This window comes from Arvicanthis niloticus, chromosome 5 (genome assembly GCF_011762505.2).
Source record: "Arvicanthis niloticus isolate mArvNil1 chromosome 5, mArvNil1.pat.X, whole genome shotgun sequence".
NCBI classification, from domain to species: Eukaryota; Metazoa; Chordata; class Mammalia; order Rodentia; family Muridae; genus Arvicanthis; species Arvicanthis niloticus.
The window spans coordinates 16,123,402-16,190,241 of NC_047662.1; the positions used below are offsets into that span (position 1 = coordinate 16,123,402).

At 49.4% G+C, this 66,840-nt stretch overlaps 3 protein-coding genes across 5 annotated transcripts; 2 read left to right on the plus strand and 1 right to left on the minus strand.

Moving 5' to 3' along the window:
* Positions 1 to 2,923: 2,923 nt before the first annotated feature.
* On the plus strand, positions 2,924 to 10,352 carry Pla2g2f (phospholipase A2 group IIF). Its single transcript, XM_034502931.2, has 5 exons — positions 2,924 to 3,170; positions 3,826 to 3,878; positions 6,506 to 6,650; positions 7,441 to 7,550; positions 8,418 to 10,352. Exons 1-5 carry the CDS (start codon positions 3,058 to 3,060, stop codon positions 8,627 to 8,629), a joined length of 633 nt encoding a protein of 210 aa, XP_034358822.1. The 5' UTR covers positions 2,924 to 3,057; the 3' UTR covers positions 8,630 to 10,352.
* Positions 10,353 to 15,123: 4,771 nt separating this feature from the next.
* Pla2g2c (phospholipase A2 group IIC) lies at positions 15,124 to 32,639 on the minus strand. 2 transcript variants are annotated; one of them, XM_034503807.2, is made up of 5 exons: positions 32,513 to 32,639; positions 26,885 to 26,985; positions 24,032 to 24,176; positions 22,353 to 22,456; positions 15,124 to 18,259 (listed from the first exon to the last, which is right to left on the minus strand). In XM_034503807.2, exons 2-5 carry the CDS (start codon positions 26,946 to 26,948, stop codon positions 18,096 to 18,098), a joined length of 477 nt encoding a protein of 158 aa, XP_034359698.1. In that variant the 5' UTR covers positions 26,949 to 26,985; positions 32,513 to 32,639; the 3' UTR covers positions 15,124 to 18,095. The 2 variants fall into 2 exon arrangements, with proteins under 2 accessions (XP_034359698.1, XP_076790004.1); XM_076933889.1 differs by lacking the exon at positions 15,124 to 18,259 and adding an exon at positions 20,175 to 20,491.
* A 442-nt stretch (positions 32,640 to 33,081) lies between these two features.
* On the plus strand, positions 33,082 to 39,399 carry Ubxn10 (UBX domain protein 10). 2 transcript variants are annotated; one of them, XM_034503804.2, is made up of 2 exons: positions 33,082 to 33,204; positions 36,510 to 39,399. In XM_034503804.2, the coding sequence occupies exon 2, from the start codon at positions 36,525 to 36,527 to the stop codon at positions 37,371 to 37,373; it is 849 nt and encodes a 282-aa protein (XP_034359695.1). In that variant the 5' UTR covers positions 33,082 to 33,204; positions 36,510 to 36,524; the 3' UTR covers positions 37,374 to 39,399. The 2 variants fall into 2 exon arrangements, with proteins under 2 accessions (XP_034359695.1, XP_076790003.1); XM_076933888.1 differs by lacking the exon at positions 33,082 to 33,204 and adding an exon at positions 33,303 to 33,442.
* Positions 39,400 to 66,840: the final 27,441 nt, after the last annotated feature.

A 66,840-nucleotide genomic window follows, 5' to 3' on the forward strand; every position in this document is an offset into this window, starting at 1 on the left:
CTGGGTTGACCAGTTTATTATTCCTTATTGAATACTAGCAACTTGGGAGGAGAAGGTGGGAGTGGAGGAGCCTGCCCCTCCCCAGAAGGGAGGAGTCAGGCCTGTCTAAAGACCTGCTTGACTTGCTGTCTCCACCAGAATTGCGGGGACACCAGGTGGCTTTTTGGGGTCCCAGGTCTTGGCCACATCCCAAATGTCGGCACTCCCAGCTCCTGCAGCCTGGGAGCTGTATCTTCTTTAAAGTTCAGTGATCTTCATGAGAGGCAGATGAAAATGTGGGCACAAAATTATACCTCAGCTCCCTGTAGGCATAAACAGCAATGCTAGCCTTGCCACTGCCAGTCTGAGATGGTAGAGCAAGCCATTGTCACCAGGGGAAACCCTGAGGCTCCTTGAGAAAATAAGGGTGCCTGCTCTTCAGGATCCCCAACCTGTGTCAAGGTCTACAAACCAAAACATACAGGAACCTGCAAAAGAACGCATGTCCAAATACAAATTAGAGCCTTCCCATGGGTGGATGTGTGATTGGAGGCTGCAAGGGACTTCCTGGGGAGAAGAGGGATGGTGGGGGACAATGAAGCATGCCTGAGATAGCCCCCACTGGCTTGGGACAGCCAGAAGAGGAAGTCTGAAAGTCCTAAGGAGGAAGAGACACTTCGGGAGACCTTTGTCAAGAGAATTGGAAACACCGGACAAGGAGAGATGTGTGCATGAAGGGACCACAATGAGTACCGTTTCCAACAGGACTACTTTCCCAACCCAATTCACTCCAGGCCCTTGTCACATCCATTCTTTAAAACTGAGCCTTGTGCACGCCCCATAGAATGAGTACTTGCCCTTGGCAATTACAATTTCTGGAAGGCCTTGGTACCTTGACCTCACAGCTGGGGGGGTGGGGTACAGAACAGGGAAGCAGGCCCACTGGCCAAGGTCTCAGCCTGGAGATGGAGGATCAGTCCCTGCTCAGACTGCTCAGCCAGCTCCCAGATCTCAGGCCCTGTCTTCTTTTCTGAGCCCACACAGTAGACACGAGTGACAGAGACCAGTCACACATGCAAACAAACAAGCAACAGATACTAACACCCTGACTCACCAGACCCTCCACCAGAGACTATGGTACCACTCAGGGACTTACAGTGATTTTCAAAGACATCTTGTAGGGTGTGTGTGTGTGTGTGTGTGTGTGTGTGTGACTGTGTGTGTGTGTCTGTCTGTGTGTCTCTCTATGTGTATGCATGTATGTATGTGTGTGTGAGAGAGAGACAGACAGACAAAATTCAGGATCGAAGTAGGAGAGCTGAGCCTGGAGGCCAGGGGTGCTGTCTGAAGCCCTGGGGTGTTCTAGATGGCCACATTGATTGTGGTCTCTACCTATCAGGACAGGTTTAAAAAGAACCCCGAGAGGCCCTGCCCTTGACAATGAAGGTGAGCTGGGGGCTTTCTACCACATGCAAGTGCTTGAGCCCCTCCAGTCTCAGTCTTGGGGAGATGGCCACCAACATGCTCATGAATGACTGGAGCCCCCTTCAGATATGAGGGGGATTCTGTCCATCTGAACAGGGGACAGGCATGTGTCCACCCAAAGCCCCCTCATCAACAAGTCTCCTTCACTTGGACAGACTTGGGTTCCTCTGAACTCTCCAATGAGCTGGTCTCTGACAGTTAGGCTTCTTTGGGGTATCTGCAGTGTCCACTTCTAGCTACAGACCTGTAAAGATGGTTCAGCTGGGATCTCTGCCGCTCCTCTCTGACATCTCCCATGTCTGAGAAGCTCCTCAGCCTCTGACATCCCCTGGGGTAATCACCCTGATTTCCCCAGGAAAAGCTGTCCAGGCAACTTAGCTGGAACCTCTGCAGCTGCCACGTTCTCACTATGATTTTGTATCCATGAACCATTCTCTTTGCCTAGTTTTATTTACTTCTTTTTCAAAAAAAAAAAAAAAAAAAAAACCAGAAAACAAAAATAAAATGTATCTATTTGATTGATTTACTTGTTTTTTGTTTGTTTGTTTGGGTTGGTTTTTATTTGTTTGTTTTTTGAGACAGGGTTTCTCTGTGTAGCCCTGTCTGCCCTGGAACTCATTTTGTAGACCAGGCTGGCCTGGAACTCAGATCCACCTTCTGCCTACCAAGTCTCTGGTATTAAAGGTGTGCACTGCCACACCCAGCTTTTAAAAAAGATTATATTTTATTTTATGTGCCTGAATGTAGGTATGTGTACTGCACACAAAGTCAGAAGAGGCATCAGAGCCCCAGGAATGGGAGTTAGAGATGGTTGTGAGACACCATGTGGGTGCTGGGAACTGAACCCAGGTCCTCTGCAAGAGCAGCAAGTGCTCTTAACCACTGAGGCAACATTCTGACTCTTCTCTACCCTCGCCCCCTTGAGACATGGTCTTATGTTGGCCAGGGAAACCTAAAACTTGCTATGTAGATGAAGATGGACTTGAACTCCTGCTTCTCCTGACTCCATCTCCCAAGTGCCAGGATTACAGGCATGTGCCACCACAACTGGATTTTTGCTGTGGATGGATCCAGATCCTTGTGCATTCTGGAAACCTAACCCTCTTATCTTAGCCTTGTATTTGGAAGAGAGTCAAATCTCATGTGTTCCCTGCGAGGCCCTAGTGTGGTGTTCCCTATAGGAAGGTCCCTTGGAGAAAGCACCTCTTGTTTTTCTCTGACAAGTGTTGGGTAACATTTCCCCTAGCATCTTCCAGCTGGGGATGGAGAGGTCTCAGCCCTTGCTTCAGGTGCAGGGTGTGGGGCTAATTCTCAATCAATACACCCCACTCCCAAGCCCAAGGGGTTGGGTAGGCTGATGTGGGGTGGGAATTTCACCAGTCAGGTGTGGGAAGGACTGTAGCAGTGGGAGGGAGGAGGTGGAGCCAGCTGTTTCTAGGACATCTGTCATCTGCCTCCTGCCCAGGGGCATTGCCCCGGCACTACCCTGCTAGTGTGCGTGACAGCGTGAAGCTGGGGCCTGCTCTCCAGAGACTTCTGGACATATCAAGGATCTTTCAAGCTCTATGTCGCTGGTCTTCCAAAATCCAAGACATGGCAGATGGGGCACAGGCCAACCCCAAAGGGTTCAGGAAGAAGGTGCTGGTTAAACACGCCACTGGACGGAAGAGCCCAAGCCTCAGGGCCTCTCCTTCTAAAACCTCCAGGTAGGTGTTTGCTGCTCTGGAACAGACCATTCTATGGAGAGAGGCATCTGAAGGGTAAGGGATCTACTTCTGGAGTTGGTTCTCCAGGAAGGAGATCTCTGAGTTTCTGTGTGCTGAGCAGACGTGGCCAGCCGTGTTCTAGTTCTAGAAGGATTTGGGACCATTTAGTCACCTTGATTCTGTTCTCGAAGCTCAGAGAGTCTGAGAGAGAGATCTGCCTGTGGTCACTCACTTAATATTTGCAGAGCTGGAACTTGAGTCCAGTGACCCGGGTCTCTTGATTTTAGCTTTTACGATCCAGTTGCCAGGTGAGGTCCCCATGACTAGGGTCCTAGGACTCCTTGGAGTATATACATACTCCAAGAGAGTATATACATACTCAAGAGAGGTGGCCCTGGTGCTGGGCAATGGCTTCCTATCTTGGATCTCAAAGTTGGAGCTGGAATTGGTTCTGGTGGCTCTGCCATTCTGGGGTGTGTTCCTCCCAGGAGACACAGGCCAGGTGGGGAGGTGCTGATCACAGGGCTGGGTGACCGTAAACTAGGGCAAGAGAAAACACGGGTGAGGCCTTGGGTGAGACAGGCTACGGGCAGCTGGATGGTTACGAGGAGGGTGGTTATGAGGAGGGTTCAGGATGGCTATTCCTCTTTCTCAGGTCCAGCCTGGGTATGAAGAAATTCTTCACCATCGCAGTCCTGGTCAGCAGTGGTGAGCATGGCTCTCAGGAGACTTTTCTGATTACCTGCTCTCCACCCACCTCCCTCCCCAAGCCCTTTCCTAGAAACGCAGCGCCTATGTCGTGGGTGCCTGTGTTGTACCACTGGAAAGCAGGTCCTTCCTCTCTCTGGGCCTCTCCACTTCCCTGTCAGGTTTCATTCTGTCCTCTGGGGGCTGTTTGGTTCTGGACACCTGTAAACAAGCCAGGAGCCTCCTGGTTTTACAAGCTATGCTGGGCAGGTGTGGAGAGCTAAGCAAGCCTCGTAAACTGGCAGTGTTTGCTATCATTGTGGGCCTGAGCATATGTATTAGTGACTTTCCGTGCTGGCAGGAGTTAATGAGTTTGTGTGCAACTAGATGCATGTCTGTGCATGAGTGTAGGTGTGTCTGAGCATACACGATGTCTGTAGGCCCCACACGTCAGTAAAGCAAGGATCGTGGCTGGCTGGCTGGCATCTCGGTGTACATCTGTGTTCATTGTGATGTCTGCGTCCACAGTGTGTGAATGACAATGGGGGGTGCATAGCTCTACATGAGTGTGTGTGTGTGTGTGTGTGTGTGTGTGTGTGTGTGTGTGTGTGTATGTGTGTGTGTGTGCCTGTAAACTCATTTCCTAGGGCTGATACCCAGGATTTCCTGGATCAGAAACGTGGCTGAGTAAGGCTCCTACCCCAAGCCTGACCTTACCTTGCATTCCTAAAGATGGGTCATTTTGTGGCCAGATACAAGAAAGGGCTGCCAGGTGGTGGTGGCGGCGGCACACGCCTTTAATCCCAGCACTTGGGAGGTAGAGGCAGGCGGATTTCTGAGTTCGAGGCCAGTCTGGTCTACAGAGTGAGTTCCAGGACAGCCAGGACCACACAGAGAAACCCTGTCTTGAAAAACCAAAAAAGAAAGAAAGAAAGAAAGAAAGAAAGAAAGAAAGAAAGAAAGAAAGAAAGAAAGAAAGAAAGAAAGGGCTGATGCAGTCAGACAAAATGATCTGTCATTTAGAAAACAACCCCTCATGTCTCTCCCAAACCACTGGTCCCAGGAGGCTGAACATAAGCTATTTCTTCTGCTTGTGGACATGGTCTTAGTTCTGGAGACTGATTCTCCCTAGTGTCATACTCGATAACTTTGTCTTATATATAAGAAGTGTGTGTGTGTGTGTGTGTGTGTGTGTGTGTGTGTGTGAAGCAGGAATTATAAGGGAGCATGTCTATCCTTTGCATAATTATATATGCTTCTTACTCTCTCCCTGTGAGAGCTGACAGCGGCAAGGAGCCTGGTGCTGCACATACCCTACCCCCAGGGTAAGACGCCTATGGCTACAATCGGAAATGGAGCTTCCAAGTCAGGGGAGGAGACAGCCAGGGCCTCAAGTGGCAACCAGGTGCTTCAAGGCCCACTGGGGTCCATCCAGCCTCCAGCTTCCTGATTATGGGTTTAATGTCTCTCAGAACAGATCCTTGTCCAGAGGATGTGGGGTGAGCAAGGGACAGGTACTGAGCTGGGTACCTAACTCCAGGTGCAATCAGAGCAGGCCAGAGTGGAGGTTACATGCGCACAGGTTCTGCATCATCTGGCTCAGCATCCAGCTAAGGACAACAGACCAGGTTCCTACCTGGAACTCTGCTACTATGAGCCTGTGCCGCCTGGGCAAGCCTTTTCAATCTTTGGGCCTTAGTTTTCTCATCCTGCAAATGGGGATAAGACCTCCCTTCTGCTGGTGTGTGTGTGTGGGGGAAGGTGGTGGAGGTAAGTGGCTTCACCCAGGTAGGGACTGCAGGCCCCAGGCTCACTGCACCGGCTCAGGACAGATAGCTCAGTGAGAGCCACACCCTACAGGGGACCTCAAGAGAGGGAAGCAGTTGACAGAGGAAAGAAGGACGCATGGCTAGAGGGCTTGGCCACTGCCTGGAAGCTGAGGTCTGCCGGTAGCAGAAGTGACTTTGTATTGCTTCCTCTGTGTGTGCACTGTGCTGAGACACACCTACTCCAGGAGTGCTGGCAGGGACCCTGGCTCCCCTTGAGCCACAGAGACACCAGACAGAGGTCATAAAGAGAGTGCAAAGAATCAAATTCCTGTGACTCATGACAGTAGGTGGCATTTGTGACCCTCTCTAGTGAATTCAGAATGACCGCTTAGGGGAGTGGTCTTTGATCTCATTAAGGTGCCCAAACTGGTCTCGAACCCAGTCTATGATTCTGACTTTTAGCATTTTTACATTACTCTGTGTTTATCGGGAAGTAGCTCCATCAGAAGCCATTGCATGGGAGGCAGAGGGTGTGGCTAAGGAGCCCTGGGTCCAGGTTCCCTTACATCATGTGACAGCGTGCCCCTAGGCAAGCTACTCAGGGCTCCAGTATCAATTTGCTTATCTGTAAAAATGTGATAATGACACTGTCAGGAGTAACAGTGAGAACGCAATGAGTTAGCAAAGGCAGGGGTGTAGGAAACACTGCCTGGCCTGCAGCTAACACGAACCAGATTTGGTTCTCCGGGCCGGAGTGAATGACACCCCAGCCTACAGGATTTTGTATGTTTCTTCCCCTCCCATCCCTCCTCCTCTTTCCTGTCTGTCTCATTCCATGTCTTGGCTCTGAGGAGACTTACACTCTCAACTTTCTTGCAGTTGTATCCATGGCCCACTGCAGCCTGTTGAACCTGAAGTCCATGGTGGAGGCCATCACACACAGAAACCCCATCCTGTCCTTTGTGGGCTACGGCTGCTACTGTGGGCTGGGGGGACATGGCCACCCCATGGATGAGTTAGACTGGTAGGTTCTGGAGGCCTCCTGTGGTGAGAGACAGGAGCGGCTGACAGACAGGCTGAGGAGGAAGGGCTGGGAGCTTCTTCTTTGATGGCTTAGATGCTTTTGTTTTTTATATTTCAATCTTCTTGCTCGAGGAAAGAGTGGTGTTTTATGTCCTCCTACAGACAAGGAGTGCCAGTCTCGCGGCTGATGCTCCACAATGGCAAGGGACATCATGGGACCCGCTCCCATCAGACCATGCTTCTTCCCTCAGACTAAGAGACCCCGGAAGCCATGGCTTCTGCTCACACGTCCCTAGCAGCAGTCAGTGAAGAGTCTGGCGCCACAGGGAGCTGGCAGTCAGCTGCCCTCTTTTAGAAGAGGCAGGATAACTCTGTATTTATCTTTCATCGCCCCATTGCCTGTTGGCCCCCACCCCCACCCCATCCCCTCCCTGGCCTTTCAGCCTGATCAGGCCTCTGCACGGGGTCTGAGCCACTGCCTGGTGTTTGAAAGCCATGGCTTCCTTCCTACCCTCCCTCCATGACTGGGTTGCCGGGACACCTGACTACTCTAGTAGCTCTGCTCTGGCCTTAGAGCCCTAACAAAGAGGATCTATGACAAGAATCCAGGGCGTCAATGGCAGCTCTGCTTTACTGTGTGACCTTAGGCCTGTAACTCTGCTCCCCTCTTCCCCTGAACTGATCATCAGGACTGATCATCAGGAGCTAAAACAGATGGTCTGAGGTCTCTGCTGGGGGAAAGGACACAGGTCAGCTACCCACACCTGTCTGCTCGCCTCTGCCCCTGTCAGGTGCTGTCATGCCCATGATTGCTGCTATCAGAAGCTCTTTGACCAGGGCTGCCGCCCCTATGTGGACCACTATGACCACAGGATAGACAATGACACCGTGATTGTCTGCAGTGAGTCCCTCCCCTGACACCGCGGTTTAGAATGGGGCCTTAGCATCTTAAGGGGACGGGAATCCTAACACAAACGGAGGCTGTCCCACTAAAATTGGATTTCAGGCAAACTGTGAAAAATGTGTTTTTTTGGGATAAGACTATCCCAAATGAGACACACTGACACTGAAAGTTAGCTGTTGGTTTCAAATTGGTATTAGCATAAAATGAGGAATTAGAATAAGCAGCATGAATTTGGGTAAGGACTGCCTTTTGTTACTTATCCCTTTCTAATCACTCCCTAGGAAAGTGGGGGCTTGTCTGATTATTCCACTGAAGGGAGGAGTCTGGGAGAGTAGGAGGTGGCAGATTAGGGTGGCTTTACCCCTTTCCTTTCCTCTTAATTTTGTAGATTTTTTACTTATGTGTATTTATGTGTGCCTGCCTGTCTGTATGCACACTGTGTATGTGCATGTACCCATAGAGGCCAGCAGATGGCGACAGATTCTGCTATGAGAGTTACAGGCGGTCGTGAGCCACTTGATGTGGTCACCAAGAACCGAACCTGGGTTCTCTGCAAGAGCAACCCAGAGCACTTCACTGCTGAGCCATCTCTCCAGCTCCCCTATCCCTCATTTGCAGCCTCAGTTATCCCAACTATACAATGGCCACATCAGACTTTAGAGGGTCTCCAGTTTTACCCTATGCTAAAGGCAGTCATGAGGTTATAGGGCCCCAGCCAGGGCAGGGCACCCTAAGGGTCAGGGTGGCACAAGACCTACCAGCTTGAAGTCATATCCCAAAGGCCACTGGGTTCCAAGAGTCAGCTTCCCTCCCTCCCCTCTTGTCTTGGCATCACCCAGACCCCATACCTCCTTTCCATGACAGCTGAGCTCAATGAGACGGAGTGTGACAAACAGACGTGTGAGTGTGACAAGAACCTGACTCTGTGCCTCAAGGATCATCCGTACAGGAACGAGTTTCGCGGCTACCTCAACGTCTACTGCCATGGCCCCACCCCCAACTGCAGCATCTACAACCCGTACCCAGAGCAAGTCACCTGTGAACATGGCCTCCCGGTGACCCCTGTCTCAACCTAGCCTGACTGAGGTCCAAGAGAAAAGAGGGTGGTGTGTCCAGCTGGGGTCTACATCTTATGTGTGGGGACAGATAGGGTGCAGGACTGTCCTGTGGCTCCATCCCAGTCCTGTAGTGAGCTCAGTACTAGAAGACTCTGGAAGGTCAGAGCTTGTCAATGCATCACTCTGTCAGCAGCATCACACTAAGCATCTGGATCAGGTCTTAGCAGAAAACACACAGTCTGCTGGGTCCTCTCCTGGATATGGAAGGATGTGGCCCTAGTTCAACCCCAAGAACCTTTGAGACCCTTCACAGGCCTGACATTGCACTCCCAGGCAGGCAGAGTGCCAGGTTGAGGCCTGGATTCTGGGGGTCCCTGGGGGCCCACAAGCTGACACAAAGAGTCATCTCTGCTTTGAGGACTTGTGGCTCTCCAGAGTCTCAGTCACAGAGTGGGTGACCTCACCCAGACCTCAACCAACAGGATGTGTCTAGGCCCAAAGCCTGACCTCTGTTACCCAGAGTGCCTCCGGGCAGGCTCCCAGGGCACAGGGACCCCATGTACATAGTAGCTGCACATACAGGGACTGGCAGGAGGTGGTCACATGTCCACAGCTCTTCCTGACCCTCTGATTCCTACACAGAAGTGGTGTGTACTCTCCTGTGCCATTGTCACACCCAAATTCAGAGTGGCAAGCCAGGGCTTCTGGGAGTGTACACACACACTCTCTCTATGCAGACTGTCCCTGGGGAAGATACTAAGGTCTGAGTTGAAATGTGGAAGGGAAGGTCAAATCAGGAGACTGAGAGGGAAACTCAGGTAGAGAGGAAGTGGGGTAGTCAAGAAAAGAGCGGGGAAGAGGTGGAGGCAAGTTGTAAAACAAAACAAAACAAAAAAACCCCCAAAAAAACAAAACAAACCAACAACAACAACAAAAAACCAACTCAGACCAGTTGCCACACATCACACATGTCAAAGAGAAAAGATGGCAACGGGCTACTGTAACTGAGGGCACTGGGCCCAATAGGTCTGGGGAATCTTGGGCAGAGGTGAAGGTTCCTGCTGGCAGGTCACCTCTGCTGTCCCCAGCCTTGTATTTCTTCAGGTGCACCTCCTCGTCTCCTGCCTCTCCTTCCATCTCAGGGTCAGCAGTGTCTAGCCCTGCCTCATATCTGTCTTCTGCCTTTGTCCAATGTTAACGCTGAGAACCCATGGATGCCAGCCCCACGAGAACATTCATCCGAAAGCCCAGCTTGTGTGGCTATGGGGGACATTGTTACTGGGGACAGAGAGCCAGCAGGGTGATGGTAGAGGCAGGGAAAGATGTTTATGTGGGTGGCGGTGTCTACAGCGGCAGCATTAGTAGGAAACGGTCACCGTGTGCGAGGGGGACCACTCTATAGCTTGCCTCGTGCTGGTTGTGACGTGACACAGTGGTCACCTATGTGCACTGACCCAGCTTGCCCCAGCCTTGCAATATTCCTCATCTACCCTCTCAGAAGCTCAGCCGACAAGGCTCCCTCCCCTTCCCTGCCTGACTGGTCCCACCAAGCCAGGGGTGGAGCTTCCTGCTGAGTTTTGACTCCAGACCTGTGGGCTCCTCCATGGACATACAGCTGGGCCAATGAGACTCTAATGTTGTGGGATCTAGCTCACCTGTACCTCAGCCCCCTCCCCGTTGCCTCTGTCTCCATGGAATATAGCATCCCTTCTTCAGACTAATAAAAGCCCTCCCACCTCGGCCGCCATTGCTGGATCCTTCTTAGGGTGTGGGTGGGTACAGGGATGCATTCCTAGGTTTCTAGTGCTGAGGAAGGCAGATTCCTTGTGGTGCTCCGTCTTTCCCCTCACCCCCCTGCTTTTGGGGAGATCTGGTCCTGTAAGGCTAAAGGCACAGCTGAGAAGGTAGGAGAGTGATGTCCAGGTCATAGGCAAGGGCATAGGGACCCACCACTTGTCCATGACAGCCTGCATGTCTGTCATACACATCCACATTGCCCATTTGTGGTAATGAGCTGAGATCCAGAGTTCAGCAATTGTCCCAAAGTCTCCGAAGCCACGGCTGTGCCTTGTGCCTCCACGCTGAGGTGCAGCAAGGAGTGGCTGAGGTCCCTCTTTCAGGGCTGTGTCTCTGGTGGTCCCAACTGTAGGATGTGTGAAGTGGACAAAACCAAAACCAACCCAGTGCTCCTGAGGGTAGGGTGGAGGAAGTTCCCAAGGGAGGCGAGGCTGACACCCACGGCTTCTGACCCCTGACCCAGTCCTTGCTGAAGCAACCTTTCTGCGACACAAACCCAGCTCATTAGGAGACTCTACCATAAGAGTCTGTATTATGTGTGTCTCCCAGGGATGGCCTCTGTTCCCCAAGAGCCCAGGCCTGGCTGGTGAAGAAGGCGTATGGGACCATAACCTCCACACATGGTGCCCTGTGGTATACCAGTACGGATGAGGAGGTTCCAAGTCTTTGGGGTTCCAGGTGTGCCCTGGAGGCCATTCAGGTAGGGCTGGGGCAAAAGAAGAGCAGGGAAACCATGACCCTGAGGGGGGGCTCCTGGCTCCCTCAGTCTTCCCCTCCTTTGTTACTCTGGCTCAGTCTTTCTGAGCCCCAGGGTTGTCTGCTGAGGCTTGAGGACGATGCTGTCCTTTTTCCCTCTGATCCAGTCCTTCTCCAGCTGGCTCCTGTCTCTCCTCCGTCCCCTAGTCACAGGCTTTGGGACCCTTACAGCTTTATTTTTTGGTTTGTTTTTAAATGTATCATTATTATTTTTTCACGTATTCACTTTATATCCCGTTCACTGCCCCACTCCTGATCACCCCCTCCCACAATCATTCCCCCTCTCCCCCTTCTCCTCTGAGAAGGTACCTCCTTCCCCGTAACTCTCCCCCACCCCCAATCCTGGCACATCAAGTCTCTGAGTCTAGGCGTATCCTCTTATGACTGTTTTCTAGGACTTGGGTGACACCTGGTGGTCAGTATAGCTCACACCTGGTGCTAGTCACCGCCACGTCGGCTCCTCTGTGGAACCACAGTGGAGTCTCTACCCCACAGATAAGATCTCACCCCAGGCAACCCTGGAGCAAAAGGATATTACCTAAGTCATCCTGTCACAGCTACCAAAACTATCTCTCGAAACCAGCAGACGGTTAGGCAAAGACCGTGGACTAGGTGGTACCCAGTTCAGCCACTGGCTGGCCACATGGCCCTGGGCAAGTCACATCGCCCTCTGAATCTCAGCCTTTGCACTCTGTGGCTGGTGAGAGCACAGCAGAGGTCTGGGAGTTGGGGGTGACTGAGGTCAAGAACACGCATGCCCTACCTAGCACAGGGTCTGGCATGGAGGACAGAAAGTGTCAGAGTTGGTGGTGATGGGGCCCCTGGCTCGGGTGTTGATCACCCAAGGGTCTTAAGTCAGGTAACAAGTGGGAGCAGGAAGAGGGAGAAATGGATTGGCTGCGACCTTCCCCACAACAGAAGCCTGGCAGAGCCCAAACTGGTTTTGTGAGCCAGGCTGGTCTTGATTTAGGGTGTGGCAGGAGTTGGAGGGACCTTAAGGAGGAGGGAGAGGGGGAGGACACCTACTCCCCAAGCCCACAGGCCCCTTTCTGCTGGGCTGGACTGAACTGAGCCAAGCTCAGTGTGCGTACAGTAGGTGCTGGGCTGGGGCATGACTGTTTGCTCAGCCCAGCTTTGATTGTGAACACAGCCCTTCCTCCCCAGAGACTAGCACAGCGACACCAGCTGTCAGGCTCCCCAGTTGTGGCTTCCTAACAAGCAGCTGATGCCACCGACTGTGACAAGCAAGGTTCTGGAGAGAAATACTGAAGCGTCCTAGAATCAGAGACAGGATCCTGGCAAAACCAAACCAGACCTCCCTGTAAGGGCCACCATGCAAGAACAGCCTATTGGAGCAAGAGTCAGTCCCAGGATGTCAGTCAAGGATTAACTGAGCACCTACTATATGCACACTGTGCTCCAAGTTGCCTTATCTCTCTTGCCTGGCAGCTGCCTGAGCTGGGCACTCTTTACCACTTCCTTTATAAATGAGGCTAACACCCAGAGAGGCCACATTAAGTTATTCATCGTCACTCTAGAATTGTCCCCTGACTTCATTGAGCCGTAACCTCAGACAGCTTTGGGTCTAATAGCCCTCTCCTATAAATGGGAACAAGACGTGTCTTGGTTAATTTCGCTGTGACAGAATTTCTGGTAAAGCCACTTAAGGAAGGAAGGGTTTGTTTGGGGCTCTTAAGGGTTTGTCTGAGGGCACACACAGTCCGTTATGATGGAGAAGGCATGGGAGCCAGAGCTTGCGGTAGCTGGGGATATTGGTCTACAGTCAGGGAGGAGGGAGAAAGGAGGGAGGGAGGGAAAGGAGGGAAAGGGAGAGGGAGGAATGCTAGTGACCAACGAGCTTTCTCCTTTACCCCCTGTTATTCAATCTGGGTCCCTAGCCATGCAATGATGTCTACCATATTCAGAGTTGGTCTTATCTCCTCCAACTACCCCAGAAACACCCTCAAAGAAGCACTTGGAGGGGTGTCTCGGAGATGATTCCAAATCCAGATGGTTTGTAAGGAAGTAGACATCATGGGGAGTGAGCAAGATTTCAAATCGGAAGACGAGGCTTGCCTTCTGGCACCCTGCAGACACAAGCCTTCTCTTCCACCAGTGACACGAGAGTGAATCACTGACTCCTAGGATCCGGTGATCAGTAAGACCGTGCAGGAAAGAGCGCACTGGGTTACACCAACACCAGCTACTCACCACGGTGAGGCAACTGAGGGAGGAGGCTGGGGGAGGTCCCCCTCATTCCAGCCCCTTTCTCGCTCCTGGCCACCTCTGAATCTCAAGCCACTTCTTTTGTGTCCCCTGGGTCCAGCCAGAACCAGGAACAAGGCTTTCCAGGGGTGAAGGGGGTAGCATTGAACCCAAGAGTGACCTCTGAGCTCTCCCCCTTCCCAGTTCTGGGTTCCTCTGGGATCAGCCCAAGGAGGGAGCTCTTGGACACAGTCAGGTTCAAGCTGTTGGACATCGTAGCAGAGGGTGATGGAGACCAGGGGACTGGATTGTGTCTGCCTTGGGACGGCTCAGGAGTTGCTGTGTGCATTAGATCAGCACTCAGAGGCTACCTGTGCCAGCAGCAGGGGCTGGGGTCATATCTCTTGCTCACGCACTATGCTTTTGAAGGGCCTGAGCCATATCCCCTGCCACCAGCAAGTGCTCGGGAATCCAGAGTCACTCCTTGTCAGCTGGCTGTTCCCCTGAATGACCTAAAGCCACCTTCCATGCTATCTCCTTCCCAGCTTCACAGACACCCTGGAGTGAAGCTAAGGATGGCATAGAAGCAATTTGGCCTCAGCTCCCATACAATCAGACCTCAAAGACAGACAGCCACTCCGGGGTCCCCATTCTCCATGAGAAGCCTATTCTACCACCGTGACATCTGATGGCTTCAAGCAGACCTGGAGAAGTGCAACAGAGTGTAAAATGCCATCTGTGTCTGGAGCCTGTATGTGACTCTAACAGCTATGTCACATGGAGTCCCCACTGCACCTCCTCCAAGGGGCACCAATGCTGTCATGGTCCCAGATGCCCACTTTGCTCAAGAGGAATCCAGGACCCTAGGAAGTTGGGCTGCCCCGGGGCATCCAGGTAGAGAGCATGGGATCTCCAAATATCTCAGACATGCAGCTCCCAGGACCAAGATTAGACTTTTCACTGTCTGTAGGCTCTGCTATTACACCCTCAAAACACCACCTTCTTCCATCCCCCCTTCAGAGCTACTTGCAAACTTTTTCACATCCCAATGTCCTCTTTAAAACACACACACACACACACACACACACACACACACACACGCACGCACGCACGCACGCGCACGCACACACGCGCACACACAAACACACAAAGGGTTTTTATTTGTGTGTATATGGACCACATGAATGCTTGACGCCCAAGGGCAAAAGAAGAGGGTGCTGGATCCCCTGGAACTAAAGCTACCGATGATTGTAAGTTGCCATGTGAATGCCAGAGCCTGAAACAGGTCCCCTGCAAGAGCAACAAGTGCTTTTAACCGCATGCTGTCTCTCCAGCCTCTCCAGATGCCTTCTTCGCTCCACTCGGCTTCACATACACATCAGTGATAGCAAGGGGAACAGAATCGTCTTCTGGAGCCTGTATGTGACTCTAACAGCTATGCCACATGGAGTCCCCACTGCACCTCCTCCAAGGGGCACCAATGCTGTCATGGTCCCCTTGACATTAGGTGAACTTCTCCTCTAATGGGGGCAAATTGTATAAAGACCAATCAATGGGCATGGTGCATTGGGTTAGAGAGAAACCGCTGGAGGGGAGACGGGGGCGGGGCTAGTAGTGTAGATAGGTCACGTGTTACAGAGCTGGGCTGCAGGGGAACCAACCACAGCAAGGTCGGGGAAGAGTGGCCCAGGTATCGGGTTGATTGTGCTGCTGTGGGAGTCGCGGATGAGGAGCACAAACCAGGAGGCCGAGTATTGACTTCTCATTTTGTATTTTATTTGCATGTAGTCATTTCGCTCGAGTATTTTGTAAATACACAATCGGCCGTGCCAGCAGCTTGAAGGTGGGATTTGAGAAGAATCTGACACCCCTCTCCCCCGTATTATCCTTCATCCATTTACCTGGGGGTGGAGGTGGGGCTCCACGTCCCTACATTCCTTGAAGGAGCCTTCTTCCCAGACAGTGGCCATTGCTCCCTAAGCAGCCACCTACCTCAGCACCTTCCAAGCTATTTGGTCCTTGTGTCCTTCCTCCCCAGGCTGACTGCTCTTTGGAGTGGACAGAATTTCTACTTCTCTACCCTCATCTCAGGCCTGGCACAAAGTCAGTCCCTGGTGTAGATGAATGGCTGCCCTTCCAAGAAATCGATGATTTCCTGCAAGCAGCAACACATTCTTTTACAGTCCTAACACTTTCTCTTCAGATTCCCGGCTGGGACTCACACCACCCTGCATACTGTATCCCGTCTATTTCCAGTGTAGAAGCTGACCCCAGCGGCAGAAGAGACCTGCATCTCACACAGTAACCCAGCCCTTTGTGCAGAGTGTCATCCTGGCTCCTCTTCTCCCACCACAGCTGTCACTCAGACATCTTTTCAGGTTGGAACCAGTCTCTGATATGACAGGACACTCCAGAAGGTGACATGCTCTACCTTAACCTAGCCACATTGGTAGGTATGCCTGAGCCCCCTGATGTTCCTAGATCTCAGATTCCTGGCTCCCTGGCCCCGCCCCCATGTGTACTTGCTGTACATGGATAGGCTGGGGAATAAAGATGACTATGTGGTTTGAGCTGGGTAGAGCTCATGGCCCTGACTCCCAGGCCCTCTGCTGACCCTACTGTCTCCATGTGCTTGGCTTTCTCTGTCAGGGCTAGCCTCTGGCACTGGTAGAAGCTGCCATGGCGCTAGAGTTCTCCCTGAAATTCAAAATTCTCAAACCTGAAGTATGTGTGTGTTCTTTAAATCTCCGAATCCTTGTTGCTCAGCGATGCACATGACACACAGTATGGGCTCAATTCACACATGTTGGCTGACCTACTAAGTGAAGGGAGCCCCATGTGTTCTCTTCCACTATACAAATCCAATCATTTCCCCAATTCCTCCTGGGGCAAGGGGACGGGGCAAATGACCACATCCCCATGGCCTCCAAGTCTGGCCCAAGAGCTGAGAACCTGGTAGTATCTATGAATAAAGACCAGTGTCAACAGCTTGTTAGGCAGTGTTCTGAGTCCAGCCATCTCAGGAATGCAAAGTAAGGGATGCAAAGAGGGAAGATGCTGTTATCCTGCTATCTAAGCTAAGACACTCAAGTCCTAAATGTGCTGCCTGTCTTGACTTAATGACTGTGTGCAGCTTGCCCACTCCTTTTTTCCCTTATCATTCTAAATTCTGAGCCAGAGTCCAGGAGGGGACCTGACTGCCAAAGCTGACTCAAGGATCCTGAAACCAGGACAAGGCCCAGGCACCAACGTTGTTAATGTCCTTGCTGTGCAACAGTCCCCCTGCTGCCCCTCACTTTGTGTTCCGATCCAAAATAAATGCCATATATGCTCCCTTTGGGGACTGGTGCTGAGCGCTCAGAAGACAAAGCTTCCATTTTAAGCTTCTGTATCTGAAGTGAGTGTTCTCAGCTTCCACTCTGAACCCAACAGCTGTGTAACCAGCCACCCTAAAGCATCACCGAGAGGCAGCTTCCTGTATGTGGCTCGTGCTTCTGTGTGCTGCCACTCATCCTGGGCTCGGCTGGGCTCTTCCACGCTTGCAAAGCCTCTGAGCCCAGTGATTTGCCGATACTGTTGACCCAACAAGCTCTCATCATGCAGGAGGCTGAGCCCAAGGCTTCCTCCTGGTGGATTCAGGGGTCTTGACAACAGACCTGCCCTGGACCTCAGAGGCTGAAGCCTGCACTTTAGACTCCTGCTTTTGCTATATTAGCAAGCAGAGTCTCAGATTCAAGGGATGCAACAGGGACTCTGCCCTTTTCAGATGTGCTGTGTGCTAGGGCTGGAAAGGCAAGTGTCACCATGCAGAAAGGCAAGCATGGTCACATCCATGCCTGCCACCCACCACTCCTGCCTGGCACCATCAACTTCAGACTCCAGCCCAATTAGACCTTCCTTGTTTACTAGATTTAAGTCTTACAGGACCAAAGGCTTCTAAATTGGGGTGAGTACTTTGGGTGCCTTGAACCCACTGTTTCGAACGTCCTCTTTCCATTTCTTGATGCCATCTTAACCATGACATCTTTGTGGCACTGGTGCACACCATTGTTCTAATAGTGCCCCACCTCCTGAGACAGGAACAGGCTGCTTCCTGCTGGAAGGTTTACAGAGGTCAGACCTGGAGCAAATGAGGACTAGACTCCAGGCAAGGCTCTTGGGACTGTCTTTTCTAGGATACCTGCTTAGTTCCCAGCCAGACCTGGGTGGAGGACCTCATTCCCCAGTCAGACACATATCCTGACTTGGATTGAGAGTATAGGAGAGTTTAGGCTGGATCCTGGGGCTTTATGCTCTATGGGGAAAAGGGTTTGAGAACACCTTTCAGTCTAATCCCCGTGTCCCTCTGTTTTCTTTTCCTTTTAAAAAAAAATTTAAATTCTTTTCCAGGAAGGGTCTCAGGTAGCTCAGGCTAGTCTTGAACTTACCGTATAGTGGAGGCTGCCCCAACCTCCTGCCTCTCCTGCCTCCACCTCTCAATTGCTGGGATTGCAGGATGTCCCCCACCCCTGCTCCCTTGTGTCCTTGCTTCCTACTGCCAGAATGTATCACTTAATTGCCAGATAAGGTCTGTTTCCAGGGCAGGAATTCCCCACCTCCAGTCCCCTAGTGACTGAGAAGACACTCCCCAGACAGCAATGCAAGAGCCTGGGAACTCTTGGAGGGAGAGGGGTTTTCAGAAGGGCCTTGGACTAGAGCAGGTGACAGAGGGACAATGGTGGCTTCCCTAACACTGGAGTTTGTCCGTGCCACACTGGGGCCTGGTGGGGAAGAGCTGCTTGAAGGCTTTCTCATAGGTTGCCAGGTTCTCCTTGAAGCAGTACACAGACTGTTTGTCACACTCACAGGCCTTCTGCCCGCAAAAGCAGCTGCCACCCATGGTGCATCCACCTGTGGAGACACGGGGGTCACTGGAGGTCTTGTGGTCCATCCCACAGCTGGGTTTAAGGTGGGGGGAGGGCTGGGGACCTAGGAGGAACTACAGGAGCCAAGGGCAGAGGGAAAGAAGAGAAGGAGTGTGGGGGTACTCTGTCTTTGTTCACAACCCTCCCCAACCGCATCCTACCCCTCTGCAATGAACAGACACCTAGGAGTGGGTAAATGAGATGCAGAGGATGGGCTGCATGTTGAGGGGTGGGGTGAGTTACTGCACCCAGGAAGCTCACACGGGTGTTCAAAGCATGGACAACTGTGCTGCTGCATGCAGGGTCCATGCTGCTGCATGCAGGGCTTCGTGCATGCAAGGCAAGCATTCTACCAAGTGAGCTGCATCCCAGCTCTCTTTGGGTCCTTCCTACTGTGTGACTAAATCCTCTCCTGATGCATAGGTCAGAGACAGAGACTGTGTCTTGCTTATTACTGGCCTCCATCCCTACTGCTGGTCAAAGCTCCATTGCCATTTGCAGGAGCCTTTAGCGGCTGTACTTATGTGGCCTGTGGACCACAGAAAGGCACCCATCCCCGGACCCTGGAAGCCAAGTTCTAGACCCAAGTCTGTGACTCACAGACTTTATGATCTTAGGCAGGTTGCTGCTTCTTCCAAAGCTTGTCTCCTTAGCTTTTAAATGGGATAAATATGTCGGCGTCGCTTACTGAATGAGAATTTTCATCCAGCCACTCATGAAACACACAGGTAGTAAACTTCTAGCACATGACTCGTCTTTGTCTAGAGACTGGGGGTACAGATTCAAGCAATCACGTCTTCAGACTGCACAGGCCCAAAAGCATCATACCATATGGACCCTGAGAATGAGTGCCCCCCATAACAAGACAAGTGTACTCCTGTTATGTCTAAATATGAATATCCCTCCCACAGATGCATGCATTAAACAGGTGGTCTGCAGAAGGTAGAAGCAGTGGAAACTTTAGGAGGTAGGGCTGCTGGGGGAGGTAGGCCATTGGCGGGATTCTGAAGGCTGGATTTGGTCCTGGCCTTTCTCCCTGACTTTGTATCTGCCCTGAGTAGTCTCTGCCGCATGTTCTCATCTCGATACTGCTTCCCCACCAGCCCACAAACAACAGAGCCAAGGGCAACAGACTCAGATGTCTGAATCCTTGCCAGCTTTTAAGTTGTTCTCTTGGGTCTACCAATGGGAAAACCCAATTAATACAGAAAACAAGCTTGAGGACCCTGGAAATGAACTCCACGCTGCAGCATGAGATGGCCATGCGGCTTCGCAGGCAGAGGCACAGTGTTGTGGACTGGGTATGAAGCGGCCCCCAGAGGCCTGTGTGTTGAATGTCTGGGTCCTTGGCTGGCAGTGCCTATTGGAAAGTGATGGAGGCTTTAGCTAGTGGGGGCAGGTCTAGCTGAAGGAACCAGGTCACTGTTAGCAAGTCTTAGGAGGGAACGGGGGGTGCTGTGGGTTAACTTCTGTATGTCTTCTGCTCAGAGGCCCAATAATGACTGAACTCCAAGAAACTGAGCCAAGTTATGTCTGTAACATCAGTCATTTTGTCATGGCTGCTGGTCACATTCATGGCTCTCAGGAGGCCGTGGTACTGGTGACTAGAATCAGTCTCTATCCCCCACAGCCAGGCTCCACCCTACACATATGCATGTGTGTGTGTGGGTGTAAGGGGGGTGTCGGTGTACTGATCTCAAAGTCCCTGTGAATGCCAAGTGCTTATATAAACCACCTCAGAAGAGGCCCAGCCACCTCGTCAGCCACGCTGGGGCAGCTGTCTCCTTAAAGAAAACTGGTTCCTGGGCTTCTTCCAAGACTCGGTTGTGTGCTGATCTCTGAGTGGCCTTTTAAGCTTCGGACCCCAAGCTCTCCCCCCACCCCTCACCTACCACACCCACCCCACAGTCCTCACCACACTGGTTTCTAGGCAACCTGGGACCAAGTTTGGGTGCAGGATTTCAGGACTGCTGGAGGTATTAACTCTTCTAGTGCAGCTCTCTAAATTACAGTGTGGCCTGGACAGGGAAAACACTGAACTCCAGAAGGGTCACAGGAATGACTTTAGTCCCAGAGGGGCAAGCACAGGGCAGATGTCAAAGGAATTGTAATAAGACGAGGGGGGATGGACTGGAGTTTCAGGGGATCTGACACCCTCTTCCGGCTTCTGCTGGTCCTGTATGCATGTGGTACACAGACATACACACAAGCAAAACACCTGTACATATGCAATTCAAAAAAAGTTTTAAATAACCCTGATTCTCCCCCACAAAGTAAAAAGTACAGCTGAGCCAAACCAGAAATTCCCAGGTCCAAATGGCAGCACTAACTAAACACCCGCATGGGCCAGCCTCTCCAGTCGTCACATGAGGGGGCACTCCTGTTGGTCAGTCAGCACAGTGTGGGAGAGGAGACTCAAGCCTGGATGGAAGGTGGTGGTTCTGCCTCCCCGCTACCCTGCCTAAGGGGTGGGCATCTACTTGATGGAAGGGTTATTATTCAAATGCAAGTCTGAGCCTCTAACAACTGGTGAGGAGCTCTGTCCTGGCTGGGGAGCACATCTATTGTGGGGGGTCTGAGCCCCTGAATGTCACCTTTCCTATCTCATAGCTGATGCCAGGGAGAGATCCCAGTCCTCACTCGGGCTGAGTGTGTGCTGTGCTACAGCTCTGGGAATGGGTACGCAGCATCCAGTACAGAGTCTGAAGTCCCCTATCCTCAGGAATGAGTCGGGGGCAAGTGGTCATCCTCTGACCTCGGAGGAGGTGGATGCATGCCCCAAAACACAGCTGTGCATACACCTGGCAAGAAGTGGCTCACTGTGCCCTAAGGCCTGGCAGGAGCTGGGGTATGCCCTGTGAGGAGAAAGAAGCCACCCACTGGGCTGGGATACAAGGCTAGACCAAAGCTCATGCCCACAGCCTTCATGGGTTTAGGCTAGACTTGCCCTCACATGCCCAAACCCTCAGGCCCAGGACACATACTCCTCTTGAGTGGGCACTCTGAGTGCCCATCCTCCCAGCTCCTGGACGGTGCCTCACACCTAGTTACTTTTCTGTCCCTACCCACATTGGTCACAGTGCCTAGCATGCAGTCGCCCTTAGCAAATATTTGTTCAACTGAAAGGCAAGCAAAAATGCCTTAGTAACACGTGACAGGTAAAAAGGACATTGTCAGGACTGGGATAACTCAATGCTTAAAGCATCTGGGAGGACCAGAATTCAGACACCCAGAAACCAATGCCGAGTGGGTGTGGTGGTCGGCTTACGATCGCAGCCCTTAAAGGATCCCCACAGTAAGCTGGCCGCATCGGGCAGCTGAGGGTTTGCCTGAGAGACTCTGCCTCAGTGAACAAGGTAGAAGAGATAGAGGACGATCACTAATCTCAGTGTCAAGTCTCCATCCACAAGTGTGCCTACACACATCAACACACATGCACATGCAGGCACGCACACATGCATGACACGTATACGCACTCAGGCATGCATGTACACACACATGCATGCCAGGCATGGTGGCTCATGCCAGTAATCTCAGCACTCAGGAGGCAGAGGCTGATGGATCTCTAGGTGGATCTCTGAGTTTGAGGCCTCCCTGGTCTACAGAGTGAATTCCAGGACAACCAGGGCTGCAGAGAGAAACCCTATCTCAAAAAACCAAACTAAACCAAAACCAAATCCTACATACACACAAACATACCACACACACATGAAAAAATGGGGGTGGGGGAATGCTCTCAACAGCCACAGTTGCCTAGAGAAACTGCAAAGTCAACAGAATTTACAGTCAACAACTCCGTGTTGGTTCATAATGCAGGGTGGGCTCTGGGTTCCTGGTGGGAACTGATATTCAGTGGTGGGCAAACGAGATCAGGAAAAATCAAACAAGGACTCTCTAAGAAGCTCTGACTCTCAGACTTTCATATCTCACTCCCCCCCCCCCAACCCCACCATCTGCTTTCTAGATCTCAAAGCACTTGGGGCAGTCTCATTCCCTAAGATGATCAGTGGGCCAACGAGGAGGTGACTGTTAAGGACCAGCCCAGGTCACACTGTTTCCCTGTAGGGAGAGCTACTCACAGGTCACAGTCCCGTTGACAATGGTGAACTGGTAGGCATTCAAGATGGGCTGGCAGCCATATTCCTTAAGCTTGTGGTAGCAGCAGTCATGAGCCCAGCAGCACCTAGTGGTGGGGAGAGAGAGGTGAGAGACTGTGCCTATGTGTAGGTGTCCCTGGCAGTCAGCTAAGGGACACTGGGTGAGACCTGGGAGGGACTTACCTGTTCCTTTCTCTAGGCCTGAAGGCATTGGAGTTGGGGAGGTGAGTTACTGATACATCTGTCCTCCTATGGCTGTCCCCATGTATAAATGGGCTCTTGGCCCTTTGTGGCCCTGGGCTAATGGTGTGCAGCATTGAATCTACCTTTGGCTTCCAACAGGCAAGGTATAGGAGGTAGGAAAAGACGGGAGGTGGACTAGAAATGAGTAGATCATTGTTCCAGGCCAGGGTCTGCTGCTTTCCCTAAGGATGGCCGCTGAGCAACTCTTAGTCTGGGATCTTCTCTGTCCTCAGCTGTAAGGTGGGTTACAGTGGGGATGCTGCCTTCCTATATTCACCGTGAGGGTTGAAGCCCATTTGCAGATCACTGGTTCAGTGCTGGTTACACAATGAACATCTCACAAGGGCCAGTGGCCTTCTGCGGCTCCACAGACAAGCCTGGAGACACAAGGGCTGTATGCTAGGCCAGTGTTTCTCAACCTGTGGGTCATGACCCCTTTGAGAGTCATGCATCAGGTATCCTCCATATTGGATATTTATAGTAGCAAAATGACAGTTATGAAGAAGCAATGGAATAATTTCATGGCTGGGGGTCAGCACAACACGAGGAACTGTATTCAAGGGTCACAGCGCTAAGACAGGTGAGAATCACTGTGCTAGACCCTGCTGTAAGGACATGCCAAGGGACATTCCCCTTCTTATTTGTTCAAGTGGGAAAAGACACACTATCCAATCTTCCCTCCGGGCCCTCCCCCAGACTGTAGTAGCTTTCACTTTTTCTAAAAGTCCACACCGCCCACCCTCAGATCCTTTGAGCTGTCCTGGAAGCCAACTTTGTACCATACAATTGCCTCCAGATGGACAACTTTTTTGAACTGGGCCACTTGGCTTCACTCTCCTTAAAATATGGAACTAGGTTGGGAGCTGGCAGGGCAGTCTAGCTGGGCCCATCATCCTAAAACAATGGAGCAGATGAGCAAAGATCACCTTTGCTAGGGGAATGGGAGAGGCCTCCAGAGCTCTGGGCAGGACTGACTGTGTAGCACAGGGGCTCTGGGTGGAGGCTATCAGGATGGGGCTTGGGGTAACCTTTGTGGTATGACTGTCCAGCAGGGATGAGGTTCTGGGTTTGAGTGGCACAGAATCTGAACACTTGGGAGGCTGAGGCTGGAGGGTTCAGAGTTCAAGTCCAACCTGGACTATATGGCAAATTAGGGGCCAACATGAGTTGGAAGGTAAGACCCTATGTCAAGATGGCAACAGCACACAAGCCACATTAAGGACCCTAGGCATACAGGCCCCTGGGCGGTGTCACAGGTCACACCGAGAACAGTGGCTCAGTTCTGGCTTCCTCAAGACTGACCCTGCAACTCCTTTTAGTCTCATGTTGCCTTGTAATTGTTTCTCCAGGATTCGCAACCCCCTCTCCCCTGGCTGTAAGCAAATGCAATAAGGGTTAGCCCAGAGCGTCCACATCACCTGTCTGTGGCGTCCACAGGGGTCCCTCTGCCTCCAAGCCCACAGTAGCAGCCGTATCCATAATAGGAGAAGAAGGCGCTGCGTCCTGTGGTGTGTTTGACCATCCTCTGGAACTGCCAGAAGCTGCTGAGGGTGGAGGTTGTCCCTACCAAGGAGAAAACAACAAACCGAAAGAGTCTGAGGGCCCACGGGCCTTGCAGGAGTGTTTGCAGAGGGGTGGGCAGCCCAGAGCGCTCCCCCAAGATATCAGCCTGCTTCGCAGGACAGAAAATAGGATTGGTGCTACTCCATCACCCAGAAAGAAAGTGTCTCGCTAAGCAGGATGGGGCCCAGGCTCCCCAACTGTCAGGGAATGCTCTACCACCACCCAGATCTGATCAATGTTAACTGGGGAAATTCAAAGCTACAGGTTCCAGTCTGTAGCCAGTGTTTTCTCTGTTGACATTAATCCTATTAGACCCTTAATTGAGAGCACAGGTGGCATTTAAGAAGAACGTGCATAATCTAGTCACAAGGCCAACAGACCACATGGCTATGTACAGCTCCTTAGAAATCAGCTTCCGAGAGACCCTCAACAGAGAGGCTGACATTCCAGTGTCCCTCCTCTAGGTAGTATCAGGTGGTCAGAGTCTCACAGGAGACGCAGAACACAGGGGTAAGAGATAGGAAAACACCCTGATCCAGTCTGTAAAACTGCAAATACACACAGATCCACCAATTCTTGTTTTGTTTTAATAGACAGGGTCTTGTCTTACTACGTAACCCTGGCTGGCCTGGAAGGCCATTAAGAGACCAGGCCAGTCTTGAACCTTTTCTTTCCGCCTTCAAGGTGCTGGATTTTGCAGGCATGCATCAGTAGGCTTTTTCACTTTTACAAAATGCTCACACAACAACACAGAGATGCATATACAAGGGTGTTTTCTGGCAGTGTGGTCAGTGAGATCAGAATGCTGGAAATGCCAGATGCCCACCCACAGGAGAATGGTCACCAAAGCACATGTCTTGGGGATATATCACTTTCAACAGCTGAACTCCAGGCAGTGACTGAAGCAGATGGAGAAAGAACCAGGCCACGTGCATTTCACACACACTTTCATGTACCTTTCTTAATAAGCATGTTGTGGTAGTTTGAATAAGAATGGCCTCACAGGCTCATATATTTAAATGCACAGTCACCAGGGAGTGGAACTATTTGGGAAGGATTAGTGGGTGTGGCCTTATCAGAGGAAGTGTGTCAGTGGGGGAGAGCTTTGAAGTTTCAAAAGTCCATACCAGGCCTATCAGGATGTAGTTCTCAGCTATTTCTCCAGCACCTGCCATGATGATAAGGGACTAACCCTCTGAAACTGTAAGCCAGTTCCAATGAAATGTTTTTCTTTATAAGAGGTACCTTGGAATGGTGTCTCTTCACAGCCATTGGACAGTGACTAAGACACATGCTTTATTTTGTTACAGCATTTTGATTGTGTGTGTGTATGTGTGTGAGTGTGTGTGTGCACATGAGTGTGTATGTGCTCACATAAGTGAGTGCATGCATGCATGCATGTGCAATCTCCAATGCAGTTGTTGCATCTAGGTGTAGAAAAGTACTGGTTTCTAAGAAGGTTGTGCCTTTGTTACTATGTATTTTATAGTATATAAATAATAATAACAATGTGTGTAATCTAGTCACAAGGCTAACAGGCTGGATGACTATGTACAGCTCCTTAGAAAGCAGCTTCCTGAGAGACCCTCAACAGAGAGATTGACGTTCCAGTCAGTCTCTGCTCTAGGCAGCATCAGGTCGTTAGAGTCTCACAGGAGAAGCTGGCCTTAAACTCATATGTGGCTAAGGATGACCTTGAACTTCTAACTCTGCTTCCTCTACCTCCATCACAAGTGTGTGCCATTCTGCCTGGCTCTATTCAGTGTTGGGGGTCGAACCCCGGTTTTTGTGTACAGTAGGCGAGCACTCTCCCAGCTGGGCTATGTCACCAGTCCTGCATTTGATTCCCTAATTACGGGCTTATATCCGGTTTTCGACACAAATATAGCAAAGGCAGGAACTCAAAGGAGAACTGTAAGAGTGGCGGGGAGGTTTTCTCATGCTCTCTCCCTCCTCAATGCTGAGTTAGAAGCCTTGACCTGAACTCTCCATCCTCCTGCCTCCACTTCCCAAGTGTGGAGATTACAGGCCTGTGCCACCTCGCTTGGTGTGATTTTGAAAGCTGCAAAGGTCACTAGCAACTTGGGGAAAGAGCGAGACCTTATTTTGATATGTCTGACTTACAGAACCCCAAAGGTACTGCGGCACTGCCAAAACCGGTTTTGGACCAGCAGCTAACCCAGGCACTCAGTAAGAGACTAGACTTTTGTTTTGTTTTGTTTTGTTTTGTTTGTTAAGCAGACTTCAGATGGCTCCCAGGAAGCCCTTGGTCACTTTGGAGAGGTGCCCAATCTGGCGGCAGTGATTCGATTTGGTTTGACTGAGTACCCCACTAGGCAACGCCAGGATGAGGCCTTCCCTGGAAGACTTACTCCAGCCAGCTAGAATCCTGTCTGCTGTTTCTGCACTGCAGCACACAGAGCTTTGAATAAAGGCAACCAGAATGGGAAGGAAGGAAGCCTCCCAGGCAGGGAGTGCTGACACCACAGTCCAATGTCATTTTTAGTATGTGGTCTCTGGATTCCAAGGTGTTCTGTGAGGGCCGAGCACGTCAGATGTCAGGTGGCACAACCAGAGGCTGGAGAACTCTGGAGGGAGCCCGCCTCTCTCCTGGATGTCTTGTACCCTCCCTTCACTCAGTGCTACTGAGGGGCCTCCCCTGTGACACAGGCACAGCCCCCTCCGTTCTTCCTGATGGCTTCACTTACAGCAGAAGATGAAGACAAGGAAGACAGCGATGCCCTTCATTCCAGAGGAAACCAGGAGGTCCATGGTGCTTGGGTTTCACCTTCATCTGCCAGTTCAGCTCCTGTTTGGGGAGAAAGTAAGAGGCCATGTAGGTCCAAACCACAGTCATGGTAATTATTATTCTGGGGGTTTGCTATACCCCCTCGATGTCTTTAAGTATCCGTTGAGGGTTTGCACCCTACTTAGACAATAGAGTTCCCAAATACAAGACACAACAACCTTCATATTTAATAAGCCTTAACAGCGCTGGAGCTGGGCAGATATCAACCCTCTGTGCTGTGTCGCCTACTTCCCTGTCAGTAACCTGGAGATATCACTTGCCATGTTCCATCTGGGTCACTGCTACTCCAACAAGCCACCTCTCACGGTCACATGCTCACAATCCACCTATCCCATGGTGACTTCCTCCTTCTTCCTCCTGTCTTTCCTCATCATGGTCCCTGGCTGAAACCCCAAGCTTGGGGAACCTTCACTCTGCTCCCTCTCTTCTGCCCAGCCCAGGCTGTAGGTATATTTATCAATCAATCAGGGATATCTGGGGGTAGGGGGCAAGGTTTACACAAAACTGGTATGTGTGAGACTCTCATTGGGGGCAACCAGATCTTGGGGTACAGAATTTAGCATTTAAAAACATAACAGTGCCAGACCAACCCCCTACAAACAGGCCTTTGGATGGCCCTAATACAGGGCTTTAAGAGATCTTTGCCAGACCTAGTTATGTCTGACTATGACACCCTTTCCTGTCACTTTGACCCAGATGTAAACATTAGAAGGGCTTCATTGTTTGAAATTAGTGCTAAAGGAGACTTTCTTTCTCTGGTGACACTAATCACTGCCTGTTTTTTTCTCTCTGGAGGAGTCAGCATCCCCTGTGACCCCAGGTTTTAATGGCATATATGGTGTCCATCATCGGAATGTGGCTTAGGAAAGCCAGGGTTGTCAGCATCCTGACACTTGCAGGGTTTCTCCTTTGATCTCCTGGTACCAGAGTTACAAACTCAACCCCACTAAAGCTTGGATTCTCCTGCTAGTACATGGGAACAAACCTCTGTGAACAACGCCCCCCACTGACCATGTCACAGTTATTACGTTTCGAGACCCTCACATCAGCTTCAGAGTTTCTATTTCCACCTAAGAGATGGGATAGGGCTGGGGATGTGGCCCAGCTGTCAGAATGCTAGCCTCGCGCCACAAAACCCTGGCTTCTGTCTAGCCATGGTGGCCTATACCTATAATCCCAGCATTCTAGGAGTGGAGACAGGAGGATCAGAAGTTTAAGGTCATCCCTGGCTACCTAACAAGTTTGAGGAATCCTGTCCAAAAAAAAAAAAAAAAAAGAAAAAAGAAAAAAGAAAAGAAAAGAAAAGAAAAAGAAAGGAAGGAAGGAAGGAAGGAAGATGGATGGGTAGATAGTATGGGTAGATAGTTGGCTGGAGAGAGATGACAGAAGCACAGAGAGAATGAACAAATTTCTACAGAGGTCAACTCCTTGCAGTATGGACCAGCTGAAAAATGACAAAGACGCTTGGGACTAAAACTAAACTCACACAAAGATGTGACATTCACATTAGAACGGTAATGAGATGGGAAAGCTATAAGGCCCATTTCCCATGGGGCAATGGGGGAGAATGTGGGCGACTGCCCCTCCATGGACTGGCCCACAGCTTACTTCCTGTCCAAGTGTTCACCACCAGCCCCGTGAGATGTCAGGCTGCATCTGACGGTCACAGGTCCTGAAGAGGGTACAACGGCTCAGCGGGGCTGTGGTCAACTTTCCCAGGAAAATGTCAAACGTCAGACCTATGGCAAGAGCTCTGGGAGAGTCCACCTGGTGTCCCAGCTGCCTTGCCTTCTTTAGCACGTTGGTGGATGCTGAGAGGCTGGGGAGTCCTGGGCAGGCTGGTCCTGCCCAGTCATTATTTCAACAGCGGTACAAGCTTTTCTAATTAGGTTCTGTCTCCACGGGAACCTGACAAAACCAGGCCCAGGTTTGGGCTACAAAGAAAGGACTTCCAGCTTTTGAACCAGCAGGTGTTTGACTCCACATATAAAGAGGCCTGGAGTGCATTCCTGGTAATGAAATCCAACTGAAGAACCAACTGTGTACTCAGCTAACGAGAAGATCCCAAGGAAGGCCCAAAGGAGGCTGAGGAGCTGACTACAGATAAATAGAGCCCAGGCATAGACCAAGAGCCGCATATGGGCCTTGTCTTTGGTCAACAAGGCTTTGCCCGAGCACAGCTGTTATCTTTGGATTTGTGCAATAGGCAGCGATGGTGGGGGGGGGGGGGTGATGAACTCTTGAGTCTATGTCAAAGAGAGTTGGAGCAGACCCAGTATTTCCTGTCAGTGGACCTAAGCTGCAGGACCCCGAGCTTCCCATCTGTGAAGTGGAGCCAATGACCTTGTCTTCTGTGGCGCCAGCAGGATTCTAGACGCTCCTGGTGTGAAAGCGCTTGGTCAACATGGGGCCAACATGACGGACAGTTTGATATATTCCCTTTAACCAGACAGGAAGTGTCAGGGCATACTTGGATATGTTCCAGAGAGATGCAGGAAGCAATGAAACATTGTATCTCTTTGGCGGCTCCATTTTATTACCCAGAAACTTCTCTGTTGAGGGTCTCTCAGGAAGCTGGTTTCTATTGAGCTATGCACGGCCATGCAGCCTATTGGCTTTGTGGCTAGACTATGCACCTTCTTCTTAAATGCTACCTGCACTCTCAATCTACAAGTCTGACAGGATCAAAGTCAACAGAGAAAAACACTGGCTACAGACTGAAATCTAAAAGTCACCAGTTCAAAATAGGCCTACAGATTCTCTGGGAACAAGATGAAAAAAAAACCAAACAAACAAAAACACAAAACCTGCCTTCAGCCAGCCCCAAGGGAAGCCATTTACATTCCAAACTAGTTAGCCTTGGGGTGCTAACTAGTGGCTTGTGGGTCTTTCAATGTCACCAACAATTTCTCACTTGTTGGGCATCTGCCACAAGCTGGGTTTGTGATGGCTAAGCGTGGGACTGAGGGAGGGCAAGCAAGTTCTTACCCTTAGGCAATGTATCATCACACTGAAGGAGAGTGTCAGGTAAGACAAGAACAAAGTACTTTCCTGTGCCAGGGCCAGGCCAAGACCGTTAATGGATTACCTCATTTACTCTCAGAACAAGTGGTCTAAAGCAACCAGTCTGAAGTGCCCATTCTACAGATGTGCAAACTAGTCTAGAGAAGAAGTTAAAGGCATGCTCAAGGTGTCCCATGGGAAAGTGCTATTCAAACTGTTGCTTGACTCCAGAGGCCACATCCCCAAATCCTATGGCCAGCCTAGCAGGCAGGTCCAGATAAAGTACCACATGGGAACTGAGAGTGGGGCTGGTACACAGTGGGCTGTCAGACCAGCTAGTTTCAAGTTCCCAAATTGCTTTCCTATTCATTAGCAAAAAGCCCCAAACTCAGCTGTTTTTTTTAAAGGCAAAGAAGCCCCAATGGATGGTGTCTCTGTGAAGGAGATTCACAAACATCTGAGGAGCTGGCCCAGGAAAGGTACATGGTGCCATCTTGGGCATGTTATCACAGATCAGAAGCGACTTAAGATAGACCATTGGGAGGGATTATGGAGACACAGTTGCTCAGGAAAAGCCTTCACAGAACAGGTGACTTGTAAGAAGGATCAAGCAGTTTACCTTCACCTTGGAGAGGAAGAGACAGGACACTCGAGATGAAAACGAGGGGAACAAGCTGGCTAGAGCTCAGGAGAGAGAGAGCCGGGGAGAGGAGGCATGGTACAAAGAAAGATGAGTTGACACACAAGCAGACAGGAGAGTAGCCTCCAGCCATCTTCCGAGAATCTAGTGCGTGTGTTTGCATGCTCAGCACCACCATCAGAGGGGACGTTCTTTGAAGCTGCTCTCTGTGGTGCAGGTCAGGAGATAAAGGCAGGGACTAGCTGGCTGCCTCTCTTCCCCACGGGGCCGCATCACACCACACCAGAGAACAAAGACTCATGTGCTGATGAACATGAAATAGACCACGGATGGAAGCAGCATTTCGCCATGCCCCATCGAGGGCACACACACCGCACTCTCGAACACAGTCGGGGAGCAAGGGATTGGAACTGAGTTGATTCTCAAAGGACTGCATAATTCTTAGGTGATATTAAAATAGCTGATGAAGGATCCACTTTAATCTTTCCTGAGTGGGCGATGAAGGGCTGGAGAGCAGCGCCTGGAGACTTCTGACAGAATCATTAACAAGATGTAAGCCGGCAACTCTGTGACTCAAAACAACCGGCTTCTGAAAGTACCAGCTGTACCTTCCTGGGGCCCCAGATGCCTCCCGGATATCTAGAGACAGAATTCGCAGAAAGGAGGCCAGCCTAGCCCAGGCTCCCATCCACGGCCAGGTGATCTCCCAGGGTCAGCAGCTTCTTCTCTGAGATGGGCTAATAAAAACGAACCCCTCCATGCCAGCTCCCAAAGAATGTGCCATTGGTACCAATCACAGCGTATGGGATCACAGCCAGCAAACTGTCCTACCCACAGCTCAAATGATACTGAAAACGGTACTATTTATAACTCTATCCATGAGCAAGGTGTCTTTCTGACCCAACTGTGACTGTGCTGACAAGGCCTTTGAATTGTGCTCATATCAGAATCCCATCCCTGCACACGCAGGACAAAGCAGGTAACAAAGATGTGGCCATAATGTTAGGTAATGAATCCGTGGTTCTTAATGGTCTATTAGTAACTTCCACTAGTTCAATCACTAAATTCCTCTAAGGGTCTGTCTAGAGCAAAGTCCAACAGGACTCCTTTTAAAGCATTCTTTGTTTCTTTTTTTCTTTCTTTTTTTTTTTTTTTTTTTTTTTTTGGAGACGGGAGTCTCCCTATGTAGTCATGGCTGTCCTTGAACTTGCTCTGAAGACCAGGCTGGCCTTGAATTTATCCATCTGTCTACCTCTTCCTCCTGTGTATTGGGATTAAAGGAGTGCACCACTCCTGTCCAGCTTTAAAGTCCTCTTAATGCCAGCTTAGAAGGACGATTTTATAAGACTGGAACAAAGACAGGGAGGAATTGAGCAAATGAGGGACAGGCTAGACTAGGGAGGAAGCTTTATTCAAGTCAGGGACAACAGAAGCCAAGGTGTTGAGCCTAGGGAGGGTGCGTGGCCATGGTTGGGAAGCACCACAGAGGCAGTTAATGGGACGGAATCAGATGACAACCTCTTCCCATTCCAACAGACCAGAGGCAAGAGAGTAAGCATGCAAAGGCTGGGAGCTCGCTGGTCTGACAGCAGACAACTAAGAAGGTTCACATTCAATGGTTTCTATTTTCCTCTGCAGAGGGCAGGAGATTGTCACGTCACAGGGAGGAAGAGAGCACGTGGGAGGTTTTTGGAGGACAGATAAGGATTTGAAATAGCCACTGGAGAGGGCAGGAAACAGAAGGTTGGCCAGGGAGGGCTATGGGTCTCAACGGCGGAGACTATCCATGTGTGTGACATGTCATGACTTGTTGTGGAGTGGACAGATTCCAGCTAAGGCTCCATCACATGGACGGGATGACAGTAGGGCCAGGAGGACTCTTACCAACAAAATGGCTGAGGTAGTGGATCATATCTTCTGAGAAAGCAGTCAGGCTGCAGGTCTCCAAATCTCAAAGCTGTTGGGAAACGCGGTGAAGTGGCTGGAGTTGCTGACTGTGTATAGTTAGACCCTTAAGGAGGAAATAGGAGATAGGCATGGTGATCACATGGTGGCCCTGGAGTGGGAACCCCCATGACAACATACCCTAAAAAAAAAAAATCACCACTCAGATTCTAAGGGTCTCGGGAATGAGTTGCGCAACCCTGTTTTAAAATGAGGACACTGACAAAGTCAGGCCAAGGATAGACAGGGATTTGATCCTGGTCCCTACCCCGGACTCCAAGGCAGGGCTCCCTTTCTTTCCCCTGAACGCACACTCCCCGGGAGACAGAGTCAGGCCAGGTCAGGAAGAAGAGTTCCGGTGGCAGGGGCCCAGGCCCAGGGCCCTGTGGCCTCCATGGGGCAGGGCCACACCAAGGTCCTGAGCCTGGAATCCGTGAACCACGGGCTGTAGCCCTCAGCCTTCCGTCCTCCGTGCCCAAGATAGTCCAATTCAGCTTGCGGTCCAGGTCAGGCAGGTTCCGGTCCCACCGGAAGCACGTGGCCCCCCACCCCTTGGCGGTTGCCAGGGAGACGGGGCTGTTTACCAGCTGGTCGCAGCCAGGCACAGGAGGCGGATGGAGCTGAGCTGCGAGGTGAGAGGCCCCCTTTGTGGGTCCCCAGAAACTGAGAGCCAGGACTTTTGAGCGACCTTCCCCAGGGGCAGAGCCAACCTGGCTGGAGCCTGAGTCTGCAGCAGCCAAGGGGTCTCCTGAGAGGGGCGTCTACAAGCCAGTCCCTGGACTCAGATCCAAAGAGAGAAAAGGGAGTCCGTGTCATGTGCAGAGGCAGGAGCTGCAGGGATCCTCCCACAGCTCCGTGCCCTTTACCCAGGTCTGCATTCATGTTCCAGCCCTTTCTGCCATTCCCAGACACTCCTCCTTCCGCACTTCTGCCATTCCCAGACACTCCTCCTTCCGCACTGGAAGCTTTGCCTACAGGTCTGCCAGACCTCGGAAATAATAGAGGCCTCTCCCCAACCCCCTCACCCGCCCTTCTATCCTGGAATCAACCCTGGTTCTCTTCGTAAAGCTTCGCTCTCTTGGTGGCTTGCGGTTTCCCACATTCTAATCTCTGGTTTGGGGTAGTGCAGTGAATGGTTTCGATTCCCCCACCCCCCCTCCATCCCCCTGTTGGTTCCTTTACAGAGTTTTAATTTTGTAAACCAGGCTAGGGACTATGGGGTGGCGGCAGTGGGTGTTAGTAGCTGATAAACAATTTTAAAAGACCAATGCACGTGTACGTGTCGCGGTATATGCCAGCAGATGGTTCGTAGGAGGTTGTAGTTCACTGCTTTCGCTGTAGGCTTAGATTTGGGCTGTAAAGTACCATGGTCTGACCCCCGTGGAGGCTTGTGGGCACCATTGGAAAAACAACGGGAGTCTTGATTTCATTTCTACCCAATGTCCCTTCCTTCCTGTTCGTGCGGTGATAATCCTAAGGAATGGGCACCTGCCCTTCTGGCAACGTCTTGGAAATGGTGGCCAGCGTTTGGTTGCCTGCTTCCTAGCAGGCGTAGTCCTCCTAGCTATTGTGTTTAAGTAAACAGGCCACTTGCCTGGCAGCGCGATGGATGCCTACGCCTAGATGCTGTCAAATCACTTTGTGGTTGAGTGTCTGCCAGGCCCTAGAGGTGGTGAAATGAGCCAGGCAGGGATTATGCAGTCGCGGGAGCCTGGACTGAGGGCAAAGGCAGGGTTTGGGACTCGGGGTGTGTCTATGAAGGCACCATGGATGCAGTTCTCCAAACACCTGTTTCCTGCCCTTGTTCTGGGTGGGGGTTGGAGCTGGTGTTCCCTCGGTGTAACAGATGGTCTCTGTGCTGGGAGGAGGCGGTGGGTTATAAAAGCAGGTTGGGTGTAACGGCTTTACCTGAAGGAGGTGTTAGGCTCTAAATAGCCATGAGTGGGTTCATGCGAATTAGTCATAATTGAGGTTTTTTTTTTTTTCTCTTGAGATAGCTCGAAGTCATGTTATCTTATGACCAGGGTGTCTTGAATATGACACCCCCTGAACACGGCTAATTATATAGAGTACCAAAAGGTACAACTTACACGCACACACTCAAGTTTGACTGTTAAAAATAACCCAGCAGAGTGCCTGGGAGAACACATGACTTTTCTCATCAAAGTTGTTAGGGAGAGGTTTCTAAGTTACTAAACTTCCTGACAGCCAAACCTTCCCCAGGCATGTGTGGGTGTTGGAAGCCAAGCCTGTGATAATTCTGTAGAAGCTGTGGCAAATTGATAGCCATTCCCAAGTGAGAAGGATGGAAGCTTAGCTGGATGGTTATCTTCACTCAGCTGGACAGCTATGGCTTTCTCCTGCCACTCGGAACGAGAAAACTCATAGGGGAAAAAATATTCTTTATAGTTGATCAGAAAATAAATGAACAAGGAAATGGGCAGGCATTTCTGGCGTCAAAACTTTTTTTTCCTCAGGAAGAAGTTTCTGAACTGCCTGCAGCCAGATTGGGCATGGAACAGAGAGGGAGAGAGTGGAGAAAGGTTTGATTGTATAGAGACAGTCACAGAGCCTTTTAACCCGTGAACAGGGGCTGAGGTGACGGTTCAGTGGGTATAGAACTTGCCTGAGGACCAGAATTTGGATCCCCACAATCCATATAAATACCCAGTGAGTGTGTCAGCTCACCTATAATTCCAGCAGGGTCTCCTGTGGATGACGTCATATTGCAGGGTCAGAAGCTACCATCGCCCATTGAAGAGCAACAGGCACACAACATTGACCTAGAATAACAGAAACACACAAGGCAGGCCGACAACCAACTCGAGGTCACAGCCATCCATTTGCTCCTGCCCAGGACTGTCCTGCAGACACAGAGCTGCCTGATGTCTACGGACAGTACAGACAGACAAGTCAAAATAGATGCTCTCTAGGTCTTCATGTGGAGGCTTGTGGACTCCTTGTCCAGAACCTGAGCAAGTCCTGTGAGTTCTAGCAGGTGATCAGAGCAGTCCCTGTCCTCTCAACCATGACCAACCTGGGGAGCCATGTTCCACGTGACCTGTGTGTAAGGGCAAAGTGCAGGCAGCCAGGGGAGCAGGGCAGAGGGAGGCCCATGACAGGGGGCGATGGGAATCCCAGAGGTTGGCATGTCAATAGTGAATGATATCAAGGCAGACAGTGTCCCTTGTCTGGAGGAGTCACCTGCTGTTGAGTGGAGCTGAGCCTGGTTGCCCTGCAGAGAGTCTTACCAGGGTTACCTTCCCCTCTCTGAGCAAACACAGTCTGTTTCTGACACTCCTGTCTCTGCCTCTGAGGTCTGTGTTGGTCACTCCCCAAGGGAGCTTCCTTCCCTGGGAGCCAGCAAGGACTCTGGAGCCCAGTACATCCTGCCTGTTGTAGGACTTCCCCAGGGCCCTTCTGTCCCCTGGACACTTTTTTTTGGGTTGGGCTCAATCAGATTTTACCAGAGCACAGTGCACTCTCTTGAGTGTGTGACCATGCTGGTTATGTCCCAGAGCAGCAGTCAGAACTCAGTCGTTGCAAACAAATCCATTCACGGTGAAAGTTGTCTGACCCTGACTCTGGCTTGTCACATGGCTCATTCCTTCTCAGACTGGTCTTTCTGCATGCAGGCCCTTCTCCACGAGAGTGAGCACTGGCCTTTCTTTTCTTCGTAGACTCACCAGTCATTGAAAATATCTATAGACCTGTGGTTTCTACTCACTTTAAGAATTTAAGTTCTAGGACTCGGGATCACTGATGTGTGTTCCAAGTGCCTGTAATGGATGAGTCATGGCTGTTCCCCTATGTCAGAAAACTAGAGATAGGTCCCACACTCTGGTCCAGGGATGCTTACTCTCCCAGCACATGGCAGAAGAATGAGCCCCGGTGTCTCCGGAAGCTTAACCTTCTCTGTTTCTGCCTGCTTCCTTAGGGGTCCTGAGAAGCAATGGCCATAGAAGCCCCTGTGAACTTTGCACCACCTGAACGCAGCACTGTGGTCAGCACCGCAGCTGACAGCTTCACCTGGCAGCCCAGCTCACTCAGGATGCACGTCATCAGGCCCAAGTCTGCCAAGGGCCGGAAGCGGCCGAATTTGCACAGACCACAAGGCATGGGGGATGCCTCCCCCAGTGTACTATCCTCCTCACCTCCACCACGTTCCTCCGGGTCGCCAAGCAACCAGAAACCAGGAGTCTGTGCAACTGTCTCTCCATCTCAGGGAGCTCCTGATGAGATGCCGGAGCTGCTGCCGCAGGCACCCATAGGGACCGCTTCATCCCTCAATCGGTACCCAGTCCTCCCATCCATCAACAGAAAGAGCTTAGAGGATGGGGCTGTGGACACTGTGGCCAGCAAGACCAGTTCCCTGCAGCTGAGCAGCGTCCAGGCCCTTCACCAAGAGGAAGCCTGCGCCTCTGTGAAGTCAAGCCAGGAAGACTCCAGAACACAAGTCTGTGCCTTAGAGAAGAAATTCATCATCCGAACCAAAAGACAGAGTTCCTCCAGGGCCTCAAACATGGAGGAGCCATCGGACGAAGAGCCAAGGCTGCTGCTGGCTGTCAGGTCACCCTCAGGCCAAAGGTTCGTGCGCTACTTCAGGCCCAGTGACGACCTCCAGACTGTCCTCGAGGTGGCCGAGCAGAAAAACAAAGCTACCTACCAACACTGCAGCATTGAAACGATGGAGGTGCCCAGGAGACGTTTCTCTGACCTCACCAAGTCCCTGCAGGAGTGCGGCATCCTCCATAAATCCGTGCTGGGCATCTCTCAGGAGGAGGGGGAGGGGTGGCCCTGAGCCATCTGCACCAGGCTGGGGCCCCAGGTCTTTGAGCAAAGAGAATGTTGGGCAGCCTGAAGCTTCCAACACAACCTTGGTTTCAAGTGCCACACTAGCCCAGTGCAGGGAAGACCCTAGGGCCTTGTCCGTATAGAATGTTTGTAGAGACGGATGAATTTACACATGGGAAGAGCCCTCTGGAAAACTCCCTAGTAGCCCCACATTCTCTAATGCAGCCACAGGGAAGTTCTACATCCATCCCTAGACTGTGGCTGTGGCCAGGATATCTTCTTTCCACCGTTGGCTCCTTCCGGAATCTTCTGTCAGTGCAGTGAACTCCGGATCTCTCAAAGCCAACACTTTGCCTTTCTGTACTCGACACCAGATTAAACTCTTCCCAGAGAGGATTCTAGTCTAGTAAATAACCAGGGTTTAGGAATCACCGCACTGACATTGGTAGTTCTTGCAATATTGTGAGAGACAGGCTGTCGATCCTGGGCGCAGCCTTCCTCCTGAGCTGCACCAGCAGAGATGCCTGCGGATCCTGTTGGTATGAGGTGGCAGCAAAGGGCAGAACTATCTTCTGCTGTCACAAATCCCCCAGCAGAAACATTTGTGAAATGTCCTAGAGTTAGCCCATACAACCATGTAGCTAGCCTCTATAGCCACGGACTAGCCAGGGCTACAAAAGTGTAGACTCAAAAGAGTGGACTGACAGTTGGAGCTTATTGGTAGTACCTGTCTATGTGCAGAATCCTTCCAAAGTGGAAGTAATATATGCAGCACCCTGTTTTTAAGATGCACACAGCTACACGACTATACGAGTTTGTACTAACAACCCCTTGGCCTACTTGGGCACAGGTAAATTGTTTTATCCCCCAGTCTCAGCGTCTCTCTCAACCATGTCAAACGTGGAAGGTCAGTGCCCCAAAGTGGGCATCAGGTCCTCCGTAGGAGAAGGAAGGCTCATTGGGGTTTCTTTCCCGTGCCCCTGTTGAGACCATGCTGTGCAGCTGGCTGACTGGCATGGAATGCCCCTATCTGCCTTAGCCAGAGCTGTCACAAGCACTGTAGAGTCTTGTTTTTCTGGGGATACAGATCATTTGCCAAAGCTCTCTCGTATTGCAGGTTCAGCCAGACACCCACAAGTCATCTGCATCCCTTGACGGCCAAATCCCCATTTGGAGTCAGGAACACTGAGACCTTCTGGGCACTTTGTCCCCCTTGGAGCCTAAGCACCACATGTCCCGGGTACTGACTGGTACATGCCCCCACACCCTCAGTTCACAGACAAGGCAGGGTTTAGGAGTTGTTGGAGCATCTCAGAGTGTCACTACCTCAGCAACAGGGGCATCTTGTGCATGGGACAACACCAGCAGTTACAGGTGTTCCTTCTAGCACATTATCCCTTGGTGACAGCAATGATTACTCTGAACAGAATCATCCTAACCCAGACACCTCCCACGCCACACAGATCACTCTGGACTAGGATATTCCTGAACATTTGCAAGATTTACCATCCTGCCTAGGTTAGCAGCTCCTTTGATGGGAAACATCAGCTGGGACTTGGCTTTGATGTGGGCAGGCCCATGTAGCTGGCCACGTCGTCTACCCAATGACCACAGCAGAAGGGACTGGTGGCTTAGGCCTAGACCCTCCCATACAGGCATCCCACTTACCCGCAAGTGTACAATTCAGCCCCTGATCTAGGAGCCTATAAAAAAAAATCACACCTACTCCATGGTAAGAATAAAATCCCACCCACCCACAGCTTGGTGATTCGAAGCTTTAGAATGCTCCAGCGAGAAATAGAGCACGCTTAGTGGAGTGAGAAACTCCTGGATTTAGGGGTTTGCTGCTGCTATTTGGCTGAGGATTTGGGGGTGGCGGGGAACAAAGGGAGAGGCATGAAGCATAGGAACATTTTAGGATCTTGGAGGAGACGTGATTAAAGCTAGATTGGAGCCATCGTAATAATAGCCTCTCCTTTCTTCTTCTTGGACGAAAGATAATGATACGAACAATAAAAGCTGATTTGTGTGAAGCACTGTGTGGAGACGGATATCTTATGTTTTAGCCTAAGACCTGAGCCACCAGACAGGAGTGCGCAGAGAGACACAGGAGTCTCATCTTCAGGTGTCTCCCTGGGAAACCGTGTATCCTGCAGGCCATTGCAGCCAAGGCTACACACACACACACACACACACACACACACACACACACACACACACTCAGATGCCCACTGTGGAGGCTCCCTCAGAAGTACCTCTGTTTCAGACATTGCATGGAGCTGGGGAAGAGTTCCCTCCAACTCCCCTGTGGCATCAGGGATGCTATGGTTTAATGGGACCTGCCCAGTTGCACATTCATCTTGGTGGCCTTTGGCTGGCTGTCCTCACTTGGTTTGTGTGGTCAGAGACCTTCATCATTTGTTGAACTAATCAATAGTCATCTGAGGTGTCTCCCCTAGGACAACATAGTGGTTGGCATGAACAACCTCCATGTGGTGGTTTGAATGTGTGGCCATAGGGAGTGGCACTATTAGGAGGTGTGGCCTTGTTGAAGGAGGCGTGGCCTTGTTTGAGGAAGTGTGTCACTGTGTAGGGGGTCGTTGAGGCCTCCTATGTTCAGACCTCTACCCAGTGTGGAAGAGAACTTTCTTCTGGTTGCCTGCAGAAGACAGTCTCCTCTGGCTGCCTTCAGATCAAGATGTAGAACTCTCAGCTCCTTCTCCAGCATTGTGTCTGCCCAGATGCTGCCATGCTTCCCACCATGATGATAATGGACTGAAACCTCTGAAACTATAAGCCAGTCCCAATCAAATGTTTTTCTTTATAAGAGTTGCCTTGGTCATGGTGTCTCTTCACAACAACGAAACCCTAACTAAGATACCCCAAGAGACTGCTAGCAAGAGAGTACAAACCCACAACTCAACACTCCTTCTGAGGTTGGTCAGTGGCTCAGCTGTATCTGTGACAGGCCCAGAGTAGGGGGAGGGGTCACACTATGTCCTCCTGTGTCTTTGTCCTGTTCCTGCCACTGCCAGACACATCACCTCCACCTTTCCAGTGGCAGTACTGGGGAGACTGTTCATGAGGGACACAGACTTAGCAGAGGATTCGTGACCCCAGCGTATCTTCCAGTAAAGCTGATAACTCCATCATCCTCGGCAGCAGCAAGAACAGCAGGAGAAACAGGTGACTCATCCATCACCTCGAATCCAAAAATAAAATAAAATAAAATGCATTAACAGATGGCAGGCAGCTCTGACACAGCCCTTACCCTGACTGCACCTGGGGATGTGGCCAACAGCCAGGCCAGGGTGGTCATGTCAAAGAGACAGCCTGGGAACAAGACTGCAAGCCATTACTGGTGACCGGAGGAGGGCAGATCCCTAGCCTCGTACAAGTAGATGCAGGGGAACTAGGCAGGGATGAAAGAGAGCTCAGACTCTTGGTGTTTGATGTATCTTTTGGAAGAGCCTTCCATGTGGTGGGGCCCATTCCTCGGCCTTCCGAGCAAACTCCTGGATGGGCTTCTGGTTTGAACATCAGCTTGGAAGTGGTTTATCAAACATGGCTCTCTGTTTTCTTCATCCATGGCCACGCATCACAATGCTGTGGTGACAACGAAGCCTACACTCCGACTTAATCACCACACCCAAACAGCCAAGTCACACCATAGGGACTTAGCCCCACCGTGGAGGCCCAGGCAAAGGAAGCAAGGTGAACTTTTGGTGAGTCAGTTATGAACACTCAAGTCAGTAATTCCCATTATAAAAATAAAATCGGATGTCTTCCTTTTGGTCCCCATGAGTGACGTGCCACCCCTTTGCTTAGGGATGTCCCTCCCAGCCCACTCTGACGTCCTTTTAGCTTCCTGAACATTCAAATGTTCAAGAAGCATTTGCTCCCCCGAATAGTCAACACAGAAGAACAAACCAAGATATTTCTGGACAGTTACATTCTATCCTAAGGACTGAACATCCGTTGTGACACACAGTGGTGGGTGAAACTCAGCCCCCACCTATTCAGCCTGCCCTGACTGGAGGGGCTCTCTGGCTGGTGGCTGAGTGAACTAGGGGGTTGGGGTGGAAAATAGAAGATTAACTCCAGGAAGTAGAGAGTAACTAGGCAAGGTTTGGGGGCTGGTAGCCTAGGCTCCTAGAAGCTGGTCAGATTTAGGGTACCCAATTTTTTCACTTTGGAAAGAAAAGAAAAAGGGTGTAGTTGACAGGCTGGTATATTCTTGAGTTGACCTGACCAATATTTCCAGTGTGCGGTTCGTGTAAAGACAAACACAGAACACTGAAGCCCACAGCAGGCAGGGGTGGGGGTAGGTGGGGGGTGGGAGGGATAGCCCTGAGCATCTGTAGCACCCCTACAAAGAGAAGACACAACGTGTTTATGGGCAAAATGTGTGGAGAAAAACAAGGCTATTACCTACGCTTGTTGAGGAGAGATGCTCCTTCAAAGGTCCCTGACTCACTGGTCCTAGTTAATGCTAATTACCACCTCCCTCCAGGGGTATGATTCCTGACCAAGGTTGCTTTGGCAGACACCTGCTCCAAGAAAGCATGGTACTGGCTCCCTGGCTCCTCTGTCCCTCCCTACCTCCATGCCCTTCATTTCCTTTATCTAAATCCCGGAAGCTAATTTGGAATCCGAGTCTTCTCAGGAGGGTCTAGTGACCTAACAAGACTCTTATTTTATAACTTTCATGACTGTTGACAATGAGGGTTCCAGGGCTTCAGGTCTTGGTCCTTTGGTGATCAGTTGAAAACTCACTGTTCTGATTGAAATCATCCCTTGTGACAGAAGACATGTCCACGCTGTTTCATGAGCGCCTCCCGTGGACAGCTTGGGTCTCTTTGAGCGCTAGCCCCCTGTTAGTAAGGATCTAACATTTGAGGAGAAACTTGAGGCAATGGCCGCAGCTCCTGCCTCCCAGGAGGGAAGTATGGTCTGGAAACTGCTACCCATGCCCCACCATTAAATCCAACCATGGGATGCTTCGATGTCCCCTCTGACCAGACTCAAATATACCACATCCCTCGGTCCTGGATCTGGACTCTATTACTCTCTAGGGATTTCCTGCATCCAGGCCTCTGCTTCTTCTTGTTCTTTTCCTCTTAACAGTGTTCCCAACAAACCCCCATGTATTCAAATCTACAACAGACCAATTCAACAAATATATACTAAGTAGCAACATGCCAAGCATATTAGACCTACTGGGCAAGAGAACAGGCTCTAATCTCTATACTTAAGGAGTTACATTTGGTAGAAGGGGAGACAGGAAGTGAGTGAAATCCATAATACATGATGCAGAACGGTAGAAGGAAGACCAAGACAAGAAAAGGCTACCAGTGGAATCCAAGCCAAGGACCAGGGTGGGTGGCTGGCACAACTCTTGGGAAGTGAGCAGCTTCTGGGACTCCAGTCAATTTGTCTTCCTTCTTTCCTTCCTTCCTTCCTTCCTTCCTTCCTTCCTTCCTTCCTTCCTTTCTCCTCCCCACCCCCCATTTTTTTGCAGGATCTCATGTTAATTCCAGTAGCCTTGAATTTGATACATATCTGAGGATGTCCTCGAACTTCTGATCCTTCTGTCTCTACTTCTCAAATGCTGAGGTTATAGGCGTTTGTGCCACAGCACCCAGTTTGTGCTGGGGATCAGACCCAGGGCTCAGAGCATGGTAGGTGAGCTCTCTCTACCCACTGAACCACACCCCCAGACCGTGTTTACTTTTTTTCCCCAAAGTCATAATTTTATTATAAAATATCAAACTTGATGCAGATCTATAGCATGCACCGTCTTCATCACACATTATCCCCCACCCCGACCCCTGCAGCATGACGAGGACTCATCCGTAGAGTCAGTTACAGCCTGTCTGTCAAATAAAACATAAGTTGTTTTGGTAATGTGAAAATTGTGAAATGTAGAGAAGGCTGACAGGGGAAGGAAAGCCATCCTCAACCCCTCTTGTCAAAGACTGTCATGGTTCCTGTCTTGTTTTTATCCTCAGAGATTACATTTATGCTGCATGCTTTTTTCTTGCCAATAGACACAGACGAATATATTTAACATTTGTGTTCCTAACAAGAGCTTACATGTCCTCATCCCAAGTTTCTAAGGACCCACAATTATTTTAGATTGAGTAATACTCAATGCGTCGGCATCTTATCACCGAACTATTTCCTTTTTACGGAGCGTTCGTGTGTTCCCTGTTTGGTTTTTAACCACAGAAGTCAAAGCAAAACTCTTCACTTACGTGGCATTTTCTTTATCTCTTACATTATTTCTTCAGGGAAAATATCCAGAAAGACAGTCAAGGATTTCACTTTGGCTTTTCTCTGTAGCCCTGTGACCCAGGCAGATTTTGAGCTTTCCAGCTTCCTGCCTCAGACTAGGGGGAGACAGGATGGAAGACCCCAGCCTCAGGCCCATTGACTTGGTTTTGCTTTTTAAGTGGTTACAAAGCAAAGCAAACAGAAACTTAGGCTATTTTTTTTTTTTTTTTTTTTTTAATAATTTGCCTTTTAAAACTTGAAAATACAAACTAACTGTTTTCTTAATTTTGAATATCATGGGTTATTACTTATTATTAACATTGTTAACACTTAAAAGAAGTATCTTTCAAGATACTTCTACAGATTATTTGTGTGTGTGTGTGTGTGTGTGTGTGTGTGTGTGTGTGTGTGTGTGTGTTCAGGGTAGGTTCTGGGATTGAATCCAAGTCTTCAGATTTATACTACTCACACTTCAGCCTGCAGAGAATGCACTCTTTAAAACTAGAATGGAGGGTCAAGAGAGAGTTCAGCAGTTTAGAGCACTGCTTCCCCTGGGGCTGGAGAGATGGCTTGATGGTCAGGAATACACACTGCCATTCTAGAGGATCAGGGTTCGATTCCCAGAATACACACGATGGCTCACAACCGTAACTCCAGTTCCGGGGGACCTTCTGGCCTCTGATGGTACCAGACATACGAGTGGTACGTAGACATACAGGCAGGCAAAGCACATATACACATAAAATAAAATATAATAATTAAAAAAAGAGTACTTGTTGTTCATCTGGAGAACCTGGGTCCAGTGCCTAAAACCTACATGGCAATTTGTAAATGTCCATATTTAGTTCCAGGGGGTTCAAAGCCTCCTCTGGCCTCCAAGGGCACTACCCACAGGGTATGCACATACATACCCACATACATACACATGCAAGTAAAATTTTGATACACATAAAAGAAAATTTGAATTTTGCTGGCTGTGGTGGTGCATGCCCTTTATCCCAGCACTGGGGAGACAGAAACAAATGGATCTATGAGTTTGAGGCCAGCCTGGTGTACACAGTGAGTTCTAGGACAGCCAGGGCTACACAGTGAGACACCCTGTCTAAAACAAAACAAAACAAAACAAACCCCCAAAACAACAAAGAAACAACAACAATACTTGTTTTTAAAATTAAAACTAAAGTAGTTTCTCCCTGAAGAATAATATGCAAAGTAGGGACAATCTCTGTTTTCTCTCTATTCATATTTATGTCATGCATTGTACTTCACAAAATATATATGGTATTGAGCTATCCGAACACTGGTTCTTGTTCAACTGATTGATAATTGTCAGGACAGGACCTCATTATGTTGCTAAGGCTGGTCTTGAACTCCCAGACTCAACTCCCAACTCAGCATCTCCAGTACTGGAAATTCAGGCATGTGGCAGCATGCAGGGCTTTGAGCTTAGATTCTAATGAGTCAAATCTTGTATGTTTTCACTTCGCCAGCAAGATGAACAAGGACACAGCACACCAGGCACAGAACATGATGGTGAATCAGACTGGATCTGTTCTCGAAGAATTTCCAATCAAGTTGGGGAACACCCATGTGAAAGAGACGCTGGCACATTTGCCAAGCATCCTCCGGCTCATTTGGTAAGAGTCAGAAACCAACTAGGCACTTGGTGGCAGGAAATATCCCCGAGTATCTGCATCAGCCTCCCAGAGGGAGTCCGTATGCTACCTTCACAGAGGGTAGAGCAAAGCCATCAGCACCAGGGCCGAGAGTCAGGCTACCAAGCTGCTGGCTTCTAATGCCTTTCAGTCCACATTTTTCAAGGGTGTTGAGGAGAGGTGAGAGGCAGGTTGAGGCAAAGGCCTAGATGGCATTCTAGAAGTCAGTCCTGTTTGCAGAGAGCATTTGCCTTTTAATATCAAATTGCACTGAGAAGGGGCCGTCAAGATGTTCTAGGACTTTCTAGAAAAGTCTCTGAGGAAAGCCCAGAGAATCCCAAGGGGGAGCCAGGTCAAGAACCTCTGGACAAACTGGATCATCTCAAGTCCATGTCATGATCCATGACTCTTAACTTATCAGGTCAGACCAGTGACCTGCTTCCAGACCTCCCCAGGACTTCCTGCTCTGGGGTCTTCTCCTGTCAGGAGCTCACTGCCAAGCTCTGACTGTGAAACGTTCTTCATAGGCTTATGGGTTTGAACACATGGTCCTCAGCTGCTGGTGCCATTTGGGAAGGTTGTGGAAGAACCTTGTGGGAGAAGTGGGATGAGAGTTGAGGCCTTAGAGCCCATCCCCACTTCCTGTTCACTTTCTGCTTCCCCAGTGCAGATGCCACGTGACTACCCAGCCTCCTGCTCCCAAGTTGCATGCCTTCCTTACCCTGTTGTCTTCCCAGTCATGATGCAGGGTAGTGGCCCGGAACTGTAAGTTCAAATACACCCTCCCTCCCTCGAGTTGCTTTTTGTTTGGTTAGTTGGTTGGTTTTGTCAGCATATTTTATCTATCACAGTAACAAAAAACAACAACAACAACAACAAAAAAAACATGAGATAGTCATCATGTCGGCTCCAGCTTCAGCCTCCAGGGTGCTTTCTCTTCCCTGGTCTCCCCTAGTTCATTATCTCTCCCAATTAAAAAAAAAAACACTCGTGGGGCTGTAGAGAAGGACCAGCGCTTAAAAGCTCAAACTGATTTTTGTAGAGGACCTGGGTCTGATTTTCAGAACCTACACAGCAGATAATAAGCATATGTAATTCCTATTCCAGGGGACCTAGCACCTTCTTCAGCTTCTGAGGATCCTGTGTGCACATGGTTCACTTGTATACATGCAGGCAAAAACACCCATATGCGTAATATAGTCTTCTAATTTTTCTTTTTTCAAAAAGGAAACATCCCTGTGCGGTACAGAAAGTATGTAGCATTAGAGCCCAAAGTCACGTGACTTGCATCAGGGTAGGCGGGTCAACATTTCTCCAAGCCTCAGCATCCTTCCTGCTCCCAGAGCTAGGCGGCTGCTTCACCTGGGACTTTGTGAGGAATCACATGAAGTCATTTATACAGAGGATGTTTTGACACCTGTAAGAAGTACGAGCAAATGGTAATTTTTATTTTAGCAACCATCTTATATTGCCATCATCTCTTGTTCACCTGTCCACCCCCCCCACACACACACAGGATTAACGGGCCAGAAACTGGCCCAGAAATGAAGACAGGCTCCCTACCCTCTACTCAGGAAGGATCTGGAGGACCAGAAGCTGCCACCTCCACCGTGGATTGGATCAGCCGTCCATTTTTCTTACTGATGCATGTCCATCAGCACACAGCAGGTGCCCAGAGGTGTCTGTGGGATGAGTAGATACATCGAAGGGTATGTAGACTCACAGATTTGAAGATGGGGAGGTTTGCGGTCTCACATGGGGCTGACATTTAAAGGTCATGGGGCAAAGCATCCAGGAAAACAGTGAAATCTGAGAACCAAAACCCAGCTGGCCTCTTCCCTAAGGCTGCAAGGGCTTTGAATGCCAGCCTGTGACAGTGTCATCATTACATCTTTCTGGTGCCTTGTCGTGTCTCTGCCCATGTCAGTGCCAACCTCCCTGAAATGAAACCATTGAGAGAGAGCCCAGAACTTGATTCGAAAAACCAGCTCAGAATCACAGGCATCAAGCTAATGGGTTATTTGGGTCAGCCAAGCCCTTCAGCCAGGACACGGTGATGTGATTCACAATGCTGCCATCCCCAAAGAGCTTGGCATGGTTGCAGAGCTTCCTGTGGAGAGCTGGAAAACACACACAGCTCAGCCCATCTGCCATGATCCTCATCTGCGTGTTTCAGAACAGGCCTCTCACTACCCTAATAAAGACAACACGGTCTTTGCAGCAAGAAGCCAGGCAGGTACACTCTGCTTTTCCAGGTACTTTATATTTTGTAAGAGCAGAAACACACTCACGGGTGAGACAGTATCAATAATACAAGACTAACCAATGGCCCCTGACTGGGGCCCTTTCAAGGAACTCGTCTCTAAACAAAACACTGAGACCTGGGTTCAGGGAGTAGGGCTGGGGCAGAGTGGTAACCTGGCAGACACTAGGGAATGTATGATAGAGGTCCTTCTGGGGGCTCTGCCTATGAATCTACTCAAGAAGAGAAACAGAAACCTTGAGACTAGGATGAAGGCAGCATCCGTCAATCATGTGGACCCTTTCGATTCCTTGATATCATAGATATCATAGCCCATCAGGGGCAGAGTCTTCATTGCCTGGAGCTGATTTTTTTTTTTTTTTTTGGCTAAAGTGGACTTCTCTCCACAATGTCCAGTTCTGGCTTTCCACCACTGTGGCAGAGCCCTGCAACATGGCTGCTGGCTACCCAGCCTGCCTAGATCTAGATAGCTGTACTCTTTACACAGGGGACCGGGCTGCTGGCAAGGCTCACAGCCAGCCTAACGGAGCCTCAGGAGAACCATTGGCATTTGGAGAACATGTCTTCCCTCATTTAATGCTTTGCCTACACTTTAAATGATGGCATGTCAGGATGCAGGAGGAGGGCTGCGCTGGGTGGGCGTAGAGGTCCCTTTTCGAGTCAGATGACATTTTCTCTGCCTGGAGGAGATCGCAGACTTAGGAAATGTTTAGTTGATCTGATTTCTGTACCAGCTTGCCATATCACTCCCCCCGCACCCCCCCCCCACCTCTTTGCTACTTCTGACCAGTGCTTCCACACCGTCTCACTGACCTTGACTCTGGTTATATTTTGGTTAGCAGCCCAAGTTGTCTTATTTACACAAGAAGGCTCCAGGGACTCGAGCACACCCCAAGTGCATTTTGTGTGTGTTTTTCTTATCTTTATATGTGTGTGTGTGTGCATGTGTGTGTGTGCGCGCACCCATGCTCACACATGTATGCACACATCTGCCATGGTGCACATGTCAAAGTTAGAGGACAACCTGGGTGTCCATCTTTGACTTCTGTCTTGTTTAACACAAGGTCTCTTGGTCACTACCATCTTTCCCCTGGAAGTTGACCTGAGATCTTCCAGGGACTCTCCTGTCTTCATCCCCCACCTCGCTTCAGGAGTGCCAGGATTACAGACATGCACACTATCGAATCCAGCTTTACGCGGGTTCTGGGCATCCAAACTCAAACTTGTGCAGCCAGTTCTCTACCCACTGAGCCACCTCTCCAGCCCAACACTGGTTTCTGATCTTAGGAAAAGATAACCTAAAGGGCAAACCACTGAAGAACAGGTGAGAGTTACTTGTCCTTTGTGTGGCATGAAGGTGGGGACATGCATAGCCCCCCCCCCCCCGGGTCCAGACCCCCAAGGTGCCATTCCAGGTCCCCATCTACCTCTTGAGACAAGTTATTTCACCTTTTTGTCTCCAAAGCTTTAAAAGGAGGGTGCTACCTTCCAGAGCTGAGGGGATAAATACTCAAGAGGTACAGAGAGTCATGGATACCCACTGAGCACCATGGTCACCTGTCTTGTCAACAACCCTGCAAGGGAGGCTTTCAGTCTCATTTAAAAAACAAAAGTAGAGGTGTGCTTAAGACATGGTGAAAGGTAATCTTGGTCTAAAAGGCACTCCCGGGTCCGGTGGGTCACCAAGGTCTTGTCCACAACCAGTTCTGTGTGTCAAAGCTCTCTGCTTTTGTCCCCACCGGGCACCCTTCTTGGTCCCTCCTTCCTGGGGACCAGTCACCCTAAAGCGCCACCTGGTGTTCTTCACAGTGCTATGCCAGCACTCACCAGCCTGTCTGCATACCAAGATTAAACAGAGTAGAAATGTGCCCTGAGCAGCTGGGCTTGGTGCTGCAAAGGCCCCACCTCTGCAAACCAGCCACTGGCCCTCAGACAGGAAGCACAACCTTTGAAGCCCTCATCACGTGGCATCTGCGGCTCAAGCTTTGAGGAGGCAGTGGAAAGGGAAGAGAGGGAGGCTATTGCTCTGATCCTGCACTGTAAGGAGATGCTCACAGATCTAGCGGCCAGCTGTGGGAATGACTCCTCCGGTAGAACCTGGGGTAGATTCTTAGCTGGACTGAGGAAGGACCAGAATGAATAAGACTGACAAGTTTGAGGATCTAATAGGAATTCTATAAAGAGAGTCTTATTTAATTTTCAGGGCATTTCCTGGAGGTAAACATCTCATTTCCATTTATAGACAAGGAAATGGAGATTCAGAGTGACTTGGCCAAGGTCACGTGGCCAGGAGCGGGGAGCTGGGATGCACACCCAACGCCTAGTGCCAAGTCCTTGTCAGTGGCTCAGGATGCCGGCAGTGGTGGAGGGCAAGAGGAAATTTTAGTTGTGACCAGATAGTCAACACTATCAGCCACCAATCTGTGTGAGGAAGAGCCTGATGGTGGCTGAGGACTCCCTGGCTCCTACCTCGAGCTGAGAGCCCTGCTAAAGAACTCAGCGGACACTTCAATTCCAAGCCCTAATGCATATCCGTTTGGTTATTGCAAAACTAATGAGACAATTTAATGGTGTTTACCACTTCCTAATCATCAATTATACAATTTTCACGTCAAGGAAGATTTCTGCTACAACTGTTCACACTGGGTCTTGGAGGGTGGGCTAGCACAGTCAGCATAGGACAGATCTCAAGAAATGCTTTCTGCGCCCAAGTGGTCTGAGCTATGGGTCTCAGTAGCACCTGCTACAGGTGGCCCTGGGAGCGGGGGCTGGCTTTTGATTGACAGAGGGCAATGCCACTTTCACTAGTCACGAGCAGAAGTCTGTGGGAGATGAGGGCAAAGAAAAAGCATAATGACAGATTCTGGGTCCCCTCAGAGCTGGGTGCAGATGTGGCTACACAGGGATTTTCTTTCTCAGATCAGAGGCAAAAGAGAAAAAAAAAAATAAAAATTTAAAATCCAACTCCAGCTTTTATTTGCACCCATCAAGTGTGACCTTTAGAAACGTGGTAAAGCTGCGGTAGTGGTTTGTACTTTCAATCCCAGCTCTGAGAGGAAAAAGGCAGGTGGAGCTCTGTGAGTTCAAGCCCAGCCTGATCTACACAGCGAGTTCTAGAACAGCCAGGGCTGCATAGTGAGACCCTGTCTCAAAAAAAAAAAACAAAAAAAACAAAAAAAACAACAACAAAAAAAAAAAACCGGAAGGATAGAATCACATACAGAGACACACTCAGCTATCACTGCATGTTTGCTCTGTATTCTACCCAAGCTAAATTGTGGGGACCTCTCCAGGAGATGCAGAGCTTGTTTGAGAGGATTAAGGTGCTAAAAGGTGCTATAACAGGTTTCAACACAAAGGGGTGTCATAGGCTGAATCCTGGTGATGAAGGTGAGAAGACCTTTGAGGCAGGGAGGAGCGTGTGATGAGATTGAGGCAGGAGAGATGTGGCCTGCCCTGCCAAGGACCCATGAGCTCAGAGCAGCAGGGGCATGTCCTTCCTGCACAGGTAGGTGTGACGGCACAGGACTCCGAATGCCACATCGAGGTACCGGCTTGACCCTGTAGGAGAGGGGAGCCAGCATGGGTTATGAAGACCTATGCATCACAGCCCAAACTGGAAGCATGTCTGAGAGCTGCACTCCCTAGAGCTCCATGGAGGGCCAATGAGGGTGAGGTGGGCTTGATGAGAGTCAGAGCTGGGGGGACACTATATAACCTTTCCTGAGGGGAAATAAACATGTTTTGACGCCAGATAGAAAGGGCACCAGCCACCAAAGAAGGAGTCTGTCCAAATCCAGTTTGGAGAACCAAAAGTTATTGGAATTATTTTCAGGATAGTAAATGACTTGGGACAGCTAAAACGCTAGGAAGCCCTTTGGGAAGCCGACTCTCAGCTGCACAGCTGAAGAGGCCACTCAGAGTGTGGCTGGCTCAGGAAAAGCTACATCACTGAAGAGTCCTCATGGAGCTTACAGATGCCACACTACCTAAGTAGTACCCACCCAGTCTTTAACGTAACTTCAGGAAGAGGAGGAGCTGCAGAAGGGCATACTGAAGGAAGACTTCACCGAAGAGCATCTCTGAATACCTAAGCCTCACCTCCTCCACGAGGGAATGTCAGCTTCCATGAGAGAAAATCAACCATCCCAATCTCAAGAAGGTCTTGTGCAAGTGACTGCAGCTTCCATGACTTAACAGAGGGATGGTCCAATCCAGCCTGGAGGAAATAACCGGATACGTGGCTGGTGATAACGCTGCTGTGCTCCCAATTCTGCCCCAGCCAAAACCCATAGGTAACCCTAAAATCCTTAGGACAGCCTGAGCTTCTGTGTCCTCAGCCCTGATGTCAGCACAGCACGGACTCCCTGTGCATGTGGAAAGACATGGCTGCATTTCTCAGGGAACACGTTCTCGGTCTTTGACCCATGGCCCACCAACATGCAGCTTGAGTTTCCCTCAACACCTTCACCCAGGTTAGGGAACCTGTGAAAGGTAATACCCAGAGTAAATGGGACTTTCTACAGTGGCCAAGGGCATTAGCTCCCCCTGTCCCCTGTCTCTGCGTTCCTACTTATAAAATACAGGGAGACGGGGGATGGTGTAGCACACGGGACGATGATTCCCTCAAACCCTGCGGTGAACTCCTAGAGTCCTAGTAATGGGTCCTAGAAGAACAAAACTAACAAACAAACAAGAAAGCATGTCAGGACAGAGGTCCTTGCAGGACATGGGAAAATAGCCAAGAGCTATGGGGGCCCTGATGTCCCCAGTCAGCTGCTCTTCAATCAGAGTACACCATGTACAAAGCCCTTTCCCCATCACCTCTCCTGTCCCATCAAAGCACACTGACAAGCAAGATAGTTTGTGGGGTTTGCTTGCTTTTGTTTTTCATTGTTTTTTGTTTTATTTTTATTTTATTAACTCCTCATTAATTGATAAGGTGGCCCTTCTTGGAGGGTTTGTTTCCATTTCTACCTAGCCTGGGAAATGGCTCTACTCTCTAATGAGGTGGTCTGTGGCTTTCACAGTGAGCTCATTAGCAGTCAGACTTTCTCGGTTCCTGGTTTTAAAAAGCCCTTAGACTCCCACGGGCACACAATGGATTCCTTCACCCTTAGCAGTTACCCTTCTGTAATGAGGCTCAGAGAGCATCCCGGAGGCTGTTTCTTGCCAAACATAGAACAATATTTCGGGGTGGGTTGAGGGGTGCTACAGCTTGTCCAAATGATACAGATATGAGTCAGAGCCTCGCTCTCTGTTACTCACCAAGGAAGACATGTCAGCTACAAAGGCAGTCAAGACCAGAAGCTCCTAAAACACACCCACAAACCTTCATCATGGTCCAGTTTGCAGAAACTGCTCTTTGATTAGACAGGAGCAGGTGTTTCTTTTGGACGGAGGTTCTTCTTGCTAAGTTGAAGATGACAAATTTTTATTTCTTTAACAAAAGGCCATCAGAGTGTTGTGGCCAATACGGCTGTATGCCTGGGGAAACCATCTGGAGGTTCAGCCAACATGCCGGTATAATCCAGTGGCCAAAAAGTGTCAACAATGAAATCAATCTTTGGTCTGGGCACCCAGAGAACAGGGTAGTTAAATAAGAACCACACAGAAAAATGTGCATTGTGGTTCTGTATCTCCAGCTCTGAGGAAGGTGGTATTCGGAAGGACACATAGCTCTGTCTGATAGAGCACAGGGACTCTTCAGAGTTACCCTCAAACCCCAGAATAAGGTTAACAAACTTGACACCAGAAACACTTTTTCATGAGGACACCTGCCGTGTCCAACCAAGGCTCTGTGAGAAGCAATACAGACCCACCATGGCGTAGACAAGGGCTTTCAACCCCAATGCCCAGATCCCTCACGCCATTCCTTGCTGCTGTGTACAAACTCAGAAAGCACAAACGTCTTCTCAGCCCTTCTTAGCCTCAGCTTTTCTATGCCCAGTGAAAGGGCCCTGCCCATCTGCCCAAGCTGTCCCAAGAAGCAAAGAAAGAGGATGAATGAAGAATCACCTAAGGGTCTGTGCCAAGTGCAGCCTTAAGGTCACCATGGCTCTTACTGTCCTGTGTCCCCAAATGTGAGCATTAAGAGGATTGTGGGGTTGCCTTTCGTAACTATCCAAATCTAAACTTCAACGGACTCTGCTGGGGTAATCCTGAATGCTTAGAAGTGCATCTTAAATTCACGGTCCCAGATGCCTGTCTAAAACAGGTAAAAACCTTCACCTGTCCTACAGATGCTGACAGATGTGTTGTCCAAAAACAGTCAAACAGGCTGGAGAGCGGGCTTGGAGATTAAGAGAGCTAGCTGCTCCTCCAGGTCAGTTCCCAGCACTTGTATTGAGCTGGTCACAACCTACTGCAACTTCAGCTCCAGGGGATCTGGCACCATCATGTGGCCTCTGCAGGTATTGCATACACACACACACACACACACACACACACACACACACACACACACACCCGAGAGAGAGAGAGAGAGAGAGAGAGAGAGAGAGAGAGAGAGAGAGAGAGCACAATTAAAAATAAAAACAAACCTTTTTAAAAACCATTTTTAAAAAAGATGTAGTTGTACTTGTGCTAAAAATTATCAAAATGTCCTCCAAATGTGAGACTGTGATACCAACATGCTCCCCAGAACCCAGCCCCAGCCCCAGCCCCTGAAGTAGAAACTGGCCTTCTCTCATGGCCATCGACCAGAAGGTCATAGTTAGAAAGGCCTCTGGCTATTTTCTTTTAGGACAACAGAGGAAGCCAAGACCAACTGCCTCAGAAAACAAGGGCTGAGGTGCAGAGTGACCTGGTGGTGGTCAAGAGCCTAAATATAGAAAGAAAACCTTTCCCCAGATTTTGCTTCCAGAAGGGAGTCACATTCTGCACTTGTAAAACTATTTCCTGGCTGAGAGCTGACCTACATCGCTGTCCCTGCCCACACTGGTAATTGTCTACCACAGGGCGCCTGCTCTTGGGCCAGCATCCTTTCTCTGGTTTTTCTGCCTGCTAATTGGTTTCCAGTGGTTCTGTTGCACCAACTGTGCCGAAAACCTCCCTGTGATCCGCCACTGCTCCCTTGAGCATGACCCTCAAGGGCCTCACAAAGACCCTAAGGAGGTATTTATTCCCTTCACAAAACCATTCTAGAGAAAAAGTCATGTGGCTGTTTTGAAAGAATGGTTGAGAACACGGAAAAACCGAGATGAGTGATAACAGAGGGAATTAGAGAGGAGGGTGGACTCGGTCAGCCTAATGAGAGTCTCCTCTTTCTTCCTCAAGTCCCTGCAATAAAAGCAGTTTGATTGCAGTTTGATTGATGGAAGTTCTCACGATAGAGCTGGGCTGTCTGTTGTGGGCCAAGAAGCCAGAGTCTGGAGTGTAAGCGATTGGTGACTGAGAGTCCTTCCCTGTGGCCAAATCCCCGGATTTTTTTTTCCCCATTCTCCAGATGGGCAGGCTAGATCAGAGTGGGAAACAGTGATTGGATGATTAATGGAAGTGTCTAACAGGCTCCGCCCCCGGCAATGGCGGCTCTACTCATTGCACAGGGGCCCCTCATGGGTTGCTCCAGATTTACTCCAGAGTGGACAAGATCTCCATAAATAATGCATCAAGAGATGACACTCTGTCTCAGCTCCCCTTTCCCCTTGAGTGGAGGTTGGGTACCGTGGGATGGTTTCAGGGTTCTGGCCCGTGAGTGTTCGTAAGGTTCTCTTATATGCTAATCAGACAGAGTTTCCAGTGTAGGAAGGACGCTGGGAGAGGGGTGTTCATCACAATGTGAATTGTGGCAACACATGAAAACGGGATGGGAAGGAATTCGGTGTGGGAAGAGCCCCAAGATAAGGAACAGGAGAGGGCAGGAGGGACTCTGGTGGGAGTGGCAGGTGAGTAGCAGTTCAGCTCCGGAACTCTGGGGAATGAGCCTAAGGCCTTGCTGGAACTAGAAGCAGAGGGTGGCACGTTTTCTTGGGATGAGCAGTTACAGGTATCTGAGGACATGTTGGCTTTTAAGACTCTCTGCTGGAGATGGCGGTGAAGCATTTGGTGTCTGGCCACTGTTTGGACACACGTCCCAATTATAACAGTGCTCCCACGGGGAAGCAATGATCTGTGAATATGTTCTTCTTTATAAATGCTTTGCCGGGTGTGTTTGTTGGGTTGGAAGACAGGATTATGTGTTTACATTGCAATGGACTTCCGGGTGCTACACCCAAGCCTGGTTTCTCTCTCTCTCTCTCTCTCTCTCTCTCTCTCTCTCTCTCTCTCTCTCTCTGTGTGTGTGTGTGTGTGTGTGTGTTGAGATTGCTGAGATAGAATGCCTTTTGGAGAGCACGCCAAAGACTGTGGCTAGTGGTGAAGCAGGTGGGGCAGAGCTTTCATTTGTGGATCACCTGAGAGTGGGTTCAGCTGTCTGGAGAACGTGATTGTTCTCAGGATAAGGCAAGCCATGAGATGCTTCCCAGTGACTCAGCCAGGGTCTTTGGCATCAAAGGCTTTGTCTAGTCTTGGCCAGTTCAGGACATTCCAGACAACAAAGGTCTTAGAGTTGGATTCTCTAAGATAGAAAAAAAGCAAAAAGCCAGAGAAGTTCTCCAAACTCAAATTAGCTCGGAACAAGGAAGGAAGGGAGGGAGGGAGGAAGGAGAGAGACAGGGAGGGAGAGAGAAGGTATGTAGGGAGGAAGGAAAAATTAAGATGCTGAACTGCTCACAGTCTCTCTGAATAGTCCCCCACTGGCTGAGTCTCAGGGCAAGAGATTGGCAGCAGTACATAGCCCACTGAACTTGCCCAGATCCTGCACCCATTGCCCAGAGCCAAGCCAAGGTATTCTATAAAGCAGTAGAGGTTCTCCAGTGACCAATCCCAGCACACACCTGCCAGCTGAGGCCAGAACTGCCACTCAACCAAAGCCAGAAATATTTTCACCTGCATTCTGTGGCATGGTCCCAAGAACACCGAACCAAGGCTGGGCCAAAAGGTTCTATAAGTCAGTGGCAGACACTGGCTGGCTCTGTGGAATTCAAGAAACCAGTTTCTGTCTCTAGGTGTTCCTGGAAATCAAAGGATGACAAATCATTCATTCAGTCTGTTTACCACCATTCCCTACGAATTAAAAAAAAACAAGACAACAAACCCAACCCCCACAAACATCAGAGCATGGAGAGGCCTTTCTGTCCACTAGATGGCACTGTGCCTCTAACTGCAGCAAACCAGGCCTGAAGTGGAGGACCAGGTTGCCTTCACTGATTCCAGCTAGCCAAGAAGGAGGCAGGTACCAAGATGCTGCACTCCTTAGACCAGGTCAAGATGGTGCAACTGGGCTCTGCAGTCAGAATCTGGACAGAACAGGAAATGGTCAAGAACTTCGAGTCTCACAAATCAGCTTGGTTTTCAAAGGATTTGTCTTAGTTAAGCCCCAGATCCAGATCCCACAACCTTACCAGCACGTGGATATGGTGGTCCAGAGGATTCTGATCCAGGCTGGGCTGGATCTTCAAGAGACCAGCCCCGAAGAAGCAATGATTCTGAAATTTCTCCGAGTCAGAGCCCCTACTACGAATCCTCAATGACTGGCAGTCCAAGTCACCTGTGACTTTCTCGTTTCCTCATCTGCTCACATCACGATAGGACCAGCATTGCCTTCCTCTTAGCTATAATTTCATTTTTGTGTGTGCGCACAGATGCAAGCTGGCATTTTAATTTGTGTTCTAGGGATAAAACTCACGTCCTCACACTTGCTTGGCAAGCACATCTTCCAACTAAGCCATCTCCCTAGACCCTCAACACAGTATAATTTTAAAAAGAAAAGGTCAGTGCACACCAGTAAATGTTCCAGAACCACCGTGTTTGACACATAGTCAGTAAGTCCTTCTTTGAACAACTAACTGAAATCATTGTTTTAGAATTCTTAAGTGGTGTTGAGGGGGATGAATATTATTATATAATAAAATATAACTAAAGCTACATGAGGTTTTGGCATATATATGGGAAAGTACTCAAATGTGAGAAACCGAAGAGAGCTTGGGTTGTAGCATTTGTGTAATAAAGAGTAAACTTTTCTTCTTGAATTGAGAGTTATTTTGTTCTGATGTTTGAAAAACATCAATAGAATAACCTTAGTGACTGGGATATGTTGATTTCTGAGCAGTTTTCTGTATTTCCCTAAAAAAGAATATTTTCCTGTAGAACCTATGAAAGATTTTCTAGACTAGATTGGTTTATAAGGAATTACCTTGATGTTGTGTTAATTGAGATGAGAAGAGCTGCCCACTGTGGGTGCCACCATTCCCTTGGCAGAAGATCCTGAACTGTATCCAACCTTAGAAAGCAGGCTGAACACTAGTATGTGTGCATTAACCTATTGCTCTCTGCTCTTGGCTGTGAATGTAATGTGATTGGCTGCTTCAAGTTCTTGCTGCCCTCACTTCTCCACAGTGATGGGCTGTAACCTGTAACTGTGAGTCAAATTAACCCGCTTTCCCCTTAAGTTGCTTTTGTTGGGGTATTTAATCATAGCCACAGAAAAATAGACCTGACAAGCTACTGCAGATTTTGTTCTTCTCTTTAAATTGGAGGCAATGCAATGTTAGAAAAGAAATCATGAAAATTAATTTATAGCCTTACCACTATAAAAGAACTACTTTGTATATTTCTGTCTCAATACTGGTCTTACATAAATACCTTTACATAATTATGATGGTAAGGTGCTTGTTACCTTTTGTAATACTTTTGTTGTTGTTGTAAGACCTGCTAAAGTTGTATCCAATACACTCCAGAATGCGGTGCATTAAGCGTTAAAACAGTACTGAGTTCTGACATTCCCTAATATGACCTGCTTCACTCTCAGAAGCCATAAACGCCTGCAGGTTCAAACTGGTCCAATTGTACCATGAGGCACCCACTGCTGTGAGTCACTGATTCTCCGAAGTCCTCTGGGCACCTCTGTTTAACACCTTCAAAGCTCAGGGCCTCTCAGAGCTTCTTGTCTGCTGTCTGTGTGGTGGGGGTGGGATGGTGTCTCCTGCCTTCCTATCCTGGCTCACCGCTGAGCACAGCACCTATGCTAGGCAGTTCAGCGATTTCTAAGACTCAGTCCTCTTGTGTCAGAGACAGGGGGCTGGAGCTTTCGGGGCTGGTGGTATGACTCAGTGGTGGAATGCTTGCCTGCCCCTGGGTTCCATACCCAACACGGTAGGGAGAGAGGGAGGGAGGGAGGGAGAGAGAGAGAGAGAGAGAGAGAGAGAGAGGAAGAGAGAGGAAGAGAGTGGGGGAGAAGGAAGGATTCACCTCTTTGAAGACAGGAAAGAAATTTAAAGGGGAGATTGAAGCTGCTTTTGCAGAAGACTCAAGTTCAGTTCCCAGCACCTACAGTGAGCAGCTCACAATCACCTGTAACTCAAGCTCTGGGGCATCTGATGTCCTCTTCTGCCTCTTTGCTCCCTCCCTCTCCCTCTCCCTCTCCCTCTCCCTCTCCCTCTCCCTCTCCCTCTCCCTCTCCCTCTCCCCCTCCCCCTCCCCCTCCCCCTCCCCCTCCCCCTCCCCCTCCCCCTCCCCCTCCCCCTCCCCCTCCCCCTCCCCCTCCCCCTCCCCCTCCCCCTCCCCCTCCCCCTCCCCCCACACACAGGTAAAGACAGAAAGACAGGGAGGGAGAATGTGTGTGTGTGTGTGTGTGTGTGTGTGAGAGAGAGAGAGAGAGAGAGAGAGAGAAGAAAATAAATCTTTTTAAAATAAAAAGAACCCCCTCAGTTTTCTTTCAAGAGGAGATATTTCCCAAGTGTTGAGGTGCTGTCTCCCATCTCCTACACAGCAAGAAGACATGGCCGTGCACCCTAATTACACAGGTCTGCGCACACCATTAACTGTTCTGTTCCTTCTCCAAGCTCAATGACAGCCTTCACTGATCTGTGCTCTTGGTGAGATTCCAAGGCAGCGCCTGCCCTTGGATCAGGGCAGATTTCTGCTGGCTTCCACTGGCCCACTCCTCAGGCCACTGAGCTCTCTAGGAAGCAGAAGAGCTGCCCCTCACCTTATGAAGGCAGGGGGACAGGTGAGTCACTGTGAGGCCTGAAATGCTTTACAGCATACAGAACCACTTTACAGCACAGTGTGGGTTTTTGTTGTTGTTGTTGTTGTTGTTTTAAAAAAACTATCCTATGGAACTAGTCAAGACGAATGCTAATGTTTAATTAAAACAAACACAAAATAAATACTGTTAGGTCCTTAGACTTTGCTCACAGCAGCCTCGCAGATGAGACGCGGCAGGCCGGTAATTAACATGTAGACTTTGCTTTCCTGGCATTCCAGGGTAAAAATGGGTGTGGCTCACTGAACTACTTTAGTAGGAGGGTAATTACTCGATACTTCACAGCAAGGTTCTATTGAAGCGTCTCATGCAACCCCAGATGCCAGGACAAAAGAGTTTCCCTTTTAATAAATCTTCATCACATCATCAGACTATTTATACCCTGCCTTGACTCAGAAAAGGCTTGAGGTAGCCAGCGAGAAGAATTAAAAGAGTTGCTCTCTGTGAGGAAGTGGTGTGTGTCAGACACTGCCTGTCAGGTGTGTCACTTATGTTGTCTATAATTTTACAGAAATTCTTCCTCCAGGAGAGACTCATGACAGAGGCAGCCAGTACAGGTTCCTGGCTTCCATCCTGGCCCCAAATTGTGGAAGAGCTGTGAGTTGCTGGCAAGTAACACCACCTGGTTCTACTTGTTGCCTATATGGTGACTGGTAATGACTTCATAGGGTCCCGTAATATGGGACCATCCTTGCTAAGTCTTGGGACAAGTGTGTACACAGTCAGGGCTGGGTTAATGTTACAATGTGTCAGGGACATTTAGGAGTCACCCAGTAGTGCACATGCAGTCCTTGACTCCACTGTGTTAGGGGGAAGCTACATGGCTGCCTTGAACCAGTGACATGGTGGTGGAGGTGATGGGTATTATTTCTGGAGAAACCATTTCAGAGCCCGCATGTGACCCTTTTAAGCACTTCCTCTCCCACCTCTGTGGCCCTAGATGTTATGTGAGATGGTGGCAATATTTACCTGGCTGACTTCTGCATCCCAGAATCATTGGATGGAGAAGGAGGGCCCAGATGATACACACAGGTCATTATTGTTGTTGTTGTTGTTATTATTACTATTGCTATTATTTTATTTCATGAGTGTGTTGTGTGTGTATATGTATATGTGTGTGTGTGCGCATGTGATCTTCTTGGAGCTAAAATCACAATTGTGAACCACTCTATATGGGTTCTGGGAATTGAACTTAGATTCTCTGCAAGAACAGAACACAGTCTTAATCTCTGAGCCGCTTCCAGCTGGTTCACAGAGAATTTTACATGAGCCAAATAATTGTTCCTATAGAAAGCTATGGAGCTCCAGCTATGTGTGTTACTACAGCAAAGCATACACTACCCTGACTACCACAGCTATCATAGTATCATTCCTAATACTTTCTATTCATACTTAAAACATGAGGCGCAAGCGTGCTATAGGGAGAATGCCCTAACTATGCTTAGTGATGCCTGCAATATTATCCATGAATACTTTTCTTAAATCCTGGCCAACCCTAAGGTGATATGAAAGAAAAATCTATCAGGTTGGGTACTGATTAAAATACCGAGATGATACATATTCACTTTCTCTTTGCCGCATGTAAAGCCTCCACCTTTTATAATACCAATGACGGTAACTTGGGTCATGTATGTATTTACCTTCTGCCTCTAGGTGGACTGTGGCCTCCTCAAAAAACAAAAAAACACATCAGAAACTGAGACGAACAGATGTTGCAGATTACATCTCCAGAAGGAACATAAACCTTGAAAATAGAACCAAAACAATGTAAGGTGGGCTGGTATGACAGAGACCCCAAGTGGTGTAAGAATCCAGAAACTGGGATTGGGGGACTCTCAGGAGAGGGACTGGGATGTGTTTGTCACAAGGAGTAAGAAAGAGAGCTGGAAACATGGACAATCTCCTTGAACACACCTTTGGGTCCACCTCCTCTGGTGCCATCAGCTTTCCTACCTCTGGGCTCTACGCTAATGTATATTAATTGAAGGTTTCTTCTCCCTTTCTTGAAGGGCTTCACCGTAAGAACACAGTAAGCTGAAACCCTCCCCTTGAATGTCCTTCATCTTAAACAACAAGGTTTGGGAGACGACTTATGAACTAGCAGGCTAACATGTGGGTCGCCTCCGTCTCCTCTTTTTGGTGCCATGTGCATCAGTTTCCTAAGTTTCAAAGCGCTGTGCTCTGATGAGTGTGGCTGCTACCCTGACATCCTTCATGAGGGTCCTACATCAGAGCCCGAGAGCCTCCCCAAGGCAAGAGGCAGTCTGCACTCTGGGCCCCTTCTGCCCCCTTTTAATATAGAAAAGCATTACAATTCTGCTGCCTGCCTACCACACAGGCATGGAAATAGGCTCAGGTGGGTAAATCCTTCAGAAGCCTCCCACGACACGTTACATAAGGCTAAACACTAATATCTAACAGCTGCCACTCAAACCACCACCGATTTCTAATTTAGCACTTCTACCTGTATCTCCTTCCAAGCTGACGAGATTCAGGTCTTTTGCTTTTTGCTAAATAACACTTATGCCTAAATTGAAGTAATTTATGTGTACTGTGGAAAATTAGAAAACACCGGAGAAATACAAAGAATAAAATAAAACTCCTTGTCCCACGCCCCGGTGACAGCTTTGATGCAGTTATAAGCATAACCATTTTCCTTTTGCCTTTTATCATTTTTTTTTTTAAAGCTTTACAACAAAATCAGGCTCAGCTCACAGTTCTGTGTCCTACTTCAGCGTTACATCATGAATGGTTTCTTACATCGTCCACTAAAATGTACTCACCAATGTATTTGTGTGTGCGCATTCATGTGCATGTGCCTGCATATGTGTGTGTGTGTGTGTGTGTGTGTGTGTGTGTGTGTGTGTGTAGAGCTCAGAGGTCATCTTTGTGACAGTCTTTGCCTTCCACCATATTTGAGGCAGGGTCTTCTACTCATCACTGCAAACACCAAGCTCCTGGGGATGCCCCTTCTCTCTCTCCATAGGACCATGGGGAATAGAGTTGCATACTATTGCACCTTTCTTTTATATGAATTCTGGGGGTTCCAACTCTGGTTCTCATGCTCCTGTGGGAAGCACTTCACCTACTGAAGCCCCCCCCCCAATCCCACAAACATAATTTTCACGGCTGTATGAAATCCCTACTTTACAAAGTGATCTGATTCTAAGTTTAGCGTTTGTAGGGCTTGTAGTTATTTCTTGAGGCAGGACTCTCATATGCAGCTAGTTCATACTAAAGCCGAAGTCAGCTCGTGAGATACTTAGTTCTGCACAAAAGATAAAAAGGATCCAGTCACGTTGCTGCTGATGTGACTAATGACCTCTCTGCAGACAGAGCTCCTGTACAGCTAAGGAGAGGCTCTTGAGGCTGGCTGTTCTCCAGCTAGGGTTAAGATGTTGTTCTCTGTCACCACTTAACCAGAGAGCTGTTTCACCAAGACCAGGCACTAGTTTAAAAAGTGTAATCACTATTCAAGGAAAGTATCTGGCCACCCACACCTTCCTCGTAATTCAAAAGGCTCTCTAAAAAGCACATATTGCCTACAGACATTAGCGGATAGACACAAAGGCTTTGAAAGTCTAACCTTTCTATGTCCTCTAGCTGCAAGCAAAGCTCTTAGGAGCTCTGCTCTCGCCCAAACAGTTGCCAAGGAGACCTTGAGTAGCTATGGAACCTGAGCCCCATTAGTCCGAGGGCCCTCATTGGTTAAACATTTTTGCTTTTTTATTTTGACAGATGAATACATATTTTTCAAACACAAAACAGAAGAACGCATAAAGCCACCCAACCTTCATTCTTTGGATGCAGCCATGTACACGGAACCACTCATCATGCAGGACTCTATTTTCCAAAGAGGCTGTCCCATCAATAAACATCACAATAGCAATGTTGACAGCCTCAGTAATTAGAGTAGCAAAGCACTTATTGTGCCAGACGCTTCTTGCGTGAACAGTGGCTGCATAGATCAATCATACGGTTTCCAGAGTCTAATCAGAAACAAAAAACTGCATATGAACTCTTTTAAAATTGCGATGATTTCTTCTAAACGTTTTTAAATTAAATTAAACACACCTTGATTTATTAAGAACGAACCTTCGCAGGACAATGACATGGGTGTCGTCTTCTGCTGGGACTTTGAAGGCATTTTTTTTTTTTAAACCAACCTTTAGAACTGCCCTGTAGGGGAGGCATCCCTGGCCTCGTTTTACAAAAAAGGAAACTGAGGCTCATGGTATCTAGGATCGATAGAACTTAGAGCCAGGGTTTAAGGACAGGATCAAGCTAGGGGGCGGGGCTCCTGTCCTTTCTACCACCTTCTTCACAGCCTCAGCTAAACTGGTAAGCCTATAATAGTCATTGGTCCCAGGGTGGAAAATATGTAGCTGACTGGTAAGCACAAGGCAGAAGTTAACAGACACTCTGGCATCCCCTGTCTATGCTGGGGCACTGCCTCCATTAATGGTGACAGAGAAGCCTTGTGGTTTGTTTCTGAGCCTCTCTTCAGTTATACATATACACATACATATAAATATACATGTGTGTATCTACATATGTGTGTATATATCTCTCTATATATATATGTCTGGTATATGTACTAGGTCTGCACACATGCATACATAAACGTGTGTGTGTGTGTGTGTATATATATATATATATATATATATATATATATATATATATATATTGTGTGTGTGTCTGTCTGATATATGTACTAGGTCTACACACACATGCACACACTGTTCTGTCTCCAAGGAAAAGAGGCTGATTTCACCACTCTTCCATAAGAGTCTCCTAATCATCTGCTGGGGAAAACTCCAGAGCTTTTAAATTAGAGTTATCCTTGTGCCAAAAGCTTGTAAAGATTAAAAACAAACAAAACATTTTGCACTCAGAAAGGTGAGAAGCAGCCCCTTTTGAGAAGCAAGGAATTCAAAGTAGGGAGAAATCCAGAGAAGGGGCCCAAACTGTGACAGGTGGTGATGAAGCAGGAGAGGCTGTTGCACTGCTGCTTGTGAGAAATGGCTCCAAAGAAAGCCATTTGATGCTGTGGGCCTGGTGGGTGATGCTGAGATAGTGCCATTTAAACCAGCGAGAGCCACCTCCAGCTTGCAGGGGAGGGAGCCTTCTGCAGTATTTGCATATTTATTCAATACTGCAAGTCCTTTTGGGGAGCATTTGAGAACTGAAGCTGACATCCTAGGGAAAGCGGACTGGAAACCAGGAGCATAGATTCCCGAACCAGATCTTCTGATCATAAGCCAGGGTGTAGCCTCACTTTCCCAGTCGGCATCCATGCATTCAAGTCAGTTCAGCAAACATTTATCTACCATGCACATGGGACCAGGTGTGATCCTGGCGCTAAGATTTAAGGAGCTGGGAAGGGCTTGGGAACAATATCTGAGTAGTTTTAGTGTGACTAGTCCCACTGATGTGGTTAAAGTATTCCTGGGTAGGCATGCAAATGCCAGAGCTAGGACAGGAGGGAGCATAGGGGAACAGTGTTGATGCTTCCCTGAGACTATAACCTAAAGTGATCTAGACACCGAATTTAAAGACACTGGATTCCCTGGTCCGTGGGCAGTGTGGGCTGTAGCCTTTGAACAGACTCCAGAATTCTTCTACTCACGAGTTGTGCTAAATTCAGGAGGCCAAGTGGGCTCCTGCTGGGGCAGGGCTATTTCTATGCCTTTCCTTGCAGCTTTGGAAGTCAGAGGTAGGAGTGTGGCATTCAGGTCAGCCAGAGATAGGAAGGCTAAGGGAGACAGGGTCTCATCCCTAACTGCCCCCATATTCTGAGTGATGACCCTGGAGGCTTGTTGCTTAAATGTTTGTGGAAACTCAATACACTGAGTCCTGCAGTCGCTAGGGTGTTCAAGGCAATTTCTGCATAGAAAGCCAGGGACACAAGGCAGCAGAGAAATGGTCTCCTCCAGGTGCCTTCTCCTGTCTCTGGCAGCGGCTTCCTGGTGCCCCGGGCTAGTCCCTGGATCCACCTCTTCTAAGACACCATTAAGGTTGGGATTCCTCTGTGCTCTGCTCTCAGTTGAAGCCTTCTCTCAGACTGTCAAGTTCCCAGGAAGCCTTAGGTTTGCAGTTCACCCGTTGGTCTCCTCTTCTCCAGCTCCTGTGGGGCGCAGCTACCCAGCCCTCTGCCATCACCACTTGACACTTGAAACTAAATACGACAGAGCTTTGGCTCCTGATGGTCACCCGGGCAACTCCCCTCGACATCACTGCCACTCCAGAAATCTTGCCACTCAGCCATAGCTTTAGGAACAGCTCCTGGCTTCTCCTCCCGCCTCCCTCTCTCCCGGCATGCCATTAGCCACCTATTCTCCCGTCTTCAAAAGCTCTCAGGAATCCACCACCTCTCTGCATTCCCACCTCCAGCATCTTAGTTCAGGCCAGTGAACGCCTCCAAATGACCTCTGCCTCCAGCTTGCATTGCTTGCATTCCTAATATAACCTGCTCTCCGAAGTGAGTGAGCCTCTGCGGGGATAGCTCAGGAGCACACACGTGGCCTTGAGACCATCTATAAAAAAAAAAAAAAAAAAAACCTTCTAGAGGCTCCCTTAACAGGTGACAGCCTCAGATCCCCTGAATGGCTTGAAAGACTGTGAAGGACCGAGTGTCCTCTTCAGTCACAACTCAGGGCAACTCTTCTTTCCACCCTCCATCTCACAGACCTAGGTTTCTAGCACAGTTCTCGCCCTCTTCCTCCCAGCACATCCCCCATGTCAGCTCACGTCTCTCCCCTCTGCTAAGCCACTTGTATGGTGTTCTTACCAAACCTGGTGGTTGAACTCACCCTGGGCAATAACTCCACCACTGAACTATATACTCCAAGTTAAATATTGTCAAGGCAACCTCAAGTGAATGGTTTCCTCCCCGTCCTGGCACAGGTACTGGGCATCAAACCTAGGGCCTCATGCACGTCGGGCAAGCCCTGTAGCACTGAGATATATAGCCCCAGCTGCCCAAGGTGACTATCACCTCAGCATCGGCTTCGTTCCTTGAGGGAGTCTACAGTGATCGTTACAATTTGCTGCAGAGCTCACGATTAATCTTCTGCTGCTCCTTGCACATAAAAAAAAAATTGCAGTCATTTGCTTATTGTCTATCTTTAAACCAATTGTTTTCTTTCCTGCCTAGAACCTGTGCACAGCATGGTGCCCAGCACACACCAGTTGC

Coding starts and splice junctions, on each gene's coding strand:
- Pla2g2f (XM_034502931.2), top strand. CDS start 3,058: ATGGCAGATGGGGCACAGGCCAACCCCAAAGGGTTCAGGAAGAAGGTG. Junction 3,171..3,825: donor TCTCCTTCTAAAACCTCCAG/GTAGGTGTTTGC, acceptor CCTCTTTCTCAG/GTCCAGCCTGGGTATGAAGA. Junction 6,651..7,440: donor CCCATGGATGAGTTAGACTG/GTAGGTTCTGGA, acceptor TGCCCCTGTCAG/GTGCTGTCATGCCCATGATT.
- Pla2g2c (XM_034503807.2), bottom strand. CDS start 26,948: ATGGACCTCCTGGTTTCCTCTGGAATGAAGGGCATCGCTGTCTTCCTT. Junction 22,457..24,031: donor CCTGTGGACGCCACAGACAG/GTGATGTGGACG, acceptor CCCCACCACTAG/GTGCTGCTGGGCTCATGACT. Junction 18,260..22,352: donor TGTCAACGGGACTGTGACCT/GTGAGTAGCTCT, acceptor GTGTCTCCACAG/GTGGATGCACCATGGGTGGC.
- Ubxn10 (XM_034503804.2), top strand. CDS start 36,525: ATGGCCATAGAAGCCCCTGTGAACTTTGCACCACCTGAACGCAGCACT.